The sequence below is a fragment of the Beta vulgaris genome, chromosome 1 (assembly GCF_026745355.1).
Source record: "Beta vulgaris subsp. vulgaris cultivar EL10 chromosome 1, EL10.2, whole genome shotgun sequence".
NCBI lineage: Eukaryota > Viridiplantae > Streptophyta > Magnoliopsida > Caryophyllales > Amaranthaceae > Beta > Beta vulgaris.
This window is the reverse complement of record NC_079202.1, coordinates 6,789,552-6,854,193: the sequence shown is the minus strand read 5'-3', so window position 1 is coordinate 6,854,193 and position 64,642 is coordinate 6,789,552. Positions and strand designations below refer to the sequence as shown.

The 64,642-nt window shown below is 36.2% G+C and overlaps 4 protein-coding genes, 3 long non-coding RNA genes and 1 other non-coding gene across 12 annotated transcripts in view; 4 read left to right on the top strand and 4 right to left on the bottom strand.

Annotated features, from left to right (window-relative positions):
- LOC130592068 (uncharacterized) overlaps positions 1 to 423 on the bottom strand; it is a 3,493-nt gene extending 3,070 nt beyond the window's left edge. The window contains exon 1 of the long non-coding RNA XR_008970228.1: positions 115 to 423. This is a non-coding gene — a long non-coding RNA (uncharacterized LOC130592068). The remainder of the gene's footprint in view (positions 1 to 114) is intronic.
- A 4,070-nt stretch (positions 424 to 4,493) lies between these two features.
- On the top strand, positions 4,494 to 6,969 carry LOC125498636 (uncharacterized). Its single transcript, XR_007275504.2, has 2 exons — positions 4,494 to 5,244; positions 6,799 to 6,969. It is a non-coding gene; the product is annotated as an uncharacterized LOC125498636 (long non-coding RNA).
- Positions 6,970 to 12,938: 5,969 nt separating this feature from the next.
- Positions 12,939 to 22,730, top strand: LOC104905125 (long chain base biosynthesis protein 1). Of its 2 annotated transcripts, none has more exons than XM_048646881.1 (13): positions 12,939 to 13,007; positions 15,214 to 15,322; positions 15,424 to 15,518; positions 16,448 to 16,539; positions 16,795 to 16,888; positions 16,965 to 17,037; positions 17,157 to 17,289; positions 18,338 to 18,512; positions 19,449 to 19,589; positions 19,664 to 19,759; positions 20,850 to 20,991; positions 21,829 to 21,956; positions 22,029 to 22,730. In XM_048646881.1, the coding sequence occupies exons 1-13, from the start codon at positions 12,954 to 12,956 to the stop codon at positions 22,203 to 22,205; spliced, it is 1,509 nt and encodes a 502-aa protein (XP_048502838.1). In that variant the 5' UTR covers positions 12,939 to 12,953; the 3' UTR covers positions 22,206 to 22,730. The 2 variants fall into 2 exon arrangements, with proteins under 2 accessions (XP_048502838.1, XP_010691876.1); XM_010693574.4 differs by lacking the exon at positions 12,939 to 13,007 and adding an exon at positions 14,750 to 15,053.
- A 636-nt stretch (positions 22,731 to 23,366) lies between these two features.
- LOC104905124 (hypothetical protein) lies at positions 23,367 to 42,761 on the bottom strand. 4 transcript variants are annotated; one of them, XR_007275507.2, is made up of 7 exons: positions 42,277 to 42,751; positions 41,808 to 41,856; positions 41,641 to 41,692; positions 41,173 to 41,342; positions 40,382 to 40,495; positions 26,199 to 26,313; positions 23,546 to 23,761 (listed from the first exon to the last, which is right to left on the bottom strand). XR_007275507.2 is itself a non-coding variant. In XM_010693573.4 (6 exons), exons 1-6 carry the CDS (start codon positions 42,624 to 42,626, stop codon positions 23,594 to 23,596), a joined length of 903 nt encoding a protein of 300 aa, XP_010691875.2. In that variant the 5' UTR covers positions 42,627 to 42,741; the 3' UTR covers positions 23,367 to 23,593. The 4 variants fall into 4 exon arrangements, 3 of the variants coding, with proteins under 3 accessions (XP_010691875.2, XP_048502849.1, XP_048502846.1); XM_010693573.4 differs by lacking the exon at positions 26,199 to 26,313 and having other exon boundaries at positions 23,367 to 23,761; positions 42,277 to 42,741; XM_048646892.2 differs by lacking the exons at positions 23,546 to 23,761; positions 26,199 to 26,313 and adding an exon at positions 26,325 to 26,774 and having other exon boundaries at positions 42,277 to 42,750.
- On the bottom strand, positions 42,742 to 42,815 carry TRNAV-AAC (transfer RNA valine (anticodon AAC)). Its single transcript has one exon. It is a non-coding gene; the product is annotated as a tRNA-Val (tRNA).
- Positions 42,816 to 48,099: 5,284 nt separating this feature from the next.
- On the top strand, positions 48,100 to 48,792 carry LOC125494347 (uncharacterized). Its single transcript, XM_048637913.2, has one exon. It carries the CDS (start codon positions 48,100 to 48,102, stop codon positions 48,790 to 48,792), a length of 693 nt encoding a protein of 230 aa, XP_048493870.2.
- A 7,074-nt stretch (positions 48,793 to 55,866) lies between these two features.
- LOC104905123 (chaperone protein dnaJ 11, chloroplastic) lies at positions 55,867 to 56,866 on the bottom strand. Its single transcript, XM_010693572.4, has one exon. The coding sequence runs from the start codon at positions 56,737 to 56,739 to the stop codon at positions 56,185 to 56,187; it is 555 nt and encodes a 184-aa protein (XP_010691874.2). The 5' UTR covers positions 56,740 to 56,866; the 3' UTR covers positions 55,867 to 56,184.
- A 2,380-nt stretch (positions 56,867 to 59,246) lies between these two features.
- LOC109136234 (uncharacterized) lies at positions 59,247 to 62,926 on the top strand. The gene is made up of 2 exons (XR_002041121.2): positions 59,247 to 62,125; positions 62,709 to 62,926. It is a non-coding gene; the product is annotated as an uncharacterized LOC109136234 (long non-coding RNA).
- The last annotated feature ends 1,716 nt before the right edge of the window (positions 62,927 to 64,642 follow it).

Genomic DNA, 64,642 nt, shown 5'->3' with positions numbered 1-64,642 from the left:
AATGAAATATTTTCATTTCCATTATTACAAAAAAATAGAGCTGCTGCTAATACACATAATAGAGGACAAATTCAAGTAGGAAAGTCTGGAATATAGCTTGAATTATTCACTTACAATGGTTTACAGATTCATGAGCTTCTTCTACCTTCTAACTTCAAGTTTCTCTCTCTTAGAGCTTTCCACAAACACTTGGTGTGCCTATCAAAACCCACTTTAGATACAAAAAATTATGAATTGCACATAGAACACAATGAAATTATATTAGAAATTTTCATTCACAGGCTGAAAAATCTATTAAATGTTCACAAGCATTCCAAAACAACATATGCATTCGTCAATAATCTGCACCCTAATCTCATTTCCAAAAACTAGAATTTTCAGAAAATTAAAATCGCAATCCCTAATTAGAGAACAAAATAATAAAAAGAAAACTCAAATCAAATGCTAAAAATCGACATAAAGAACCCTAGAAGTCTAATGCTAAACCACAATTCAATAACTTGGAATGTGGAAAAGACTATACTCAATCAAATGGAAATACAGAATGACAAATACCAAAAACCCACACAAACTTACCGATTTCGCTGAAAGTTCAAAGAGGTGCGAGGTCGAACAGTCGCTCTCTTCGTCTTCCTATCCTTCTCTCATATACATCTGTTTGCTATTTTGTGAGAAAAAGCCAAAATTCATCTCTTTCTAATTTATGAAGCTTGCCTAGTAGTTTTTTTTGTTAGCAGCACCGTAGACTGGGTTTGAAATTTCAGAAAAAGATAGAGAGGGAAATATAAAACATTGAACGCATACTTCAAATTTCTAAAAAAAAAACGATTAGTTTAGTTGTTGCAACAATTAACTTACCTATTGCAACGGCTAGGGCCACCCGTTGCAATAGCTACCCTCTTAGTGGTGGAAGTTCTATTTCCGTTGCATTAGGCCCTTACTATTGCAACGGTAATGAAAATTTCGTTGCATTAGCTTTTTTAAGTTGTTGCATTTGATCAAAAATGTAGTAGTGTGTACAAGGTATGCTTGAGGACATTCAGCTAATATTAAAGATTTAAGGCCATTAATTGAACCTTGCATATTTCTTATCCCATCATAACCTAGGCCCTGAACTTGAGAGAAAGTTAACGAATACTCCATAAGTAAAGACTCAATAACCACATTAAGAGTCAAAGTAGTAGTAACAGGAACATACACAACACCAAGGAAACATTCACACACTTTCCCTCTTTTACCAACATATCTCAAACAAAGAGCCATTTGTTCCTTATCAAATACATCGACAGACTCATCAGCAAGAATGAAAAAAAAAAACGCCATTAAGTTCTTCAAGTACTGCTTTAGTGGTCTCTTTTGCACAAGCTTTGATTATATCTTTTTGAACAATTGGAGAAGTGAGTTGACAATTACCATAGGCCATTTGAAAACAACTTTAGAATATTCAACATCATATTGTGAAAGAAGAGTTAATACTGCAATAAAATTACCCCTATTCAATGAACTTTCTTTTTCATCATGACCACAAAAGGCAAGCCTTGTAGTAAAATCCATATGATGGTTTCAATAGAAACCTTTAAGGGCTTTCGATAGTTAGTCATGGATTCTTTTGTTTGTTTTGATAAATTGATGGTAATTCTATTCTTCTGATTTTTGAAAAATTTCATCCCAAATATAGCATTTTTGTGAGCACTCACATGTTTACCTTCATGACCTCTAATAATATCTAATCTATTCCAAGATTTGATACCATAACCAACCAAAGCATCACCTCCCAACATATGATCATCCTCCTTGAATAAATAATAGATGAAACAAAAAGCGGACATCTTTCTCAACACTGTACTCAAGCCAAGTTTTACATGTATTAAACCACTCAATATTAAATCGATGCTTTTTTTAGCCATAAGCATTTGAGGGAAGAAAATTTTTTTAGGTTGACAAGGCCCTCTTTCTTATGAAAATCAGTAATCCTTCTCCTTGTTCCCAAATCTTGTGGAAGATTGGCTATATCAAATTCACTTAATCTTTCACCATAAATCCGAGGATGAGATTGTCCATCTTGATTTTGAGGGGAATCGTGTGAAAGAGCATAATGTTGCTCACTTGCGTGGTGGGGAGGATTTTGTTCATTGGCTTGAGTTGGTGGAGAATTTTGTTCATTGGATTGAAAAAGGGAAGGATTTTGTTCATTGGATTGAGAAGGGGGAGAATTTTGTATAGAAGGAGGATTTAGAGTAGGTATTGGCGTTGTTTTAGTAAAAGAACTTAGGATATTCGATTGCATTTTCTTTCTTTCCATTATGAAATTTAAATTATAATTTTTTGAATTAATACAACAATTCAATTTATCAAGCATATCAATCAAATTCACTTAATCTATTCAAATTTAATCTCATATCAATCATTATGCATGAATACCAAATAATTTCCCATTACAGGGAAATCCTATCCATCTCCAACTAATTCCACCACCACATAAAACACATAAAACCAAAGGCTCATCGATGGCCTCTTCGAGAACCTTGCATGATAGGTCTAATTCTAAAAAGCCTAAAATAAGGGTTTTAATGCACAACTTGAATACAATCAATCAAACATTCAAAGCTAATCCAATGATCATATTTATGATTCACCAATTAGCCACTATAACAAACTATATTAAATATAAAAACAATAAATTAAAGCAAAATTGTAAGCCGTACTCAATTAAATTGTAGCATTGCAATAATAAATCAATCAGCAAAAAAATTCATTTGCAGCAAAATTCAACAATAGAACTTGCAGCAAAATTCAAACACCAAATTACCGTGCGAGTGGATTTTGTAGGCCACGCCAAACACCGCACCAAATTGAGCGAGCAGTGAGGCGAGCACTGAGCAGACGACTATATGAGCATTAAGCACCGAGCAGGTGATCACTGATGAGTTTTAAAATATGTACTACGAGTGCACGATGTCTGTTTAACAAATACGGGTCGATCCACAAGGAGATGAGTTCTATAGATTTGTGCTCAATTATTTAACTACTTAAAGAGAGGAATTTGATTGAATAATTAATAACTAAACTAGAATAACTAGGATAATTAGAGCATTTTGTTAATTCTACGGTCGAGTCTTAATAACTCTTAGATCAACATATGCTAGTACGCTCGCTCAACATAATCAGACCTACCTATTGTAATAAGCATCTAATGAGAATGATCTTTCGATTCTAACTCCTATTAGCTAAACTTAACACATGATATTGCACAATTACATGAATTAAACAAGCATATCAAATCAATAGGAAAATAATCTAATTCAATCCAAATATCGAAGAACTTTAAACCACAATCAAATAGGTATAAACATGGCTTCCCTCACTAATCCCTAGAAAAGACTACTCACTCATGATAATAATAAACTCAATAAACATAATACAAGTAGAAGAATTCATCAAATATAACAAAAAGTAAAGAGGAATACCGAATGATTGATGAACAATGAAAACGAACGAACGATCTTTATAATCTTCAAAGCAAAGAGTTATGGCCAAAGTAAAAATAGAAAACTAAGTGTTTAAACCTAAAAACACCGAATAATAGATGCCCTAATAAAAAATACAAAAAACCTAATTATAGTCTTTACAAATCCGGCTAAAAAAGCAAAAATTAATGTTTTAGAAAAACCACCCGGTCGACCGGGCCAAACCTCTCGATCGGCCGACGATGTTCTCAAACTACGACAAAGGGAGAAATTTCGCCCGATCGGGTGTGTAAGCAGTTTTGGCTATTTTCTCGCCCGGTTGGCCGGGCGAACAAGTCTCAGTGCCTGCTGTCTTTCGTGGCTCACCTAATGGGGCCAAACCGCCCGGTTAACCGAACGAGAATAATTTCTAGCTCTTTTCCTCTCAATCTTGTCCGAATAACTTGTGCAATCTCTCAGATCTTCTCTAGGCCTTATGTGATTATTAAACTCCCATTTTGCAACTTAAATAAAGGCTCTAAACGCATAGTCTGCACAAAAACATCTAACACTCGAAAACAAGTCCAAACATGTCAAACCACACAAAAATCAAGCTCAAAAGAGCTCAAATCGATCGACTATCAAAGCTAAGGGAATTGGAGTAATAATCTATATATAATAGGCACATCAAGCACCAAGAACGGAGGTAGGCGTGACTTGTGAGGCTTTCGTTGGTTGCTGCATCGTTAGTTGCAGGCGGCAACCAAGGAGGAAGAAGTTAGAGGATGAGAGAAGAAGAAGATTCAAGATCGAAGTGTAGGGAAGGAAAGCTCTGTAATATCCTAAAAACTTAAGCAGGTTTAATGAATTAATTAGTTATAATAATCACTAATTTGACTAAGAGTTAAAATTTTCTTTCTATTATGATAAACATAAATTACTAGACTTTGTAAAAAGTGGTAATTCTATTCTTTTTTTAACAAGAAAATATTAGACTTATAATTAACTATCACCAAGTTAGGTGGTTGAAAGTTGAAACAATGACTATTTTCTGATTTCATAAATTAAAAGAAAAATAAAAGTATTATAAAACTGAGAAAGTTGACTGTTTTCTTCCTCCTTCTTCATTCCTTCATTTTCATGGCAAACACATGGCACACATGCCTTCACTCTCTTCTTCTTCTTCTTCAGTCAGAATCTGTCACCAATCCCTCACCATTGCTTCTTCAAGTTAACAAATTCAGATTATTTACTTCACCATCTCCCTCCCAACCACTGATTTTAGGCTCCCAACCTCCCTTATAAATTGCCATGGAGATTCAATACCAAGAATACACCACCAACAACCTTCATCCTCTCTTCTCTCACTAACCAGAAATTCCTGTCAACAAATTACCGAAAATTGAAATTGTAACTAAAAGAAAAACCCCAAATTTTTACTCTCTCTCTCTCCTCTGTTTCGGTCCCCCCGCCCACGGAACACTCCCGTCGGCCACCTCAGGCGACGCCGGACCTGCGCTGCACCCCGTCGCACCTTCCCCTGGCCTCGCCGTCACTTGCCGGCCATCCGTCGCACCGGCACGCCTTCGCTCTATCTCCTCTTCGCTCTCTCTCACTCCTCTTCTTTTTCGCGCGACACTGCTGCACGCGCAGCACCACCGACGACCCGCGCGCGCCGAACCACCGGAAGCCAACGCCGGATACGGACGCAGCTGCTCGGAGTCGCCGCCGTTATCCGTTCGCCGGAGCTCTGCTCCGCTCCCCTGTTGTGCGGTTCATCCCTGCTCAATGAGCAGAGGTATGATACTCTTACGTTTATCTTTGTTTTTCTTATAAGCCCCAAGCCCAATTGAACCTAATGATGTATTAATTAGTGCTGGGCCTAAAAATCTGATTTAAGTACATTAAACTATTTTGTTTTGTCACTACCACTTATTGGGCTAATGGTAGATTTTCATAATGTTGAATTAAACCAATATAGACTAACTGAAACTAATTTAGTGTCCGATTAGATCATGATAGATTAGTATATTAATTAAATATAATTATTGCGCTTAAAACCAAATTCGCTTAATAAAATCACCCAACTTATTTCCTAAAATCTAGTATTGGGCTATATTTCATGATTACTAAATAAAGTTGAGTCGTTTGAAACTAATTAAAATCCAATAAGCTTGTTATTTATAATATGAGTTTAAGATATTATTATTTCAGTAATACTTAAGTTCACTTATAATAACAATATAGCTTGACTTAATAGTTTTAAGTGATTAAAATAATGTTAATGGCCCTATTATAGCTTAATAATGGACGACTAATTGGTGCTTAACTATGAACTCAAACAATAATATATTTTCGAATGGTTATAGGTTATGAAATATAGCTTTAAGTACGATGTTTAGATAATTCTAAAAGTATAACTAAAGGAGTTATTTCACCTAGTTAGTTGATTAAAGAGTCACCTTAATTAAAAAGTTGTTAACGATTAAGAAATAATGATCCTTAAGGAGACCTTTATGACGTTATAATGAACGCTATGACCTTAATAAGCGCTAACTAATATTTATGCTTAATAGCTAAATAATGAAACATTCTTTAATAAAACTATTCTTGAATAGATTAAAGAAGATATAGGATATTACAAGCCTCCCCCGGCTATCATGGTTGGTAAGGAGGAATTCAGGTAACGTCTACTGCTAACACCCACAATCCTTTTCGAATGATGTTTTATGGTATTTCGCACTACGTTGTTGATATATGGATTGTGGGATATGAAAGGTTTTATGAATATGATGATTTTTTTCGATGAAATGAAATGACTTCGATGTTTATAAAAATATGAGTATAATGACACTATGATTTTAATGATGTTTCATGATTTTGATTACAATGATGTAATGTACTTATGATATGTAATAAGAGACGAAACATGATAAAGTACAGTGAAATATGGTTCTTGGCAGTATGATACGGGCACCGCAAGTGTCACTTATGTTGTGACCGCCTGACTGTATTATGATACGGGCACCGCAAGTGTCACCTATGTTGTGACCCCCTGACTGTTTAAATGATACGGGCACCGCAAGTGTCACCTATGATGTGACCGCCTGACTGTTATGTAATGGGAGACGTCCCCTATGTTATGATGTACTAGCCAAGTTACCGAAGTAAAAGACATATGATGATGAACATGATAAAGAAGATAATGTAACATGATATGATATGTTTGTGAAATGTTTTACTTATTCTCTCCTCCCTGCTGTTTATAAATAAAATGATGTGAAATGAATTTACGTTGTTAGAGTAGTATGTTACTGAGCCTCGGCTCATGACGTTTTGTTTTATGTTTTAGGTATGGGAGAACAGTGTGGATCACTATTATACTGCGTTATGGAGATTATGTATGATTATACGAGGTTTTAGGATATTTTGTATAATGGATAAACAAGTATTTATTTTACAATGAGTAATTGTATAGTGAATTTGTAATTTTAGGCTATTATTTTATTTGTGTGCCATAACCCACATGATTAAGTTATGCTTCCGCTGACGATTAAGGTCGTGTAAATTTGTCGGGGCGTTACAAGCTCGGTATACCAATATCTAGAAAAAAAATTTAAAAAAATTCTAGGGTCATGGTGGGTCACGTGACCCACCATGACTAAGGGTAAATCCTCCCATGGGTGAAATATTGGTTTTCCTAACCTAAGAATAATTATTTCCACCCGTTTATTACCCTCATCAATCCATTGATAGCATATCACATTACCTTCTTAAACTCACACTTGTGACTGTTTTCTTTCCGATCCGTTGTGGAATCAAACACATATAATATATTAGAAAGGTATAAATTATTTATTATCATTTTCCCATTCTATTTGATCATATTTCATTTCTAACTCATAAACTAAACATCCACTTAACCTTATGGTATTGTAAAGTCACTAAAATTAAATATACATGAGATTTGATCCCAAATTTTAGATATCGCCAGTAAAATATTTACCGAACCAAGCTAAATCTCATCCACATAAATATTTTCATGTTTTCTTCGTGTAAAACTAGCTTGCCCATACGTTTTGAGTTCACCTGCCTTCATAACCTCTATGTGATCATGACATAGCATTCGACTATGAAATTGCACATACGTTTTGAGTTCACCTGCCTCTTGATGACCTCTGATCATGACATAGCATTCGACTATGAGATGATAACCATTTTTCTTCTGAATTTAAAGGACCGAACATTGTGTCCTATTCATATTCTCATGATGATGCCTTAAGCTTCTTTTTGTTTAGAAGAATTAACAAGTGGCTTTGTTGGAGATTTATAAGTATATTTCTTAGCTCCTTGTTCTCCTTAAATGACCCCTCATATTAGCATGAACCAACAACCACTTAGTTAAATATTTGTAAGGCAATAGTAGTAAAGAATGAATATAGGGGTACGTTGTGATTAGGACATACGACCAATGATATTTTTAAAATCCATCACAGTATACCACAACATCACAATTCACAATATTTAATGTTGCTATGAATCTTTCTATTTGGAGAATTTGGAAATAAGTATTGACCCATGATCTCAAACGTACCTGCAAATACAAAGAACTATGTTGTAGTCTTGTAGACAAAGCTAACTGTTTTTTTTTTTTATAATTTAGTTCATTTCATTAAAACTTAAAATAGAGTTAAAGGCATAAAATGAAGTGTCAATATTACAACATCTTGAAAGACAAATACATGAAAATGGCAACCAAAACGCTCCAAACACAACAAAAAATCCCACAACAATATCACCACTACAACAAACAAGAAACAACACCCCAACCACATTGAAGAACCGAGAAACACACAAGTGTACTGACTGAAAAACAACAAACTAAGACAACATCAAAGAACTCATGAACTCCATAAAACGATTTTGAATCAACGACACCAAATTAACCATTGGGATAACTCGCACTACACCGCCTCTTTGATACTTGAATCTCATTTTTTTTCTCCATGCTACGATTGAAACCAAGATGATTAAGCAATGGACATTGATTTTTCTTTGCTAGCCTCCGAAGAGAAGACTTCGGCACAACGTTGCTCATAATTGAATTCGGTGATAAAATTGAAACATCACTGATAACCCCAATTGAATCTAATATTGTGCCATTTTCTTTATCACAAGAAGAACCCTCATCTCCGTCAACACAAAATGAACTTCCTCCATTGATGCGCATCTCATTTGCAAATGAAAGAGCACTAGCAATGCCACTCAAACCAACACTTTCCTGCAACCTCTCCGGATTTGCCAACATCTTTTCCCTTATAACATCAACATTCTCAAAAGGGACACAGTTCAATATATTAGGTTCCTTAACATGATGAATCTCACTTTCTAAATTAGGATGACTTGAACTAATCTGCATATTTTCTAAGATGAGCATAGCATCCACTTCTAATTTAAGCTCACTATCATGAGAAGGAGGGCAAATATCATGCTGAAAAATAGAAAAGAAATCCAAACAGGCATTATGACAGTCACCATCAAAACCAACAACCTTCAATTCTTCTTGAGCAACATGTAAAAAGGCATGAACAAAAATTTTCCAAGGATTATCACTACCTAAAGCAGGGACAAAAACTGAATACCATAAACCTTTAATCTTCACACTTAACTTCAAAAACCACCCCCATCGATTACAACCAGATTGAATTTTCCACCAAAGACAACCAAATCGTCTATAATGCTCAAATTCAATCAACTTTGAACAATCTTGAAGGGTACCAGAAACCCAATCAATTAATTTAATTGGAAAATTAATCTACCTTTTCCGATTGTTGTATAACTCACGATTTTTTAAGAAACCATTACTCAACTCTAAATGAAAAGTTTTACCTTTGATTTGAATTTCCACATTCGAGCTTCGATCGAGCACCTCCCTTGACTCCTGTGCAGATTTGCAACAGCAAAACAAAAACACTCTGAAATATGGTAGAAACAGGGACAGAAGAAATTGGAGAAATTTGATTGAGAGAGGGTTTTAGAAATTAAAGCAAAGAGAAAACTAGGGAAGAGGGGGAAGAAGGTGAAGGGGCATTGATTAACAGTGAAAGGAGGATGAACGGGGGGATGACCCTGTGACGACGCACGCCGGAAAGGAGCAGCGCGGACGGCGCCACCGCAGGGAAAGCAAGGGTTTTAAGGGAGGTTGAGGGAAGGTGAACGGTCAAGAGAGAGAATGGGATTTTGTTATATAACCTCATATAGGCTTTATTATCATTGTTTATCTCTTTCCTATAAATCCTATCCATCCTCATATATTATGAAATTGCAAAATTAAATGTCTTCAAATCTTGGTGTTACTCCATGTAAAACATAAAATTAAAAAAAAATAAAAAATTTCATTGTATGAGATTTAATCCCACGACTTCAATTTTATATTTTTAAATTTTCACCACTAAACCAAGTGATTCTCCATGTTATTATCTTAAAGTAAAATATTAATAAATGAAAATTTTAATTACTCGGACATTCCCTGAGTATAAAAACTAGTTTTCCTCATAACTTGGGTATTACACATGTTATGAACCCAATTGAATTGGAAAACGATATATACAGCCTTAAGGATTGCATATGAGAAAATAAAAGTGAAAAAATAAAGCAATATGAAGCATTAATGACACTGATTGACTTGTGATTATGTCATAAATTTTAAAATAATACTATTTTAGGAAATGAATTGGATGTTTATATGCCATTCTAAAGCCCACATATATCAAGATCGAAAAAGATAAAATAAAATAAAAAAAAAGGTAATCACTTGAAAGAAAAAAAATATTTGCTATTTTACAACAAATATAAACAAGATGTTATTGACTAAAAATTGAATTTGATATTCAATGACCAATTATTTTAACCCAATTGAACTTCAATTTGATATAAGTTCCTCGTTTTTATCCTGAAATTATTACTTCCTTCGTTTCTTTTTAGATGTTACACTTTTCAAATCACGGACTCCTATGTAATTTTTGGAGAGGAGAGAGATATAGAGAATGAAAAACAAAAGGGTCCCATGTGAATATGTGATAGGAGAGAGATAGAGAGAAGTTATTACCCAAAATAAAAGTGTAACATCTTATTTAAAACTTCCTAAAATAGAAAGTGTAACATCTAAAAAAAACGGAGAAAGTATGTTAATTCGTGTAAGCCTAATGAAATCTTTAACACTATTTCGTGCAATACATAAGAAACATATTAAACTGTTTCGCGTAAATTGAACGAAATAGATTAAATTGTTTTGTGTAATTTGCACAAGATAAATTAATTTATTTCTTGTGGATTGCACGAAATAGTTTACCTGATTTTGTGCATTTCTTAATATACGACAAAGAACCCTAATTTCATGTTTCATCTAGATGGTATGAGACGCTAAAAAACCATTATTTTCTTTTTTATGCGACATCTTTTTTTGTCTAACTCATCAGTAGTCAAATTAAATTATGTTCAGGGTTTTAAAGATTTTTTTTGTAAAGCTATTGATGAGCGCATGTTTTGTGCATCTCGCCTTCATCAACACTAGCTTTCCGCACAGATATTTAGATAGTGATGACATTGATGTCATGCTGAAGATGGATTCAGTGACTCTAGATGAAGCTATGAAGATTTCCTATCAAGTTGTTTTATTGGCTATTAGTGTTGTTTCTGTTCTTGTATCTGTAAGTAGATTTCGGATCTCATGATTCAGTTAAATTTTCTTTAATTCATCTTAGGCTCCGTTTGGTAGGGCGTAAAACGTTTTTCCGGAAAACTGTTTTCCTCTATTTTCAGTTTTACATTGTTTGGTTGGCAAAAAAGTGTAAAACCATTTTCCCTTGGGGTAAAATTACTCTCTCAAGGATGGAAAACCATTTTCCTTTCAAAATGAAGGGAAAACTATTTTCCTTCTCTCTCTTGTACACTCCTCTCACTACCTCCTTACTTTCCCTTTCATTTTCCTTTCATTTCATCATTTTTTTTACATCGAACCAAACAACGGAAAACTAATTTTGGAATTGTGTTTTCCATTGTAAATTGTTTTCCATGAAAATCATTTTACACTGAAAATATTTTACGCCCTACCAAACGGAGCCTTAATAACTGTCTGACGTACGTCGTACGGCACTGAACATTAAACAAGTTGGACTGATAATTTATTCAAGAGATCCTTGCACGACCCAGTTTCAAAACCACAAAGCCAGGGCTTCAATTTTTTCGTTACTTTCATTCTAGTACAGTGTGAGTGTGTGACAAAATTGTTCAGACATTGGCATATATGGAGTAAAGACATGGTTTAGGAATTCAAGATATGGTTGCAGGGGCGGGGCAAACATAACGGGGGCCCTATACGCTCTCTTAAAATTGGGCCCTTCATATTTGGTTCATAAAAGATATTAGATTCTCAATTAAAAAAAAAATACTTTTATATTGAAAATAATATATAATTACATCATATTAAAATAATCTAAACACATCTATTGGAAAATCGCAAAAATATAGGAATATGAGTAGAAATTAATGAGAGAGAGTTAAGAGGAGAGAGAAGAGAGTAGCCATTAATGGGGAATTGGGGATTCGAAGCAACCAAAGAAAAAACCACGCGTGATGGTTGTTATTAATGTGAATAGGTGATGAGTCGGCCGTCATAATTAAAACAGCTTAAAACAGCAAAAAAGGTAAAAAAGGTAAAAAAAGGTAATAAAAAAAAATCTACTCCTAACTAGAATCGAACCCGCACCCCTTTACTCCATCCCTTACCACTTTACCACTGATCCAAATGCTTTCTTTTTGTTTTTCTTTCAAATATTTAATACATATAATATATTTCGGGGCCCCTCTATTTTTGGGGCCCTATTCCATCGCCTATACTGTATGGGCCAAGAACCGCCCCTGTATGGTTGTATCACATGAAAATGGAGAATGGAGGAAGAGGGAGCAATAAGGAGGGAGCAAATAATCTTAATCTCCCATTTATGGTCATATATCAAGAAATTGGGCAAAATTATAGGATAAAATTGAACTTCAATGTTGGATGAGAAAGGAAGAGGAAGAGGGAGAGGGAGAAAGGACAGAGGAATAATAAAGGGGGAAAGGAGTTATGAGAAAGAGGGGTATTTTTTAAAATTTAAAGGGTTATGTTTGGTAAAGGAGTTAAGCATAAAAGAGGGTACTAAACTTTGTCAAAAATTACAGTTTACTCATTTAAGTTGTAAATCTTGTAGTTTATTCACTTAAAGTACACCATTTTAACGTGACCCACTAACTTTCTCTTATTTAATTAATATAATAAAATTGACACAAGAATCTAGGAGAAGTAATGAAGGAGCGGTATTTTTGGCGCCCAAAGTACTTCTAATTGGTTGTACTATACAAAACAAAGGAAGACCAATTCAACACTTATTATATCCTCTGCAAGTGGAATAAGAGCTTCTTCCTCAAAGCTTTCATTTATTTCTCTTTATTTAGTTGAAGATAAAAATGGCATGGGAAAGCTCAACAAGCAGGAAAATTCCAATCTTTCTCCTTCCCAAGGTATATTTTTGACTACTTTTATGCACTCCTTAGATTCCTTTCTTTTTTCGGAAAGTGTTGTTGTTAAGTGAGGTTTGTTTTGTTGTTCTTATTTGTATGATATCATCAAAATGATGAGTAGGCAACTTTTTTTGTCTGATTATGTTTGAAACATGTGAGTATTGTGTAATTGTACTTCAATATTTGGTATTTATGTGAGTAGAATATCATTTGAAACGGTTAGGGATTAGGGTTTTAAAAATTTTAATTATGCTAATTTCTTTATTTTCTCCATTAAAATAAGCCTTAATTAATTTAAACCTTGTTTAAATGGAATGAAGGATTTGCCAAAGTAAGATTTTTTAAACCATTTGATTTCTTTAATTGTGCATAAGACTGACTACCCTAGATGCTGCACACCCCCTGGGGCGTGAGTAAAACATCATGTGCTTCCACATATTCTCAAAGCTGAATTGGGAAGCTAAGATGAAAGTGGAGCTGACCTACAAGAAATGGAGAATTTGGTGTAGGTTGAGGCAGCTTTGCTTTGGACAACCTTACTTTGGAACTGATTATTGATTTTAAGGTTTGGGCCCTCAATGATATAATTTACAACAATGGAGTGAATCACATGGCTTGGCTCTCCAAACTCCAAAAACATGATTGTGTATTTCGATTGCTTCCCCTGACTCTTCAAGGAGGACTGATGTGTTGTAGGTTGTGTATGTGGGAGGTTATGGGTAGGCAAATGTAGTTTTTTGGGTTGGTAGCTGCCTATTGTTAAGCTTTCTATGACTTGTATTAGGATGGTTGTCGTAGCCATATGTAGAAGTTGAATGTGACATAAGTTAGGTTTTTAGTTTTGACATTTGTCACTGCTATGACATCCTTGTTTTGATTGTACGAAGTTAGCTCTACTTGGTTGGTTGATGGTGTTACATGATGAACCAACTCTATTGATGTAAATTGATGATCAAATTAATGAAAATGACTGATTTTGGTACACATATTTTCATTTAGTTCATGCAATCTGTTTGCTCTTTTATTATTGCAGAACTTGCACTTAATCCATGTGTTGATTGTGCACCATGGTGGAAAATGGACATCTGACTGTGGCATGGTGTGCAATGGAGGGCATGTTAGTGTGTTTGAGGACATACCTAATTGTGTCATTATGTATTACTTGAAAGACTTGATTAGCAGCTCAGGTTATAAGAACATAATGAAACTTCATTACTTAGACCCTTGTAAGGACTTCAACATTGGTATTAGTTTTCTTAGTTATGATAAAAATTCATTTGACCCATTCCTATTATTACTTATGACCTATAAAGTGATCCATATCTACATTGTCCATGACTATGAGGTAGAAGACCTCATTTATGTAGGCAACCAGACTCAAGTTCATGTTGACCTCAATAGCCAAACTTAGTCCTTTATTTGACCTACTGACTTCATTTACACTTTGTTGACTCGCATTTTGACTCATGCACATCTTGCTCATGCTACACCCGTGTGCACCTCCTACTAATTGTATTTTCTATAGACAACTTACATAGATTTGAAATAATGCATAATTAAGATTATTAAATACGAGATGACCATATTTATAATAATGGCTAACCCAATTTTTTTCCAGATGTTCTATTTATATACTTAAATTTTTATTTTATTTAATAAATAAATAAAGCATATCAATTTTGACCAAAAAGATTCATGTCTTAACTCTTATCCCCCAAAAGAAAAAAAAAAGATTCATATTTTGAATATTCAATCAACTTTGAAAATTTTGACAAGTCCGATTTCATATTATTGGCTTCACTTTCCCTTCACAACCTGGAAATTACCCCCTATTCCCGTATCACCAACGCCGAACTTCGGTGTTCCATCTTCATCTGTTTAATTATCCCATTCATTCATTCATTCCAATTTCCAGCTTTCCATCTAAATAATTCACAAATTATCAAACATAATTTTGAATTTTCATCGTCAAATTACTTTGACGAACAAATAAGACGATTAAACCTTTTCGACGAGATCGGAAACTTGGATCTTCCAAATTTTAAGGTTTTCATACTATTAATTTTAATATATGATTGAAAACTTAGATCTTCTACATATTTTATGAAATTCGCACTCGAATGCATTTTTTTTTAGCATAATTCTGGATTACGAAAAAGCGAATTATCTTTTTATGATCGTGAACTGGTGAAATGTTTATTTTCAGGAGATGGAAGTAGCAATCACAAGTATGCTGCAAACTTCAGTGGATTGGGTTACAAAGGTTTTTGAAGCTCCTTTTGCTAGAGCTGTTGTTTTTGGAGTGCAAATTGGAGGTACTGTAATCTCTTTATATCAATTTTTGTTATTAGGTTTTGATACATTGTTAGTTTTTGTGGCAAATTTTTGATTTTTATTTGTTATGGTTTGATTGAAGGTCATCTGTTTGTTGAAGTTCTTCTGTTTGTTGTCATCCTGTATTTGCTCTCTCAGAAAAGTTATGCTCCTCCGAAGAGACCTTTGACGAAGAAGGTAGGTCGAATTGCGCGTTGTTTTCTAAATCTTATTGCACATGGAAAGGAAATGTTCGGTAATAGTATATGTATATGGTTATGTTTTCTATGTTGTTCAATATTGTATGAGATTGAAAGTTCATCTTTGGATGGCAAGTGCTATACGATTAACACTATTATGCGTTTTTGTGAAAAATAAGCTGGTCTTTATGATGATTAATGATCGTCTAGATTCTATGTGCTACGGACTGCGTGAATGTTGTGCTACTTGATCATGGTTTACTTCTCCTCACGAAACAACTCATGAAATCCATGAGTCGTGGTTACTATACTTGTTGACTATATTAGTTTAACTGTTTCAATTGTATGGATCATCTTACTCTATATGAGTTTATAGGCATTAGACTTATGACTTCAGCCTAGATAGTATGTCATACCTACCGTATTGTCAAAGATATGCACAAATTGTTTAATCTAGGGCTTAGGATTTTCCTTACTTCAAAGGGCTATGAGTTTTCTTGATTCTGCACTGGGTTTAGTTGCTTTATGACTGTAAAATTTAGAAAATTTGAAATGTCATCTTGTAGTAAGCACTTTGGTAAAGTAGAGTTCTTTCTCCCATTTTAAAAGCTCACTTCCTATTCTATAAGATTGATTGCTGGTGTTGCAAGATATGATAATGGTTGTTTTACTATGTGTACAAAAAAGTGTGCCTTACGTGTTAAAGCCCAAGGAATTAGAGGTCAAATGCTTTATTGGGCTTGGCGAAGATGTTCATTGGGGTATTCAAAATGTCATACCAAATCATGCCTAAGCTTTTTGGCCCCCCTATCGCCTCAATGCTTGAGATTTTCTAAACACTGGTGCTACTCTCAAGGTTTTTTTCACTAGCTAAATATGCTGAGCATGGTGCTATTGAATGTCTCAACATTCTTATAAAATTCGCAGGAAATAGATGAACTGTGTGATGAATGGACTCCTGAACCCCTAATTCCAGCTATTACCGAAGAAATGCAGCACGAACCTCCAAAACTGGAGAGGTAAAACTGATTACTCTTTCAAGTTTTGGTGCTGTAACAAAAGTTTTCTTGTCCTGCTGACATGTGAATGATGTCTATTACGTGTTAATTTTCAAACTTTAAAGATGGTGTAATAGGCATGATTGTGTACCATTCAGATAATCATAGATATTGGTGCTCTATAAAAGTTCCTTTTCCATTCCTTATGATTATTTATCTTTCTTATACATACACAGTCGATTTGAGTTCAATTGATAATGGAATATTTTGATGCAGTGCTGCTGGCCCACATACAATAATCAATGGCAAGGAAGTTGTGAATTTTGCATCAGCTAATTATCTGGGATTGATTGGACATAAAAAATTACTTGTGAGAAGATATTATGTGTGTTCCTCCTGGTTTACTTGCATGCTGTATTAGCCAATCTGACATGCTTTGATTACAGGACTCTTGTACGTCCGCATTAGAGAAATATGGTGTTGGTTCTTGTGGTCCTCGTGGTTTCTATGGAACTATTGGTGAGAGTTGGCTATTGCTCATGGTTGGATTAACTCGCATTAAGGACTTAATTAGGGGCTCAGTAAACTTGTCTCAGGACTCTTTGTATCTTACTTTTTCATTCTCTGTTATTTTGTAGATGTGCACCTGGACTGTGAGTCGAGAATTGCAAAGTTTTTGGGAACTCCAGATTCAATACTTTACTCGTATGGACTTTCAACCATGTTTAGCACAATTCCAGCTTTTTGTAAAAAGGGCGATATTGTTGTTGTGTAAGATCTCTGACCTTCTTACTCTAGAATGGGTACCTCTAATATTATATAGCAATAGCACTACTTTAGAATTATGTATGGCAGAGGCCTGTTGTCCTCTAATATTACTTGCCGGTGAAGCATCCCTGTTTAGAGTTTGATAATAATTTACCCTTATTAGATAAGTAAATAATAGCTATGACCATGCTTCAACACAATTAAGTCTACTTCTACCACTTTGTTCCTTTTCCTTTAATCAAGTAAAAATGAATAACACCAAGAAAAGCCAAAGGTCATCGAAAAGTACAAAAGGTATCAAAAGTAAGCATAAGTTGTCTTTCTGTTGCTAATTTGCACCTTTTTTTCAAGATTGTAAATGACAAAATCACCTGTTGAAAAGGCTGTATATGACAAATTTTCCATTATACTTCTCTCAGTGAAAACTATAAAATGTTGACATCTTGAAGGTATCCCCAATTTCTCCTCTTCCTGCTTGTCAATGGGCTTAGATGGATCAAAGCATTCAAGAGATAGCAAGAATGCTAAGTCCAACATTGAATAATTCTAATTAATTTTTTTTACATAATTACATGTTTTTGATACACTTTCTTGCCTTTTCTAGTTCACCGTATTTCTTTTGTATGTTTGCCAATGCACAACTTTGAACATTAATAATATCTCTAATTATGTATAAGTATAAATTGTGAAATTCGATACTTTGAAAATATATATTGAAACTAATCTAACAAGATCCCATGACTATACTTCTATTTGCGTATGACTAATACAAGATTGTTGAAGTGGAATATGTTAAAAATGTCAAAAGTCAAATTGGTAGAACTAGACCAAAACGAAGGAAATATTAGTTAAAAGATATGGTCAAAGTGGGTTTGTGAAATATGGTCCAAGATTTAAAGTGTTGCAATTAGAGAAAGGAGGAATTATATGCCAGTGGTTACATAAATATTCAAAATTATGCATTTGTCTTTGTATTATGAGGAACTAAGGTGTGTTCTCTTCTATAGATGGGACTTCCTATTGTAATTCTATCTGTTGGGTGCTTTTCCAGGGACGAAGGTGTTCATTGGGGTATTCAAAATGGACTTTATTTGTCTAGGAGCAAAATTGTGTATTTCAAGCATAACGATATGGAATCGTTAAAAAGCACTTTGGAAAAGATAACTATTGAAAACAAACGACCTAAGCAAATTCGGCGTTACATAGTTATCGAAGGAGTTTATCAGGTATGCGGTGATAATTGTAAATCCCAAAGCCACTACCAATTTAATTTTCTTGTCCCTCTTTAGTCTTTAGGAGGCTTTAATAGTTTGGTAATCTCATATGAATTACTCATGCTGAGACTTTCAGCTATAGGCTGTTGGCAATTGTATATATGGATTTGCTTGCTGATTAGTAAGGCTTGTTATGGGCCCTTGTGCCTGCAGAACCATATGAAGAACCTTTTCTTCTTTTCTGGAGTATTATCATTCTCTCTCCTATATTTCCCCTTACTGCGATAATTTATCACGCGACATCTGCTTTCTGAACTTTCCTTTCCTGTCAGCTACATCTATATACTAGTTACTTTGTCATATTAACGCATAGCATGTATAAAACTCTTGACATCAGTGTGGATGCTGGAGTATCATCTTGTCGACTTACAGAGCTTGGTGTGTATCCTTGTTAGGCACTTTTAATAGTCTGACATCTGAGGAGAGTCTAAGTAGCACTGGTTGTTTCCTGTTTTCTTTAGTTTCTTATAGCTAGCTTCTCTGGAATTCAGTAGATTGTAGCGTCCTGGCTAGTATAAATTTGGTCGCAACTCATATATCAGAAAGTTTGGTTCCTTAGGATGGTAGAACCAAAAGGCTGAAAGATGGGGCATGGGGGAATAGATTTTTGGTTCAGTCACTTTTAACAGATCCAGGTTTTGGAGGCTTTTTTGTTGCAAACAAACCATCAGCTACATGATATCCCTTTTGATTATAGTTTGTTTTACGTATGTAAAATAAGAACAGAACACACAGCATAGAGAGCTTAACTTGTTCTTTAACTTATAGAGGACAATTACAAATAAGTGGACAAGTAGGATGCTGATGTTATGTTTTACTGTGATATGTACTCTTTTTGCTCGTCCACTGTTTTCAAGTAATATGTTTTCGGTGCTTTCTTGCTTGCAGAATTCTGGTCAAATTGCTCCACTAGATGAGATTATTAAACTGAAGGAAAAATACCGGTTCCGCCTTTTGATGGACGAGAGCAACTCATTTGGTGTGCTAGGTTGTTCTGGAAGAGGTCTCACGGAATACTGTGGAGTTCCTGTATGTGCTTTTAAAGTGAGGTTTTCATTATTTCGTCTAACTACTCTTAATACCAATGATGACTTGATTTGCAGGTTGAGAAGATCGATATTATAACAGCTGCAATGGGTCATGCATTAGCTGCAGAAGGAGGATTCTGTACTGGAAATGCAAGAGTCATTGACCACCAGGTATGAGAGCTCCATTAGAAGTTTTAGATGAGATATGTTTGTATCCTGCAGCTGTGTTCAGTTGCATCATGATGTCTGGTGTGCTTGTTGTGATAAAATTGCTTGACAGCAAGAATTTCGGCCACTTCAAATTTTCTTGCTAGAGTATTGAAATCTAATCTGTAAATAAGATAGTGTACCAACCATGCTCAATGTTTTATGAGATGCAAAGTTACGAAAGACTTAGTACAGGGTAAATCACATAGATATGTGAGTCTAGAATAAACTCAACAAGAGAATAAGGAATATAGTACAGTTTTGGGAACAATCTGAATTTGAATATTTTGAGTTCTTGATTTATTGTTTTGAGAATACAGTTATTTAAGACTACTAATAATAAGGGAAATAGAGGAAAACATAGAGTAAAGTACAGTTTAGGAACAATCTGAATTTGAATATTGTGAGTTCTTGATTTATTGTTTTGAGAACACAGTAATTCATGACTACTAATGATAAGGGAAATAGGAAGACAAAATTAGGTAGCTATTCTAAAGAAATTACTCAAATTTTAAACTCCCTGTTACGAGTTATTCTGCACACACAAGTCTTGATAGCCCTGTATTACAGCTGTCTAGCAGGAAATATGCATCCATGGGTGCCATGGTATGAAATTTCCACATTGATCTGGGAAGGCATTCAAATTCAAAATCCCATAAGTGAGTCATTACATATCATATGTAAGCTAGTGAGTAGTCATAGGAAAGCTCATGAAGTCTTCTTTCGCCTCCTACGTGAATCAGGCACGAAGACAAATGAATGAAAAGTTGTAGCCTAAAACAGAGATTGGTCAGAACTGAAAATCTGGAAGTTGTGCCAAATCAATAAATCAAGCTATTGAAGTTAGTATAACGAGTTGATGACTCTTAATTGGAAATTCAGTGGATATTTGACCAAATGATGTAGGCCCAAAGGCTAATTGATTGTGTATCAGATACTGATGTCTTAAAGTTGCGACATTATCTTAGATTATTCTTATGCTGATGAAGTTATCTCTATTTCCTTAATGTCTCTGTTACTGAAAGCATTTTCTTGTAATTGATGTTCCTTGCAGCGGTTAAGTAGCTCTGGTTATGTCTTTTCTGCTTCTTTGCCTCCATACCTAGCTTGTGCGGCAATCTCTGCTATTGGTGTTCTTGAAGAAAATCCTAATCTGGTTAAGAAGCTGAAGGAGAATGTAGCACAATTATGGGCTGGTATGTTTCTTTACTGCTGCAGTCATGTGCATTGGGTTAGAGCTCTGCTCTTGCCACCACAACACTAGGTCTTGTGGACACATTTTCAGATATAACTTTCTATTCTGTCCACCATGATATAGTTTAGGAATCAGGAATTATAAGTGGACTTAATGTGTTGAATCATAATACAGGTTGATCTTTTTTGTGGTTGCATACTATATTAATATGCCATAATCCTGTAGAAGAGCTGACAATCTTCTCGCCTTCTTGGTATCTGCCGGTTATTTCCCTGCTGCCATGTACTCTCGTTTGATACTTGATAGCACCAAGTCTCCCTATATTTGTATTTTGTTATATGTTGAGCAGCCGTACAAGTTATCTGAAATCAAATAGAAGTTCATAATCATGCCAAGTAGAAAAGTCTATTAAAAACATTTAAGATTTTGATTAGATTTAGACTTGATTTTTGGACCATCGTCAGGTTTGGAAGTTGAACATGTCTATCTTGATTAGTGCCCAAACAAGGCAATAACTTTAGTTATACATAAAGGCTCAAATTAGTTAGCGTTAGGAACAGGTACATGTAGACCTTCCTAGAACCTGCCAGGAAGAAAAAATTAATTGGCTACTCTTATTACTTATACAGTGTTTTCCAGTATATAAAGTGGCCCTAAATTGCTATCAAGTACTGAAAGTTTTTATCTAGAACATTAATCTGACTATCATCAATGTCTTATTATTATTTATTGCACTTGTTCACTTAATTTAATTAACACTGTTGAACCTTGTGCTAAGCATCATAAGCTGCTCAGTTGTGCACTTATGCTGATTTATTTGTCAACTTATGAAATGTAGGTTTGTCAGATCTGGAAGGATTTGAAATTACGAGCAATCCTCATTCTCCCATAGTTTTCTTGAAATTAGTAAATTCCATGGGCTCTTCAAAGAATGAAATGCGATTGCTTGAAGACATTGTTTACCAGGTACCGAGTTTTTGGTTCATATGCATTTAAATTTTGGATCTATAATATTTGAGCTAATTGTATAATTTACAGCTTTTGGAGGAGCATAACGTCTTCGTCGTGGGGTCCAAGCGATCGACGCTTGATAAATGTCCTGTACCTCTTGGAATAAGATTGTTCGTATCTGCTGGGCATTCTGAATCTGATGTGAAGAAAGTTTGTCAGTCATTGAAAATTGTTGCGTCATCAGTGCTAAAGAGCCACAGCTGAAAACTTGGCGTCCGAAAATGATTTGGATTTGATGACTGCTTGTAAAATCATATAGCAAAGCCAGCAATGAGAGACTGAGATAAGCCGTAAGCGGCTGACTTATACGAAACTCTATTTTCGAGACTCGTGGAAGTGTCTGGGCTCCAATGCAATACCTTTTGAGGTTACTGAAGGAGATGTACGTACTTGCATTTTAACAAGATGTACCCCAGAAGTGAAGCGGAGTGAAGGTTAATTTCTAATTTGGTAAGTGAAGGTTAATTTCTAATTTTTGGAAGTTTTGGAGGTATTGCATTTTGTAAATCGGAAATGTTGTGCTATAGCACCTCTCATTTGAAGGAAGTTGTTTTGTGTACAATGTTCTGGCCCTTCATCTAGTCTTTACTCTTTAGTCTCTTGAACCAAGAGAAGTCCATATGTAATAATCGTAAGCGTGCAAATTCCATCTTACTTAGTCTTCTAGTTTTAGATCAAGTATTTATTTTAATTTTAGAAGTTATGTGGTTTAATCCATAATTCTTTTCAGCTAGTGTGAATTTTTTCGTTTGCGTCTTCCATGGTGGCTTATTGTTGTTGTTGATCTTTTGATATAATATTTTATTTATATAGCAAGACATCTCGCTTTTATCCTTCGGTAACACACTCAGAAAATCGTTCCTTTTTTTGTTGGAAACAATAACATCTGCGGAAAACAGATTCATAGAGCACCATACTATCATCTATTTTGGGTCAGAAAAGGCTAAGGGTGAATTTATCCCTCAAATTCAACTCCCTACTTTTGGGTCAGAAAATGTTATCTGCCTTGGTACCAAATCTCATGTAACACTATAATACTTCCTCCGTTCCGTTTTAAATGAAACGTTTGCTTATTCACGCAACCCAACGCGCTTCTTTAGTCATTAATATCTATAGTTGTGTACGCGTAAAAAATATAAAAAAGTTATAATTTGATAGTATGCATCGAGACGAATCTAACAAGATCCCACTTGACTATGTTTTTCTTTATATAATAGCGATAAATTGGAGTCAAAATTGATCAATGAATAGTGTCATTTCATCCAATGTTTCATTTAAAACAGAACGGAGGAAGTACAATAATTTATGACAAGTCAGGGTTTAGAAAACATAACCCTTGACCCATTGTTTTAAAAGTAACTCATCTAACTCAAAAAGTAATCCATTTAACTTCCAAAGTAACCTTTTGGAAGAAAAAGTGAGGTTGTGTTACGATGACTTAATTGTAATGTTTTACACAAAACTTACTTTCTACCTCCGTGCCTAAGGACTAAGGCAACTGGAGAATTTGTTGTCTTTAGAGACCAAAACTAACACACTTAATCGAATCTAAAAGAATAATAAACTAATTATGTTACAAAGTCTAAACTATTCTATACAAGTTCACTTTGCGCACTTAAATGGCGTTTTGCCAGCGAACAAAGAAAGCGATTAAGCGACTTCTTAGCAGCCATCAATTTGGCATTTTTATTCGCATCTTCTTCAATGCTATTCTTGCGATCTTGCAGACTGTGCACTTTCCGGACAAGTTGCCGCAACTCCTGCATATATTATTGTGATGCAACATCCGTATAAGAAAGAGAGTAACAGAACATTGCTGTAAATTCTAGAATAGTTGAAAACAAGAAGAACGATGAAACTGTCATAATAACTTTCCATTTAATGAGGCAAATTCAGCTATACAGCATCACCTTTAGGACATACCAATATACCATTGACAATAAATAGTTCAGACAGGAGAAAGCCAATATTACTAAGGAATTTTAGTCAAATATAATCCTCCAAGGTATCCTATGTAACTCTCCAACACTCCTCAGCAACCTTCAAAGAATCTGTTACGTGGCCATACATTTCACCTCCTAATTTTAACAAAGCATATATGTGCCAAGTGCAGCCTTTAAAGTAAAACACCCTGAGAGAGTGTAAAAACTACAAAACACGAGACGATCTCCAACAAAACATGGTGCCACTATTGAGACTAAGTCAGATGATTGTCTGAGACATATAGTGACTAAGTCAGATGATTGTCTGAGACATATAGGGACTCTCCCGGAGAGATGAGCCACACATGCATCTTAACAAAGATAAGAAAGTATTGCATTCTTCATTCTTGGTAAGTAAAGCCAACATGTCGATAACATCATTTGCAATCCACTGACTCCTATATCAGAGACTGTATTTCTATGGAATTCAAATGACCTTTAGATGGATTACAAAAAGAAAAAGAAAAAGAAAATATAATACTTCATCTGCTTATCTAGTTAGATTTTTTTTTAAATGCTGGGATTATACTGATTCTGTTTCTCTTTTAGTTGTAGTGAAGTAGGTTGTTGCACACGTTAACAATTTGTTTGGTATTTTTTTTTTTTTTAGTAAAGGAAAGAAAGAGAAAGGAAGGGAAGATGTAGTTTATTGCTTTTCAAACAACACTTTATTCAATAATTCAACCTTTTTGTTCCATTTGTTCTTTCCTTTTTTTCTATTTTTTTTTTCTTTTTGATTTGTTGTTGTTGAACTTCTTCTCTTTATTTTCAAACATGAAGTAACAAGTCAATCATACACTCATCATGATCATTGTTACATGGAACGCAGATTGTTTCGGAACATGATACGGAAACGGGAACGCGGAACACAACCTCTGAAGTAAACTAGATGAACTCCCAGACCACATACCACATACCACGTACCACATTCCACGTTCCTGGCATCAATGATCATGATCTAACTCCAAGTAGCACATATCACAACATACATAACTATCAAGACAACCCAATCACTCAACTAATGCTCCCCCAAGCTAGGCTTTTGAGACAAGGATCAGATAAGGCTCAGGGGTTTGTAATGAAGGTTAGTAATTAAAACAGTCAGAAAGGCTTCAGTGAAGCTAAAGATGGAATAATGTAATCAATTACAACTTTAGAGCTAGAAATTATGAAAAGAACACCTCAATAATGTCAACATGTTGTGATGAACTGACCTAAGGTAGAGGGGCGACATGGGTAATGCATTATTAGTTTGTTATTAGTAGTAAATAAAAAGTGAGTAAGGGATGAAATGCTATAAATAGAGTAGGGAGAATGAAAGGGTAGAGAAAAATATTGTTAGGGGTTAGTTTGTTCTTGGAGAGAAAAAAGCCTCTCAAAAGCTTGTTATTAACTTTGTTTCAGTGCCAAATTCCATATGATCAATCAAAGATTAGTTTTCCTCCTTAATCTTCTTCTTTGATTTGTTTTAAGAGATTACACATGTATGCACATCAAATTTTCAAAGAGCACAAGATCAATGTCATAATCAAGGAACTAATCACGCAATAAAGACAGATGAAAGATAGGCATTCGTGGATCAAAAAATCTCACAGTCTAACCAACTAGCTCCACAATCAATGCAATTGCCACAAGTATCATGTAATCAAGAGTCATGGAAAATTGAAAATCAACTCAAGACTAACAAATAATCATGCCAACTATCATAGATTAAGAGTCAAGAAAGTCATTCAAAAAAGATAAAAAATGGGGCACATGGAAATAATCATGTACTCCCTCCGTTTCCTAAAAATCTTCCCTCTTTCCGTTTAAGTGCGTTTCCAAAAGATTTTCCCTCTTTTACTTTATTCCTTATTTGGAATTCTTTTTTCCCTTTATACCCTCTCATGTCCCTATCATATGGTCCACCATTACATTATTAATTCAATTTTATTCCCTTTCTCTCTCATACTCTAACCTTTTTTATTTGTTTATTTATCTTAACCCCTTTTTCTCTCCTACTTTACCCACCCCACACCCCCACACAAATGAATCCTCCTTGGTAAGTGTATGAACAGTAAAAAGGAAGATCTTTAGGAAACGGAGGGAGTAACCCATAATTCTCATGTCAAACTCGTATTTTTGGTGTTTTTTGTTTTATGTTTTTTTTTTTAAGAAACCAATTATATTACACTAACTATACTAGAAAGCAGTAAATAGAGAGGGATATACTTACAGAATCTTTCCCCTCTTTCCCCCAAGCTGGACTAGGCAATGACCTCGTTGCAGCAAGAGGGAAAGACAAGACTCACTCGTCATCGTCAGACGCATCTGTAGTAAAACCTCCATCGCTAGCACGTGTAACACCAAAATCAATGTGGATAGTAGTACCAACCCCAGACTGGGGAACACCATTATGGTCAGTGGGGTCAGAGGTCAGAGGTACATGTGGTGTGTACCATAAAGGATGGGTGACATCATGGGCAACAAACCCTTAGTAAAAGTAATCATGGTAAATAGAGTACATAGCATAGCACATGTCAAATTCCACGATGGTCAACCATGTATCCAATGAGATCATACGGGTGTGGATGGTAGCTTGATATGTTGTCCCTCCTCAAGGCAGTTAAGGACCGCCATAGGATCCATGGGTGTCGAGGCAGATGAGCCTTTCCTAACAGGCTGCATGTGGTAGCCAGTAGGTCTGCAGAGGTCGACGAGCAATGGGCTCTTGACCATGCATAGGAAGAAGGTACCACGAGTCTAAGCACGGTCACGGAGAAGGATATACTCTTTCTTAGCAATGAACCACCTGAATTTGTTTGTAGATTTGGTAGTTATTCATTTAGCACTGGTCATGTAATCAATGCAAACCTGAGTCGGACAGCTACGACATTGCTTATATCAGAAAGATACCCACAATGAACAACAATTACAGTAATGAGGCCACCTAAAATAATAGGTTGCCCCCTAACGTTACCATCATCAAATAGTATAGTTAAAGAAGTGGCATTCAGCTTAGTTGAGACACAAAGAGATAGAGGAGGCACAAAAGAATAATCAAACTGAGGAAACAAATAACAGCCCATCAGAAAAAAAAAAAATTCTCTTGTTTTTGACAGGAGTGGGGCTCACCACGCCTGAAAAGAGTAAATCCCAAAAGTCACCGTAAGTAACGAAGGCTAGAAAAGTGAAGATGGTTAATAGTCATATATTCAGTATTACACTACTCATCTCCTGTCAATGTCTTTCACAAGGGGGGTAATGTGGACATAGGGAAGGGGGGATGATAATCTGTAATAGGTAGGGCAAATACAGCAATATGTTGGTCTAATGTAAGCTTTCGATCCTCGCCTATAAGGCGGAATAAGATAACTTGATTTTTGTTCCCTACTTCCAATGAACTTAGATTTTCAAGGATAAAATCCCTATAGGTCCAGAAGAACATACCAAACATTGAACCTAACCCCAATTTTTCAAACAATGTCTTAGTTTCACCATAAATTTCCAAAGCATGTAAACAGTTCGAATCAACAAAGCGGGTGGAGATAATATTTCTATATTTCAGTTTTTGAAATCGTTGTTTTTGCGCTAGAGTTTTGGAAATTACCTGTGGGAAGTTCGGATCCGACGAAATTTGATTGCTTGCTTCCCCGTTTGCTCGCCTTATGCCGCAGCTCAGCACTATGTGGTGGGTGAAGGTTAGACGCCCAGCGATTTCGCCAGATTGATCAGGCGAACTTGCCTTAGCTTTTTTCTGAATTTTTTTCCCCCTTCTGAAATTAATTGTTTGTCGGGTCGGGCGAACCTGCCGAGTTAACCGGGTGAAATGTACTTAAGACATATTTTCTCACTTCGTCCAAAACTGCTTAAGCACCCTGTCCGGCAAACTCACCTGGTAGGGCGAATCCACGACTATATTTCAGCTCTTTAACACTCATTGCAAGAGAGGCAAAATGCGGGAAACTTTGAAAGTAGTAGGCCACTAGAAACCACTCTGAAGAACTCTATAAGTTGTGGCATGTGAACCAAGATGCCCACTACAATGCATACTATGACAATATTGTAGGACCCCAACTATCTCCCAATCGGCAACACATCTTCTAAATAAGCCATTTGAGCACTTCTTGTATAGAAGTGGGTCTTCCCAAATAATAGTGCTTAGCATCATGATAACACTTTTTGCGTTACCGGTAAGTCAGGAGGATGAGAACCAGCAACACAATAGTTAGCAAAATCTGCATACCATGGGGATAGAGTAGACACAACAAAGAGATGATCATCAGGAAAAGAATCATCTATGGGGCTATCGACGCTTGACTCAAATCTCAATCTGGAGAGATGATCTGTAACTACATTCACAACACCCTTCTTGTCGAAGATCTCGAAATCAAACTCTTGTAATAATAGTATCCATCTAATAAGTCATGGCTTTTGGCTTCCTTCTTAGCTAATAGATACTTTACTGGAACCTATGAGGTAGGTCCGAAACTTGTCAAGAGCACAGATAATGGCTAATAACTCATTCTCCGTAGTGGCATAATTGACCTAGGCTTCATACAATATCTTGCTGGCATAGTAGATAGCATGGAGTACTTTTTTTTTTTTTTTTGAGGTGAAGATAGCATGGAGTACTTTGTTCTTCCCTTGGCCAAGCACAACAATAACTGCATAATCACTAGCATCACCCATCATCTCGAATGGAAGACTCCAATCTGGAGGTTGTATGATAGGGGGCAATGACCAATGCTTCCTTAATCCTATCAAAAGTCTATACAAGCATCAGTAAAATCAAAAGTGGCATCCTTGAACGACAATTGAGTAAGAGGTTTCGCAATTTTTGAAAAATCTTTTATATATCTGCGATAGAATCCCGCATGACTCAAAAAACTCCTACCTTTCTCCCTTCCAAAATTTCTTCTTAACACTCAATTTTCTCCATCTTCTTCACACAAAAATTCACAAAACCTCCATTTTTTCTTCATCCCACCTCACGTCACTTATTCACAAAAATCCTCATCTTTGCACCATGTCAAGGCCGAATATGAGAAGGCAACATGAAAAGGGGAAGCAAGCAATCAAATTCCATCAGATCCAAACTTTCCACGAGCAAAAACAACGATTCCAAAAACTGAAATATAGAATTATTATTCCCGCCCGCTTTGTTGATTCGAACTGTTTGCATGCTTTGGGAATTTATGTTGAAAACTAAGACATTGTTTGAAAACGAGTTAGGCTCAATGTTTGGCATGTTTTTCTAGACCTATAGGGATCTTACCCTCGAATTTCCAAGTTCACTGGAAGTAGGGAACAAAAATCAAGTTATCCGATTATCCGATTCCGCCTTATGGGTGAGGATCGGGAGCTTACATTAGGCCAACTATATTTGGCCTACTGGTTACAAATGATCATCGCCCCCCCTCCCAGGTTCCACATTACTCCCTTGTGGAAGGCATTCACAGGAGATGAGGAGTGTAATACTCAACATATGACTGCCGACCATCTTCATTTTTCCAGCCTTCGCTACTTACAACAATTTTTTAGATTTACTCTTTTTTGGTGTGCAGAGCCTCAATCTTGTCAAAAACAGGAGATTTTTCTAATGGTCAGTTATTTATTTTCTCAATTTGATAAGGAAAATTTGTCAGAAACCACCTTTTATAATCACTTTTTTGTGAGAAACCACCTTGTAAAAAAAAATTGGTTAATTAGCCACCTTTTTAGTTCTTTTTTTGTTTGAAGCCACCACTTCCCGGAATCCGGTGGTTGACCTAGATTTTCCAGCGTTGACCATCAGATTTTCGCCATTTTTTTCCAGATTTTGGCCATTTCTTCCACTTTCACGCTTTTCCCTTCTTCTGCTAGCATCTTCCTCAGTTGAATTTTTCTTTTAGGATCAATTTAAGATCGCTTTTTTGATTTTAGAATGATCAATTTAGAAATGAAGAGTTTGAACAAGATGATTTGTTATTCCAATGGGGTCCGAGGAAGAGATTGAGATGCTCAAGAGAGAGTAAGAGAGAGATGAAGGATGATAATGGGTTTATGGGGGAAATCGGGGAAAAAAAGGAAGAAAGAAGGGTGTTATGACATCACGTGCCATCTAGGCTGGAAACTGTCAGTCAATGCCATTTTCCGACAATAGGTGGCTTCCAATAAAAAAAGAAATAAAAAGATGGCTAATTAACCAAATTTTTTTAAAAGGTGGTTTCTCACAAAAAAGTAGTTATAAAGGTGGTTTCTGACAAATTTTCCATTTGATAATTTTTGTGTTTACCCTATCTTTTTGTGTCTCAACTCAAGCGCGGACTGCCATTTTTTTTTCCTACACTCTTTGATGATAGTACCGTTAGGAGACACCTTACTGTTTTAGGTGGTCTCATTACTGTTATTGTTGTTAATTATAGATATGTTCCTTATATAAGCAATACCGTAGGTGGTGCGGTTGAAATTTGCATTGATTACTTGACCAATGCTAAATGGACAACTGTCGAATCTGCAAACAAGTTTAGGTGGGTGATTGCTAAGAAAGAGTCTATCGTTCTCCCTGAACCTACTCAGACTCGCAGTCTTACCTCGTTCCTATGCGTGGTCAAGAGCCCATTGCTCGTCGAGCTCTGAGCACCTACAACACGCAGCAAGGAAGCTTCATCCTCCTCTACACTCATGAACCCTATGATGGCCGTCCTTAATCGCCACGAGCAGGAACAACATACCCTTAGAGATGGGACGCCTTGAGCTTGGTCAGACTACCATCCAAACCCATCTGCCCTTATTGGATACACGGTTAACCACCATGGAATTCGACATGTGTTATGCTATTTACCATATTTAACATGATTACTTTCACCAGGGGCTTGTTGCCTATGATGTCACCCATCCTTCATGGTACACACCATAGTGGTGCGCCCCAGTCTGAGATGGTACTAATAGTCACGTTACTTTTGGTGTTAAGTGCTAGTGGTGGAGGTTTTACTACAAATGTGTCTGACGATGATGAGTGAGTCATGTCTTTTGAGTCTTTCCCTCTTTGTTGTAAAGAGCCCATTGTCGAGTCCAACTTAGTGGGGAAGAAATCTGTAAGTACACCGCTCTTTATTTACTGCTTTCTAGTATAGTTAGTGTTGTATATTCCTTTCTTAGGCAAAAAAAAATATAAAACAAAAAACACCAAAGATACGAGTTTGAGTTTGACATGAGAATTATGACTTTCATGATTATTTCCCTCTGCCTCAATTTTTTTTGATGACTTTCTTGACTTTTAATATATGATAGTTGGCATGAGTATTTGTTAGTCTTGAGTTGATTTTCAATCTTTCATGACCCTTGATTGCTGTAGGAGAAAGGAATTTGCTAATTCCAAACTAAAATAAGAAGAGATAGAATTGCCCAGGAAATATAATATGTGTTTTTCTCCACTATATTTTAAATGAGATTACATCTCTATTTATACTTTACATGAAATCAAGATAACCTTACAAAGTTAAAGGTAATCCTATATTTCTTGCGTGAATAAATTACAAGCAAACAATATCATTCCATTAGCTTAGAATAGATTACTGTTTTTTATATAAACTAACTAAAAATAGAATAAGTTTGTTTTTTCACACTCCCCCTCAAACTTAGATACTATTTTCTTTATACTTGTGACTTATAATGCCCATCATAGCTCTGAGCTTCTCAAATATGTCAGCTTCAAAGGCTTGGTCATTATATCAGCAACTTGTTCTTTAGAAGTGCAAAAATCAACTTCAATTTCTCCATCTTTAACAAGCTCCCGAATATAATGAAACCGGATATCAATGTGCTTGCTTCTACCATGAAACACGGGGTTCTTGGCTAAAGCGATTGCTGACTTATTGTCATAATATATTGTTGTTGGAGTATCTTGAACAAAATTTAGTTTCTCCAACATTCTTCCAAGCCATACTGCATGACATGCTCCACTTGTTAATGCAATGTACTCAACTTCAGCTGTTGATAAAGCAACTACTTGTTGCTTTTTGGAAGACCAGAAAATGATATTTCCTCCTAGATAAAAAACATATCGAGAAGTACTTTTTCGAGTGTCAATATCACCTGCCAGTCACTATCTGTGTAACGAACCAATTTTGATGTATTTGCATTGGTGTACAAAATTCCATGATATCTTGTGCCATTAATATATCGAAGAATCCTCTTTGCTTCCTGCATATGTGATTGGCGAGGTTTCTCCATATATCTGCTAATAAACCCTACTCCATAGACAATATCGGGTCTTGTGGAAGTCAAGTATCGTAGACTACCCACAATACTCTTAAAATAAGTTGGATTCACCAACTCACCGCTCCCTTCTTTCGTCATCTCTACTCTAGAAGTAGCTGCCTCCATTTTGAATTTCTTCAAAATATCCGTTGCATATTTTTGTTGCGACATAAATATGCCATCATCAGTTTGTTGTACCTCAATACCAAGAAAATATGACATCAATCCTAAGTCTGTCATTTAAAAATGATCCAACATAGCCTTCTTGAAATCTTCGAACATCTTTTGATTATTTCCAGTGAAGATCAAATCATCAACATATAGACATAAGATTAATATATCACCATCATCTTTGTTCTTCACATATAACGTGTGCTCATGTGGACATTTTTCAAAACCATCTTGAAGCAAATATGAATCAATACGAGAATACCATGCTCGTGGTGCTTTCTTCAAGCCATATAAAGCTTTCTTTAGACGATAGACCTTGTTCTTTTCACGTTTCTTTATGAAACCAGGGGGTTGCTCTACATATACTTCTTCTTGAAGTATACCATTTAGAAATGCGGTTTTAACATCCATCTGATAAACTTTCCATTTACTTTGAGCGGCAAGCGATAAAATCATACGAACAGTATCCATTCTAGATACTGGAGCAAATACTTCAAAGTAGTCAATTCCAGGCTTTTGCTTGTAGCCTTTGACTACCAATCTCGCTTTATAGCGTTCAACTTCACCGGTAGGTCTGTATTTTGTCTTATATACCCACTTCACTCCTATGGGCTTCTTCCCAACTGGTAAATTTGTGAGCTCCCATGTATCATTCTTTTCAATAGAATGAATTTCCTCTTTCATGGCTTGAACCCACTTCTCAGCTGCAACTTCTTCAAATAAGACTGGATCACAATCGGCAAACAAACGGAAATTCACCAACGATTCATCAGTGATATCTTCATCTGTATCAGCATCATCTCTCGATACTACATAATCTTTAAATTTGGAAGGCATAACACGTTTTCTAGGACCTAGTTTATTCGGAGAGGAAGGATTTGAAGATGTTGTTTTCACAATAGGACTATCTTTTGACGTTGACCTCGAAGCTGTGGAATCAATGGTCTTACTAGCATCATCAAGAGATTTCTCTTCAGTAACAACCTCATTTGATTTGCTGATTATAACATCTCCGTTTACAGGATCATATAATTTATAACCCTTAGTTGACTTACTATAGCCAATAAAAATCCATTTTCGACTTTTATCATCAAGTTTCTTCCTCTTCTGATCTGGTACGTGCGCATAAGCAACACAACCGAATACTCGCAAATGGGATACATCGGGCTTATCGCCACTCCATGCTTCTGCTGGTGTCATTCAACGAACACTCTTCGTGGGACAAATGTTTAATAGATATGCAGCACAATCTACCGCTTCTGCCCATAATGGCTTTGGCAAAGATTTTGCCTTCAACATACTTCTTGCCATCTCAAATATAGTTCTATTCTTTCTCTCAGCTATTCCATTTTGTTGTGGTGTATAGCTAGTTGTCAATTGTCGATGAATGCCTTCTTTCTTACAATAATCATAAAATTCATCGGATGTAAATTCTCCTCCACGATCGGATCTCAATGTCTTCAAAACAAAACCACTTTGCTTTTCAACAAATGCCTTGAATTCTTTGAACTTTTCAAATGCTTCGGATTTCTTCTTCAGAAAATAAACCCAATTTTTCCTGCTAAAATCATCTACAAAGAGTAAAAAATATCTTTTCTTACCAAGAGACTCCACCTCAACAAGTCCACATATATTTGTATGGACCGATTCCAATGGTTTTGAAGCACACCTTGATTTCCCAATAGGAAAACAGTCTCGGTGATGCTTCCCGAGAATGTAGCCTTCACAAAGGTTGTCAGGTACATCAATTATAGGCAAACCTGACACCATCTCCTCCTGTGCTAATAACTTCAAACCGCGAAAATTTAAATGACCATAACGTAAATGCCATAACCAGTTGTGATCATCCATCATCACCTGAAAACTCATGACATCTTTCGGCCGAAGAAGTAAAGGAAACATTATATTTTTTGTCATTCTCACTTTAGTTATTGTTTTGTTATTTTTTCCTTTAATTTCACAGACACCATGTTCAATGTTGATTTTGTGACCTTTTTCTGTGAGTTGACCCAAACTCAATAAATTCCAAAATATCCCAGGTACATAATATACATCAACAATAGTAACATTAGTACCGTCTTTTGACTGGATATTAATGTTTCCTTTATCTTTGACAAGAACTTTGCTTTTATTTCCAAAGCTGACTTCTCCGTGCACAGATTCATCCAAGAAGGAGAATAACTCCTTTCCAGTCATATGATTGCTGTAACCTGTATCTAGATACCAAACATTGCTAGTCTCAGTATCCGAACCTTCTTTACAAGCCAAAGCTAAGCTTTCCTCGGCTTCAACGACATTAACTCGTTCATTGTGATTTTCTTTCAATTTGGTTCGACATTCAGATGCATAATGTCCGAAGTTTTCACACCAGTGACACTGAATTTTTGATTTATCACGGCGTACAAACGGTGTCTTTTTCGAGTCTCCAGACTCCAGTAGATCTGCTTTCCACATTTTTATCTCTGTTATAAGAAGAGAAATTACTACCTCTTCCTCTACCACGACCTCGTCCACGACCACCATGGTAACCACCACGGTTGCTCACATTTGCTCTAGTTTGCAAAGCTTGTTCTGAATTGGAACTTTTACCTCGTTGTCTCATTCTTTGCTCATGAGATGTCAACGAGCTCAACAACCTTTCAATGGACAAGGTTGACAAATTGTGTGCTTCTTCGATAGCGGAAACGATACCATCAAAATCACTATTTAGAGATCGTATAACCTTTTGTACAACTCTTTCATCTTCAACATTTTCACCGTTAATTCTCATTTGATTGATAATTAATTATACACGGTCAAAATAGGCTGATATTGATTCTGAGTCATCCATGCATAGTGACTCGAATTCCCCTCGTAGGCTCCGTTTGGTAGGGCGTAAAACGTTTTCCCGGAAAACTGTTTTCCTCTATTTTCAATTTTACATTGTTTGGTTGGCAAAAGAGTGTAAAATCATTTTCCCTTGGGGTAAAATTACTCTCCCAATGATGGAAAACCATTTTCCTTTCAAAATGAAGGGAAAACTATTTTCCTTATCTCTCTTGTACACTCTTCTCACTACCTCTTTACTTTCCCTTTCATTTTCCTTTCATTTTATCATTTTTTTTACATCGAACCAAACAACGGAAAACTAATTTTGGAATTGTGTTTTCCATTGTAAATTGTTTTCCATGAAAATCATTTTACACTGAAAATGTTTTACGCCCTACCAAACGGAGCCGTAGTGTTTGCAAACGTATCTGCTTGACACGTTCATCACCTTTGAAAGAACTTCGCAAAATTTTCCATGCTTCATGCGATGTTTTTGCCATAGATATTTTTATAAATACAGGCTCCTCCACTGCCTGAAAAATATGATATAACGCCTTTTGATCTTTTCGGCGTGTTTCCAATAAAGTATTTTTGGCATCCTGACTAAGTGCAGCATATGTCGCTGCCTCGGTAACATCTGTGAAACCATTCTCCACTATACTCCACATGTCTTGAGAACGGAAAAACACCTTTAATTGAATGGACCAATTATCATAGTTTTTCTCGCGAGTTGAACTTGCACTGTGTTATTTGTAGCTGCTGCCATTATTCAAATAACAAACTTGCAAAATATAGAAACTAGTCCTAGCTCTGATACCATATGTAGGAGAAAGGAATTTGCTAATTCCAAACTATAATAAGAAGAGATAGAATTGCCCAGGTAATATAATATATGTGTTTTTCTCCACTATATTTTAAACGAGATTACATCTCTATTTATACTTTACATGAAATCAAGATAACCTTACAAAGTTAAAGGTAATCCTATATTTCTTGCGTGAATAAATTTACAAGCAAACAATATCATTCCATTAGCTTAGAATAGATTACTGTTTTTTATATAAACTAACTAAAAATAGAATAAGTTTTTTTTTTCACAATTGCATGATACTTGTGGCACTTACATTGATTGTAGAGCTAAGTTGGTGAGACTATGAGATTTCTTGAGCGATGGATGCCTATCTTTCATCCAGTCTTCCTCTTTGTTGTGTGATTAGTTCCTCGATTATGGCATTGATCTTGATTTTGATCTTGTACTCTTTGAATATTTGATGTGCATACATATTGACATGATTGAAACGTTCTTTTCATAATTTCTAGCTCCAGAGTTGTAATTGATTACATTATTCCATCTCTAGCCCGCTAAAGCCTTTATGACTGTTTTGATTACCTTCATTACAAGTCCATTAGCCTTATTTGATTCTTGTTCCAAGCCTAGCTTGGGGGAGCCTTAATTGAGTGATTGGGTTGTCTTGATAGTTCTTTATGTTTGTGATGTGTGCTAGTTCGAGTTAGATCATGATGAGTGTATGATCGACTTGTTACTTCATGTTTGAAAAGAAAGAAAAGTTCAACAACAAATCAGAAAAAAAAGGAAAGAATAAATGGAAGAAAAAGAACAAAAAGGTTAAACTATTGAATAAAACGTTGTTTGAAAAGCAAAACAAGTTCAAGGAAAGTGAAAATGGTGTTGAGTTGAGAAAGTGAATGTGATTGATATTTTGTAGAAGTTAGTAGTTGAAGTTATGAAAGTCAGTCTATGCTCCTCCATACTTGGTTTATCCACCACAGTCCCAAATTATTCCATACCCTTAACTTCAGCCCCATTACAACCCTTATAAGTACTCATGGTTTTTATGTGTTAGCATTATCTGATTAAAAGTGAGTAAAAGGATCAAAGGTAAAGAGTAACAGTCATTGTTGAGTCGACTGAACTAGGTTGAGTGTCATTATGTGTTGGGTCTATGGTAGTATATGAAGCTCATGGAGGTGTATGGGTGTGGAGATGAGGTTGCGTAGAAGGAAAACGTCATTTGGGACATAAGGCTAACTTGAATGGACATATCTTTCAATCTATAAATGATTTTGAGGTGATTCAAAGTGGGTGATGCTTGTTCCGAGAGCTTTCCAATGATAGGTCATATGTCCAATTCCGGTGAGAAACGAGAAAGTTATGACGGTTTTACGAAGAACTGACGAAACTGACGAGTTTCATCAGTGTTCTGTCCGCCCGCGGGCTAGGACCCTGCGCCCGCGGGATGTCGAGCTGCGGGTTTTCGATTTTCCGGGTTTTCTTTTGTTTAATGATTAGGTGCCCTAATTATAATTATTAAATTCTTCATCTCTAAACACATATTTGAGAGAGAAAAAATTGTAGAGAGAGTTCTTGAGTGCTTTTGTAATCTTTCTTGAATATTCATCGATTCCTAGTGCAGATTCGTGGTTTTTCTCCCAGTTTTTGGGTTTCCACGTAAAATTTCTGGTGTGTTCTTTCCTGCTTTATTATTTGATATTCTATTATTGTTTGCTATTATTCTTAGATTGATAGTCAATAGAACTTACATTATGTTACCTTCTAAACATAAGAGAGTAGTGAGTTGGGAAGGGACATATGGTGGGAATAGAGAGTGATCGGGTACGTCTTTTTCCTGCCACAAAAATGAGATGGAGTGTCTTCCCTTGTGAGCACCATCTTAGCATTGCATGATATGCATAGTGACCCTGCTTGATTGTCTTTCTCGGTGATTGGTTGTTGGATTGATATGATTGATTGATGATGATACATGCGTTCTTGATTGATTTTGAGTCCACAAATACTTTAGAACTGAATTTTCTAAGGGGTGAAACAATTATATCTTGTAACTCATTTGTGTACTTTTGCTTAGGGACAAGCAAAAAGGTTAGCTTGGGGGATTTTGATGTGTCTATTTTATATAGATCATTTAGCTCAATTCTCTTAGCTATGAGTAAAAGAGCTCGTTTTTTCGTATGATTTGATATGTTTGGACTTGTTTCTATGTGTTAGATGTTTTGTTCAGATTAGGCATCTAGGGCGTTAATTTGAGTTACGGAACAAAAGTCTAGTGGTCACATGTAGCCCATAGAAGATCCAAGAAGTTGTACAAGAGATTTTGACGAAGAATGCATGGAAAAAGCTAAGGAACTGCTCTCGCTCGGTTGACCATAGCTCAACTTTGTGAACTTCCTTTGAGGAATTTGTTCGGTTGTCACTACATCTTTGAGATTGAGCAGAGCACAATGGTCCATAAGACTTCACCCCTTCTCAAACCTAAAGGTAAGGTACATATGAGATCATTGCCTACAGTAGCGAAGGCCCCTAGTGAGGAGGGGTAAAATTTTCTTCCCCATATGCCTAAATCGATAAGTGATCTCCATTATTGCTCACTTCGATCATTGCTTTTCTTAGCTTTTACTCATTTCCTAAATTCAATTTCCCGACCACCAAGGTTTGACGAGCCTATCAATATATAACATTCTTAAGTGAGCATATGGTTGAATTACATGGGGACTTGCATGCAAACGATTCAGTACTAACATAGTATCAGTTCTTGGCTTAGAGCTTCTTGATTTTGATCTGCATTTGGACTAAACTCTTCTTTTGCTTGCAGGGTTCCCTTCCTTCCACAACCATTTCTCACAACTTTGTTTTGCTGTTTTCACTTGATAGTGATTTACGGGTGTACATCACTGACAATTGAAGATCTGTCATGTACTGTACATAAATCACTAGAAAAAGAAATTTATATGTTACTTTTGACCACGTACATTGACCGCTGGTTATTAGAGATTCGTAGCTAGCTACAAAAATACATGTCCAACACAACAAGGTATGGGTTTACAGACCTTCTGCCCCAGATGAATGAAAATAGTGAAAGGGAGATAATTTAAGAAAAATCAACATAATAGTATCATCTATTCATGCGACATCGACCATAAGATGCACCAGTAAGGAAAGTGAAGAGTGAGGATTATAGATATTTTAGAAGTCAAGGGAAGCCAACAAAGACTTGCATTAAGGGAGTTAAACATGATGTGAAAAAGATGGGTTTGCAAGAGCACGTAGAGCTAAATATAAGTGAATGAGGAAGAGAATTTTTGTGGATGAGCGCATGTAGAGCTAAATATAAGTGAATGAGGAAGAGAATTTTTGTGGATGAGCGCAGGTTATAAATTCTATTTATGAAGCTGATCCCATCTTTTAGGATTTGGCATTGTTGTGTATTTCATTTCTATTTAGTCAACAAAAAGTGGAACAAAACCAAGTAAGAAGTGAAGCAGATCTTGATCTCAAAAACAAAAAAAAAAGTTGGCAAATTTCTAAAAATAAAAGCACAAGTACTTCTGACAAGCATCCATCAACATGTAGATAGTTCACTGAAAAGGGAGTCCTAAATTTGCAAACCTGACCAAATCGCAATGGAAGGCGTCAGTTAATCACATCCAAGATTTGAAATGTTAATTCCTGTTTGCTTATAGTGTATATCAAGTACATTTATAATTGTATGTCAATTGTAGTGGAGAAAGGATAAGTGCGTGCAGGAAGGTGAGCAGGTGCCTGACATGGTGGATTCTAATAAAGCAGAAGATAAAAAAAAATTTAAAAAATGAGAGAAAACAGAAGAGACAGAGAGTAAACAGAAAGAGAAGGCGAATATTTATACTGGTGCCCGGTGGCGATTGGCATAGCTCTGTAGCAAGTAATTTACTTAATATTAAGAGTTCAAACAAGTGAAAGCTTTGAAATCCATTAGTTGGAAAATCACAAATGGTCGCCAGCAAAAGTGTTAGTGGGAAAAAATTGGAGCTATAGTGTCAATGAGGAGATGAGAGAGAGTCCTTAGGGACTTGACAGCCAGTTTTGTAAAATATAGCAGGAGCAGAAGTGGAAAAAAGTTTCAACAAGTAGCTGAGATATTATGATGCTAAAGATACTAGTTCATTAAGCTGCCTATTTCAGCTTCCTTGTATTTTCTTAAGCTCCCTTAGATTTTAATAGGCTACCTAATAAACACATTCAAAATTTTGTGTAAGCTGATTGACTTTGGTCAAATGAGCTTTCAGCTAGCTTATTCACCTGGCCAAAAAGCCTCTACATATTGAAAACTGCAATACTTTCTACACATTCAGAGATTATTCTACATACTCAAAACCACAATATTGCAAAGATAATCTTACTTGGCGGTCAAAATCCACAATGTCAATAGAATAGACTTCATTGCTTGTCTGGATATCTTTTTTGATAAAACCGTCAAACCATTTGGTTCCTAGCATGACATGATCACCAGAATCCTGTATAATTACGAGTTAAGCAAGTTATATTTACAGAAACTTAGTAGCTTCAAAGACTCTCAAAGAAGATGTGACACATAAATTTCCTAATTTTGTTATATGTTTGTAGAGGTCTCTAGAGCCTAACATCACTACCATCCTCCATGCTCATAACTGACTCAATCTCTCTCCAAAGTATCTGAGTGGGGTACAAAGATGCAGTTAAAAAATAAAAACATACTAGAAAATTTATCTTCGTGTTCATTACTGCCTATGAGAAGGAAGAGAAGGCAACAAGAGAAAACATTTATGATTTTTGACACCTTTGGTTTTGATGATACCTAAAACCAGATCAGTAGTCTCTTTCACACCAAGGTTAGTTTAGCATCAAACTTCAGAATTGCATGTTACTAGGTATATATCAGAAATCGTACAGAAATGCCAACCTATGGTTGAAAATCTTTGTAATTATCATGATAATCCATTACTCCAATCATATTGATATCTTTGTCAACACAGGCTAACACCAAAGACGTCAGTAAACATGAAAGTGCACAAATGCTTGAAGTCTCATGATAGATTACCCTATCATACAACATATCTATCCTGAGTTCTGACAACAATCACTGAAGAAGTCAAAAAAAATGGGAGCTAAATTTCACTATTGCTTCACACTATCTATTAGACAGAGTCAATACCTCATCTTCCTCCTCAGGTTCAGATTCTAATTCATCAAGCTCTTCTTCAGGGCTTTCATCAACTGATTTCCCGGAACCTGCTATTGCCTGAAGCCTAGATTGATCACCATCTTTGGTTGCTTGAATTAAAGCTCCAAGCAAATCTGGCTCAGCATCCCGAAGCAACTTCCCTGCCAAACAGAGTTCAATTATCATGCATATTCATACAGATTGCAAGCATTTTTAACGTCTACTGCAATACAGTATAAGTGCAAAGTACACCACTCATTCATTTAGTATAAGTGCACTAAACACGAAACTCACAGCAGATCACATGATTGCAAACCCAAAACAATAAAGCTTTTTACCATTGAATCTCTACCTCATATAATGTAAACGCATTCGATACACAAACATCCAACACATCAATATAGACAAACAATTATCAGGCATATACCCATTACACCAAAGAACAATAGTAATAATTACCTATATAGTTAAACTGCCTTCTTTTCCCCTCACGAACATCAGCTCCTAATTTCTGCAGCATAAATGCAAACACTTCAAGCACAATTCGACCCTCGCTTTGATTTTACAACTACTTTTAGCCTGCTATTTAAGTGATACTCAAAACTACATTTCACTATCTCACCCACCTTAACCACCATTAGAGCCTCAAAAACCTCTTCCTCCAATGAAGCCGCCCTGCAAACAAATTTCATTCAACAAAACAAACAAATAAATAAATAATCACCTAAATTAGCACAACACCACTTCATTATGTATACCCCAATCTTCACCAAATTAAAATAAAAAATTAAAAAAGAACAGCATTCCCAAAAAAGCACAAAAATATCAAAACCCACTTCACTCCATAGTGCTCCTTCTCACGCTTTTTTCGCACATTTTAGTGCAACAAATCTTCTAGGAGCACATAGTTCTACGTGCTCCAGATCGCATGTAAGTATGTAACAGTATGCAACTTCACAATCTGCTATAATCTTCACTAAAATGTAAACAAGAAAGAAACCCAGAAAAAACAGTTTTATACCGACTTCAATACTGCCTTAATCTTCACCAAACTCAAAACCCAAAAAAAAAAGGGAAGAAAAAAAAAAACTGAACTTGAGAATACGTTTGATTTGAGAAGTGGAGAAAGAAGCTAGGTCAATTCCCCAACGAACAGCTTCACGAGCTGCACGTTTGGCTTCATTGCGGCTTTTTCTTTGGTTCTTCTTATCATCCTCTGCATTTTTGTCATCTTTTGGTTCTACAACACTGATGTTGTTGTTGTTCCTCTTTTCGAGGTCGATTTCGCGGGGAGGGCGGAGAGCGCGCGGCGAAATGTGGGCGTGGCGGCGGAGTGAGAGGAGAGAGAGACGATGTGCCGTCGTGATTGTTGTTTGAGAAGAGAGAAAATGGAGTATTTGTCGGTGGAATAGCGGCGTTGCTGCAGCTCGTACCACCTGCGCCATGACTTTTGTTTGTCTCTCTAGTCTCTCCTCTTTTTTTTGGTTTTGGCGAAGATGAAGAAGTTGGGACTGAAGATGAGGAAAAAGGGAGAGGAGATGTTTTGTTTAAAAAACAAAATGGCGTCGCCCGGGTTCGAACCGGAGACCTTCAGTGTGTTAGACTGACGTGATAACCAACTACACCACGACACCTTCGTATTATTCTGATCATGTATAATCTCTATATACCTTAGTTTTCAAGGTAAATCAATCATATGACTAGTGTGAGCTTCTTTTCATTGTCTCGAATAGGGGTGATAATGAGACTGGCCGATTCGCGAACACTTTGGAGTCGGCTCAATCAAAGCTCAACTTCGTTGTGGTTTGTCTGGAATTCGGGCTCAGCTTGAGGCTTAAACATGCAAAGTTGAACTAGGCAAAACTTGATTCAAAAAGCTCGTGAATAGCTCAATTATTATTTTATATATCTTTAAAATTATATTAAGTATTACTTTTTTAATATTAACTTATGTAACATTACATTTTACTACATTGGGAAAAAAAACAATAAGTTAATAATACATTGACACAAAAATGATTAATTCTTGATCGACTATATGATGAGACATTAGCTCTAATACACAAAACGGGTTTAGCTACTTTAATTGGATGAGGTATTAGCTCAAATACACAAAACGACTTTAACTACTTTAATTCGATAATATCATTATTAGTTGAAAACATAAGAGAATGTTGAAAATTATGAAAATAAGCAGCGAAACAGGTTTGTTGAGACTTGTTACAACTTTCATGATTATAGTGACCTATCGGTTGACTTGGATAAGGGAATACATTGAAACAAATAATAACAAGTGAATGTTAGATTAAATAATAACATTAATAAAGGTAAGAAGAGAAATAATAATTAATTAATTAATTACTAGAGTTTTAGGAAGTACTTATAATTCAATGTTGGCACAAATTGATGGTATAAAGAATAAAAAGGAAAAGAAAAGGAAAAAGAAAGAAAGATTAATAAAAAAAATAGAAACCAAATGTCTTCTTTCATTTTAGTTCCCCATCTCCATTTTTTCTCTTCACAAAAACTCAAATGAAGTTTTGAATCAAGGCTCAATTTTTATGCACACAAAAACTCAAATCCAATTAAAAACTCCAAACTAAACCATACTCTCCAAAAAAATCAATTTTTCATCAATTCCATCAACACCATTCACAAAAATTAGAACACAACCATGGCTATAAATAGCCATACGTGCAAAAGTCTCTAGGGTTCGTAAGGGTTCTCTAGGGTTTGAGTTGTAAGTTTTGGGTTTCTCCATCAGGAAATCTCGAATTTTCGGGTGGTGCAACCCTTTTTTGGGGTTGATTGTTAGCCCCATGGCTGATGATATAGTGTCGAAGGTATCAAGTTTGCAGATAACTGAAGAAGAAGATACAGCCGTTAATCTTGACAGTGTTGAACATTCCGAAAGTGATCTTGATCTTGAACTGGCGCTAGTAGGCAAAGTTTTAACCATTAGAAACTTTAATTTCGAGGCTCTAAAGAAAACTTTGTACCAAATTTGGGCGACAACCACTGCTGCATTATTTCGGCCTATAGAAAACGGGTTGTTTGTTGTGCAGTTTACGTGCCGTCGCAATAAAGAAAAAGTCTTGCATGGGAGGCCATGGACGTTCGATCAAAATCTTGTGATGCTGCAAGAAATTGATGATTCGATGCAACCGTCGACCATAAAACTCGAACGTTGCCCTTTTTGGACTAGATTATATAATCTACCATTGGGGTGTCGATCGGAGGGCCACATTCGAAGAGTAGGAGGATGTTTGGGTGAGGTAATGGAGGTGGATTCGGATGGGGTGCAGTGGGATACGTCGGCTCGCGTTCGTATTATAATGGATGTCAAGAAACCTCTGAGAAGGGTGCAGCGGGTGTCGATAAAGCAAGGGGTTTCGGCCCTTATTGAAGTTAAGTATGAAAGACTACCTATTTTTTGCAATGGGTGTGGTTTGATCGGCCATATAGAACGGGACTGCCCGGTGCAACAAGTTGAGGATGATAGGGTGGAGAAACAATGGGGAGCTTGGCTTCGAGCATCACCAAGAAAAGGGCGGTTGAGGCTAGAGGAGGAGACGAGGAGTTTTTTGAAGAAGGCTCGTAGCTTGCGGTTTGATGAATCTGCAGTAAGTAAGGAAATAAATGACAAGGTGGGGTGTCATAGTATCACCGAAGTGACGCCACAAAATATTGGGGAGCAGCAGCGAGTGGCTTTAGTCGAGCATGAATCACACATGGAGGAGGACTATGAGAGGATGAATTCCGAAGCCGTGGTCCACGACATGGTTCCATCCCATAATGAATCAGGTGACGCTACTCTTTCTAGCTTTTCTTTTAATGCTTCTAAGGCTAAGGGGATGGGCAAAAGCAAATCTATGAAGGTGAAAGTCCATAAATCGAAAGTGAATCATGTTGATAAGCCGCCTGGTTATAGTAAATTGGGTCATGAGGTAAATAGTGGAGAGAAAAGGAAGTGGCTTGACCCAATGATTGTTAATGAGGGCATTTGTGATTGTTAATGAGGGCATTTGTGATGAGGTGGAAAAGAAGCGTTTTAAGTGTGCAGATGAAGTTGAAGTTGGCAGTGTGTCTCAAACTGTCGAGGCGGAGGTTGGTGAAGACCAACCCCGCCGGGAGTTATGAATATTTTATGTTGGAACTGTCGGGGGATGGGTAACCCCTGGACAGTTCGTCAACTCAGAAGATGGAATTCTTCTGTTACCCCCGACATCCTGTCTGTGTCGGAGACAATGATAAAAAAAAGAGATAGCAGAAAAAGCGAAGGATCGCATTGATTTTTCAAATGCGTTCGGTGTGTCGAGTGTAGGTCGATCTGGAGGCTTGTGTTTTATTTACTGGAAAAATGATACTATAGATTTCACGTTGGTGTCGTTTTCCCAGAATCATATTTGTGGTGATGTGGTTAGTAGAGAAGGAGTGAGGTGGAGGTTTTATGGAATCTTTGGTTGGCTGGAGGAGTCGAATAAGTACCTAACATGGGATCTTATAAGGCGTTTAAGTGCTGCGTTTAAGTGCTGAATGTGATGGTCCAATAGCTTTCGGAGGGGATTTTAATGAGATATTGGCGTATGGAGAGAAAGAAGGTGGGGCTTCGAGAGATCGTAGGGCAATGAGGGGTTTTCGAGAGGTTGTTGATGATTGCGATTTGCATGATTTACGTTATGTTGGTCAATGGTATACATGGGAGAGAGGTGATAGCCCGGAGACGAAGATTAGAGAAAGACTGGATCGTTTTCTTGTTTCTCAAACATGGGTGCAGTTATTCCCGGAGGCTTTCATTGAGCATCTTGTTAGATACAGATCGGATCATGCAGCGATTGTGCTCAAGAGTGAAATGCCTAGTCTCTCTAGGTATCGAGAGAAAAGTTTTAAATTTGAGACACGATGGCTTTTGGAGGAGGGGTGTGAAGATAATATTCGAGAGGCTTGGGAGGGTTCGATCGGCGAGACCATATAGGGTCGGTTGGGGGCTATTGCTCGCAAGTTAGTTGGGTGGAATAAGGAGGGGGCTCGTAGTTTGGCAAAAAGAGTTGAGAAAGTCGAGAGAGAGCTTCATAAGGCTCAAACAGAGGGGATTTCGGAGAGGACCTGCGATAAATGTGGTAAGCTTGAAGGAGAGCTTGATAGTTTGAATGCGAAATTAGAAGCACATTGGTATATGAGATCGAGGGTGGCGAAAATAAAGGATGGGGACCGTAACACAAAATATTTCCATCATAAGGCATCACAGAGGAAGAAACGAAATAGAATTCAGGGCCTTTATGATCCCCACGGTACGTGGCGAGTTGAAGAGGAGGAAATTGAGACTGAGGTTGGGAATTATTTTCAAGACATTTTCACATCGTCTAAGCCATCTAGAGATAATCTGCAAGAAGTTTTGAAGCATGTGAGGTCGTCTGTGACCCAGGAATACAATGACATTTTGCTTCGCCCATACACAAAAGAGGAGACTTATGCTGCATTGAGTGAGATGCACCCTTGTAAGGCTCCTGGGCCTGATGGAATGCATGCTATATTTTATAAGAGGTTCTAGCATATCATTGGTGACGAGGTATTTTCTTATGTTAGCAATATTTTACATAACTTTTCTTGCCCAGGAGATGTCAATTGTACTAATATTGCTCTTATTCCTAAAGTTAGATCTCCTACTGTTGTTTCTGAATTCCAGCCTATCAGTTTATGTAATGTGTTGTACAAAATAGCTTCAAAAGCTCTTGTTTTGAGGCTCAAAAAATTCCTCCCTGCACTTGTAACTGAGAATCAAAGTGCGTTTGTTCCTGGAAAAATGATTTCGGACAACTCTCTCATTGCTCTGGAAATTTTTCATACTATGAAGAAGAGGAATAATAGCAGGAAAGGCTTGATTGCGATGAAACTTGATATGAGTAAAGCCTACGATAGAGTGGAGTGGGGTTTTCTCAGGAAGCTACTGCTGACAATGGGTTTTGATGGAAGATGGGTTAATCTGGTGATGAGTTGTGTATCGACTGTATCGTATTCCTTTATTATTAATGGACGAGTATGTGGTTCTGTGACTCCCACTAGAGGATTGCGCCAGGGGGACCCTTTATCCCCGTTCTTGTTCATTTTGGTTGCTGATGCATTTTCTCAGATGATTCATTTTGGTTGCTGATGCATTGGCTAAGATGGGGAAAAATGTGTAAATCCAAATGTATGGGGGGCATGGGATTTAAGGATCTCGCGGTCTTTGATGATGCTTTGCTGGGTAAACAAGTCTGGCGTTTATTACATTACAATAAATCACTATTAAGTCGGGTAATGAGTGCCAAGTATTATCCTCATGGTGATGTTTGTAAAGCGAGGTTAGGATACTTTACCAGCTATTCGTGGCGAAGTATCTGGGGTGCAAAGAGCTTGGTTTTGGAGGGTTTGATTTGGAGAGTGGGAGATGGCAGGAAAATTGACATATGGAGCGAACCATGGGTGGGGGACGAAGAAGGCAGATTTATCAGAAGTGATCGGGTGGAGGGGCTAGAAGTGGTGGGAGATTTAATAGATGTGGAGAAAAAGGAGTGGAATACGGAACTAATTGACAGACATTTCACTGAGCATGATCAACGTTGTATTATGGCGATTCCTTTAAGTGCTAGAGGTTTAGAAGATGAATTAGTTTGGGCGTACTCAAAGGATGGCACCTATTCGGTGAAAACTGCTTATATGTTGGGGAAAGGTGGGAATCTGGAGGATTTTCATAGAGCGTGGAATATTTAGTGGAGCTTAAATGTGTCGCCTATGGTTCGCCATTTTATGTGGCGCGCCTGCACAAGTTCCCTCTCGGTACGGGATGTGCTTAAGCGACGTCACCTCGTCGAAGATGCTGGTTGCCCCTGCTGTGCCAGAGAGGATGAGACACAATCACATTTATTTTATAACTGCCCGATGTCGCTAAAACTGTGGGAAGTGCTGGATTGTCACATGTTATTACAAGGGGTGGAAGATGAAGGCATGTGTGATACTCTTGTTAGATGGAGTGAGATGGATGCAAAGGTGGTCCAGAAGGGCTGTTATATCCTCTGGAATGTGTGGGGTGAAAGGAACAAGAAAGTTTTTGAGAATACAAGCCATCCTGTCCCTGTTGTGTGCCAGAGAATCATGCGACAAGTTGATGATTTTAATTGCTATGCGGTGAAGATTTATGGAGGATTGCGGTCCATCACCACTCCGAGCCCAGGCCGATGGCATGCTCCCCCTGCTGGTGTTATTAAACTGAATACAGATGCAAGCTTGGCTTATGAAGGTTGGGTGGGGCTGAGTGTGATAGCCCGTGATTTGGAGGGTAAGGTGTGCTTTGCTGCAACTAGATGTGTGCGTGCCTACTGGCCTCCCGAGGTAGCTGAATGTAAGGCCATTTATATGGCAACCAGATTGGCCAAAGCTCATGGGTATGATGACGTGATTTTCGAGTCTGATTCTGTAGTAGCTACCAAAAGATTAACTAAAGCAGCAATTTTCTTCTCAGATTTGGATGCAATACTTGAGACATTCTTTCTATGTGTAATGCATTTTCTTCTGTTTCCTTTTCTCATGTTAGAAGGGATGGGAATTGTGTGGCCCATAACCTTGCTAGAGTAGTGCCATTTGGTGTTGAGCAGTGTTGGGAGCGTCATTGTCCTATTATTGTAACACCTTATGTACTTATGGACACTTTGTCCCTTTGATTAATGCACTTCTCTTTCCCCTCAAAAAAAAAATAGTCATACGTGCCTCTCAAATCACCACCCTATCCTCCACCATCTTCATCACCACCGGGATTCTCCTATCCTCGTCGGAAATCGCCACCCAAAAGTACTCCTTCAAGCTTACCTATTTTCGCAACACACACCACACTTTCTCTCTCCCCTGTTTCGAACCAAACCACCTGCCCACCACCCTTCCCCCCACTACGGCACCGTCGTACTTCTAACACCATACACACCACCCTACGTCGTCGCCCAGACTCGCCGCAAACCAGCCGCGTCTCTCTTTCCTCTCACCCACACTCTCTCTCTCTCCTCCTTGCGCTGACGAGCCATCTCCCAGAACCGCCTGATTTCACGACTTCCGCTGCGACGCCTCGCCACTGCTGCCGGAGCTCCACCACAACGCCAACCTCCCTTTTCTTCCTCCCTTGTTTTTGTGCCTGATAAGTGAGCAGGAGGTGTGTCAAATACCTCTATACTCCTTAATCTTTATATTTTAAGTTGTTAGTTGCGTTGTTAATAATCTAGGCTCAAAGACCCAAGCAATATATAAAACTCTAAATTGGGCTCAAATATGAATTTTCTTATTGTGTACTTAAACCATATTAATTAAATTATTAGCTATTTTTTTAAAAAAAAAAAAGAAACCCAATTAATCAGGTCTTATAATAGTAATTGTCAATTTATTCTTGTAATCTGAAAATCGTAACTGAATATTAGGAATTTTATGATTAGTTGGGCTACAATAACTGAAATTGTTTTATAACTCGTTGAAGATAATTTAGTTATAAAATTGAATAAGGTACCTACCTCTGTATCCGATTCTTCTCCTCAGGATATTCAATCGGCTTATTCTCCGACAATAGATATTCGGAGTCTCCCCTTGTTTGTTGTAGTTGGTTGGGTTTATCAATCTTAGTATAACAAATGATACGTTAAATATAATCCTATTAATCAAAGTAAAGTAGGTAAAGTTAATTATAAAAGCTTAAATAATGAGTATCTGTAATGTCAACACCGATATTCAATAATAAAAATAATCATAACAACTAAAGGTCTAAATGCTAAAATAAAATGAATATTTATATTTTCATTGTCTAATTGCATGCTTAGATTAAAACGAAAGGATATTACAGCTTCCCCGACTTTGAAGATTATTAAGTAGGAATCGAGGTAACATTTATTTCTAACACTCACGATCCCTTTCGAAATATGTTTGTGAAATCATTTTTATATTATAATCATAAGAGTTTGTGTGACGTGATCCTTATTCTGGATTGTGGGACACTTAAATTGTTTATGAATCAGTTTTCCTATAGTGTGAACTTATGAGTTATTGATGCTCAAGTATGATTCATGAAAAATATAAGGTTTATGCCGACGAATGTTAAACAAACGAAACTGATAAATGAAAGTGAAAGAGGCTCTGGCAGTATCATGTTACGCTTATCATCTACTTTATGGTCGTGCACGTACCTTCGCACCCATCGTACACCTGAAAAGAGAGTCGGGCACCTTGAGGGTGTTATGGTACTACTCTATTTTGGTGCGAGCAGTGTATACAATAAGAGAGCTGGGATCCTTGAGGATCATCGCATGGTGGGAGACGTCCTGCATGTCTATACTTGTCAGTTACCAAGCTAAAAGATGAACAGATAATTGGAACTTATGAAGTTTCAAGATGCTACTTAAAATTGTTCACCTTGCTATTATTTCATTACTGATTTCTAATGTGTTCTACAATATTCTCTTCTCCATGTTTGCAAATAAAATAAATTGAAATGAATTTACAGTGTTTGGGTAGTATGTTACTGAGTTTCGACTCACGATGTTGCTTTTGGTTTTAGGTACTGATGAAGGTGACGGGATGGCGTAGAAGTGAGGATGGTCAACTACTTTACATATATGAAAAACTATATTGGTTATGTAATCTAAACTTATGATCACTAGAACATGAACTTAATGATGTTTAGAGGTTGGAGCTTTACAAAAGGGTATCAAAGCCGAAGGTTTCTAAAACCTGAACTAGAACCGTAATGGTTTTACATAAATTAATTTTAATGTAAAAATGGTTTTAGGTGAAATGGCATAATAAATAATAACGACAATAATATTATTAATCATAGGATAGAAATAGTTGGGCTATGTAAGATAATTAAGGAAAAATAAATAAAAATTTAAGTTCTATAAGTTGATGAATAAATAGAAAAACTCGAATAACCATGAGCATGAGCGTTAGGATCGAAAATGGGATAAATTTTCCTTACTTTTTGAATGCACTGTGGCCTAATTTCATCAAAAGTGATATGAATGTAAAATGTTCAGTGTGATAGAAAATGGCAACAAGTGAGAGTGATCACGCTGAAGGAGGAAATGAAAATCACGTGTCCGATGTGTCACTGGAAGAAATGAGGTCAAGGCTCGATGCTTTGCGAAGGGACCAGATTTTCAGAGAAGCCACCGGAGACGTTGCTAACGATAATAGAACGGACTTATTAAGACTTGTAATAATGGAACTCTTGCAAGGAAATCGACAAAAGTCCAAATCAGAGCAAGAAAAATGCTCTAACATGTTTAAGCGATTTTCTGCTCACAAACCACCAACCTATGATGGCAAGACGGATCCTACCGAATTCGAAGAATGGATTAATCGTATGGAGAAACTAATTGACGCCACTCAGTGTGCTGAAAAATGAATGGTGAATTTCGCAGTATTCTATCTGAAAGGGCAAGCAAACCTTTGGTGGAAGATTGCAAAGGGAATCCAAAGCCAACCCGGCTTTGGATGGGAAAATCTGAAGGGAGCAATGAGAAATCGATTTTACCCTCAAATTCTGCAGCTCAAAATGGAATCTGAGTTCATCCATCTCAAGCAAAGGAATATGTCAGTGTTAGAGTATGCTGTGAAATTCAACGAGCTTGCTCGATTTGCTCCTAACTTAGTGTCGACGGGTCGACAAAGGATGAACCGCTTTGAAGAAGACCTTATTCTTGATCTTCAGGAGAAACTTGCAGCACACATGAGTACATCCTTCCAAGAGCTCTACGATAGGACTACCAATGTTGAAAGAAAAAGCAAGCTTCGTAAAGAGATCTTTGAGAACAAAAAAAGAAAAAGAATTTTCAAAACCAACCCAACAATGGGTCATTCAAGAGGCAAGAAACTGGAAATCGAAGTGGAAATTTTGGAAACCAAAATCAAACTCGATGATGCTGTAAGTGTGGGAAGTGGAACCATATTGAGAATGTAACAGCCTGAATTCTTCCGACCAGCTTACAGAGGATTAAGTACATCGAAAGAGATCACTTCAGTCGTGATAACCCAGACTATTACCATCACACTCACCGAACTATATCGGAGAATGTGGAACTCAATTCACAATTCTATTCAATTCAAATTAACTATTACAACAGGACCTTAATTATCAAACTCTGTGCTAATAAATTTTTATAGAAAATCCGGTAGAGTTTCCTTTGAAAATAGGACAACCTTAAAGCGGGAAATAATATAAATCTGTTTACAATTTCAATTTATAAAATACTCCAGACTCAACAACCTTAACGCTTTCGCAGAGTAACAACCAACAGAGAACCAGGTGCACTAGCTAGCGATTCTTAAATACATAATTAGTTATAAATAATCTATTACTAACTATTAATACGTCGAGCGTCTTCACTTCGAAAACAAATACAATACTACACCATCTCGTATCAGTTTCAACTTGCAAAAGATTAACTCACGACTTCAACCTGAAAAATTTAGGATACTGCCACCCACCAAGTACAGGCCACATAAAATGACAAATAACATACACACATCAGCAAAGCTGAGTACTAAACCTGTAATAAGATCAACACATGCTTTGGTGGCTTTTACTTAAAAATGACTCTCAACGATCAACATGGTCAAAACAATCACATGTCATAACAATGTATAACATTTGTCATGTGGGACACATACATGATAATCACATCTGTTATAATAGTGCTTAGTATTAGTCTTATCAGACACATATAGGTAATACCTTTGTTCAAATATTCTTCTAATAATACATCATCTTTCACATAACAACAAACATAGTAAGAGGATTCCTAAACATTCACAACAGTGACATTTCATATCTCATTATTTAATTAACCATTCAACATCACAATTTCTTATAAATGATATGAGTTTACCAACTCTGATATAAACAATATACTTTATCTCCTTTAGTTAATTTCTTAGCGGAAACCCACACTTATGCTTTGATACTCTATCAATCATTTTCTTATACTATTATAAACAAACCCTTTTTAGGCAACAAATAACATAATAACTTTCACTATAACAATTTCTTATCGGGAATCAAATAACAAGATGCGATTCCTTATCGGGAATCCAACATTAGAATAACTTACTGTGATATGCTTCCTTATCAGGAAACCAATATTGACATTCATATTCAAATATTGAATAAACATTCATTACCTACCGATATGATTCCTTATTGGGAATCCAATATCGAAACAACTTACCGTGATACGATTCCTTATCGGGAATCCAATATCGAAAGAAGTTTCATAATTTGAGATTTTAACCTGGGGGAAAGAGAACGCGGCGGAGGAGACAAAGCTTACACTCCGATAGTGGGGTTCGTCACCCAACCGTTCGCTTTACTTTTTGGCCAATAACTCTGACTAGTCCTGAGTACATTTTTCCGCTGATTCAATCAGCCATCCACATGTTTCACATTACCTGATATGTCGCCGCCCGATTATCGCCCCACAAAGCAATGGCAGGTTTCCCTGTGGGGACCCCCCAAGGTTCACAGTCCATAAGGGTACTGTTTATGTCACCTCATCTGTCGACTCAAACGAGGCTACTTTCCCCTTTGGATCACTTCTCATTATCATTCATATTTCAATCAGATGATTCTTGGATCTCATCCAATAGTTTAATAATTCTTAACAGATTTGTATAACAAACTAAACCAGGATACTAACTTAGAGAACTATAATCTCTTAACATAGCATCCTTACAAGTATTCCAGGGCTATTACATATATGCTTTTCGATTCCTATTCCAATCATGAAACTTATAAACCGCAACAACTAATAGATACTCATGTTCACTAAACATCAACAACAATGACAAAAGGTATCTCAGTTAGAATTAACTGACGAGAGTTACTAAAGCAATGCCACACAACACATGCTTTTGCTTATAGATAGTTTATACTCTTTTCCATTTCATAATTAACAATTGAGATTTATTCCATGAATGATAATAACAGTTATCAAGCACCACCAACAACTTCCAATAGGTCTCTCTCTTAGAATTACTAAGGAGAGTTCAATTAAACACCGCATTCCAAAGTTCATTGAGCGAAGAGTGATTATTCAAACCAATTAAATATGGTCCAAGTTACACCAATAGGTGAATTCCAACTCACATAATCATTATAAACCATTATCGAGTTAACTTCCTGATTACATAAGACAAGTCAACCCCATACAATCTTCGATAATTATAAATCTCTTTGTGAACTAATAAACATATTTATACTTTAACCTTCTTACTTATAAACTTCGAAGATTAATAACAAATCACCCTTCTAGGTTGAATCCCATTAGGATTCAATAAACAATAATACTAATTAATAACCATTTTCTCTTAACTTTAAATAACAAGACGAATTGAATTAAATCTTCTTAATATAAACAGCTGAACTTAAGTAGAACAAAATAAGCTTAAGGTATTGGGAACTCATAGGCTTTCACTCTTAAGAGTCTAAAGAAAAGACTCTCGATCACCTGACATATTCCCGTCATATACTTCTTAGGTGCCATCCAATTAGTTTATAACTCAACGTTAAACTTTAGTTACTATTATACTTAGAACATACAAACACTAGTATTAAGTTTAATAACTTGATCAACACTATATTGGAACCATAGAAACATAGCTTACTTTTTATTAACTAATGACACTGAATTCCATATAAAACGAGTTTTTTTAATCAAACTAACTCTTATTATATATTGAACTATAACCACATGTTAACTAATGAAACTCATGGAACTCCATGTACGTATTAGTTAAGAGCGCATCTTTAGTTGACTTTGTTATACTCTTTTACTCTCCATAATCAACCTTCGAATTTATCTTAACAACAAGGACAAGAGTTAATAGCTATTCTTGTTAAGCTTAAGATAAAGAAACTAAACCAACGAATCTTCTTAATACATTTATTTTTTACCAGTCTACTAACTTTCTTACATTATAGATTAATCGAACTATATCTCAAAAACTAAGTCTATGATATTAAAAACAACGATGTCCTCCTTTATAGATATATTCTCATTAATGACATTTCAAAAATCACAAATAAACAAGCAACATTATTTTATAGTTCATACTACACAATTAACCAATTATCATATCTCACCAAATCCCATTTAGATGAATTAAACAAATTACTAGTTCTAATAGAAACTAGTTAATAATGGGTTTGACAATATGTCATTGACAAGATTAACTCAATCCGATATCTAAGCGTTTGTCTCTCGTTTCAAAAGCATATGTTTGAAATTGCGTTCTAGAAAAAAGTAAGTGTCGTTAAAGTTAATGTGAAGCAATAAAAATGAACCAGATATAGGTATATATAGAAATTAAATTCATTTTGTCTAACATGTGCATTATAGGAATAATAATCAAATAGAAATACATTATTGTAATATTAGCAATCTTTTACAAACATTGTACTTACACATACTTCAAAGAAAAAACAAATATTGCAACAAAATACAAAAACTTGTATCAATTCCATAATTTCTTTTTGCACAAGAACCAAGGTAAGGACAAAAGTTGAAAACATAAAGAAAGGAACCCCATTTATAATGTACTCGAAAAGAGATAATATATTGCCAAAATTGAAAATGGTAAAAGTAATAGTGTGTTGTCGAAAGTTAAAAACGATACAAGTAATAAAAAACGGATGAAATATATTATAAGAAATGTCATACGAAACTAATAGCGTAACACTAAATTTCATCCAAATGTACACGATTTTCTTAAAATATAATCTAAAGTGACATATATGTATATATATGTTTTTTTAATGCTAATTAAGGGCAAAGCTCCCAAATATATGTACACATATCTAACAAACTAGTAGTTTTTCTTAAGCTATTTGACTAAATTTTAACGGGGACATTTTCACAATCATGTCAAACCCGTAATTTTTCTATTAGCTAGCTAAAATTCAGCCAAATAGAATCTTTTTCCGCGCAACTCATACTCCTACCAACATTGATCAGTTTCCCAAGTACGGCGAGTATAACCAGAAAAGCCAGAACACGAGGTCGTACCACCACCATATTTAGTGGTCCCACTAGTAGTACAATAAGTAGGAGAATAACTCAAACGACGACCTTGAAGCCACATCATCCGATCATAATCCGCCCGTTTTTTAGGATCCGACAACGTGGCATACGCTTCATGGACCCTAATAAAGTCATCAGCTGACGTGGCATCTTTAGATTTAGCAACAGCACAAGCAACAACATCAGGGTGAAGAACTCTAGCCAATTTTCTATAAGCGGCCTTAATCTCTTTACCCGTCGCACCAGCTTGGATCCCCAAAACCTCGTACAACGACGACGTTTTCACCGAAGATGAAGCTACGCCGACAGAAGTCGTCTCATTCGCGGTGGCGGTGGCGTAGACGGCGGATATTGACGGAGTTGGTCGCCGGAAAGTGACGTAAGACGCCGGAGAATGACGTGGGCGGTTGAAAGTGGTGGAGGAGAGAGAGTTAAATGAGGTAGATGTAAATGTAGTGGTTGCAGAAGCCATTTTTTTTAAAAAAAAAAGAAAGAAAGAGAAGTTTAGATGGATGTTTTTTTAGATGGATGTTGAAGATTATAAGTTGAGACTTAAAAGAGTGGGTTGAATGAAGTTTATTGTTGCTCATGAAATTTTGGAGTTGAGATGTGTTTATATATAGAAATAAGATTAAGAATTAAGATAGTATAGAAGGAAAGGTGGGACCCAGGGATTAGTAAAGTAGAGGTATATAATAAGGGGCTTATCTAGAAACCCATAGGTGAGTGAGTAGGATCCGTGTGCTGCGTCAGAAATGTGTCGGTATCGTTTAGATCTGTGGCTGGTGATGTGGTGCCACTAATTTCTACAGTTGGGAAAAGAAAAATCGGCGTTTTGTTCCAGAACCTCTATTTGATTTTGACAATTAAGTTTTACAAGTCTAACGGTTAAGTCAATTCAATACTCAAGGTGCGAGTAGTCTAACGGTAGGAGTATTGTTATTGTCTATTTGTTCTTAAAATTTTTCTTTATACCCTCCCTAATAGTAACCCAAGGAATTCTTACAGCACCTTCAAGAAAAAAAATTATTAATTTGTTTTATATTTACATGAAACATTTCTATACGTACGCTGAAGGATGTATAACTTTAACGGTTTTCTCATCATATGCTTTTGACAGGTTTCTTTTAATAGAAATTTCATTAATTGAAGGTGAAACGATATCTATAATAGGTAATAAACAAAAACGAGATACAATCAAACAGGATAAATCAAATTCGTTTTGAATAAACTACAATAAACTAGTTTAAGCAATACAGCGCAACCCCTTTACATTTGCTGAATCACGCAGTTATTGTTGAGCAATTCTGTCATTCTGACATAGTTTGGCAAGAGCATTCTTAATCGAGCAATATTGATCGCATATGATATTTCAATACCTTCATGTTGAATCTCGAACTTCAATCAATGAGAGCAATTTCTTACACCTAAACACAAAAAAACCATACTGACAACTCTCATAGGAGAGAAGGATATCTCCACAACAGAGGATAAAAGTCCCATAACAGGGTTCGAAAAATCTCATAAAGAGAGACTAATTTATTCAACAAAATAAGAAAATGAACTCAAAACTGAAAATAAAAGGGGAAAACGAATTTATCATGGATGAAATCATCCACGACAGCTCCTAACTGATGAAGAATGGGTAGAGGAGGCTAGAATTTGAGAGAGAAGAGAGAGAGAGAGAGGGGGGGGGGGGGGGGGAGGGGAGGGGGAGGGGAGGCTAGCCCCTTAACAATGTTTTTGTATCCACCAAATAACAAAATATTTTTCAACATTCACCTTATGCTCCTGAGTTTCTTGAAAAGATATTAGAATGTCCTTAATAACTAACAATGATTAACTCATTTAATTATTAATCCTAATTAACCCTAAAAAAATCCAAAGTAACCCAAGTTAACCCTAATTTTCTATCCATAACCCTAACCACACAACCACCACCCCTCCCCCATCGCACCCCTGCAGCCCTACCTTCCCCCACCCCCACCCCACCCTCGCAACCCCCTCCCCTCCCTCGCAGCCTCGCAACCTCGCAGCCCCCCCCCCCTCACCATTTCTAAACAAGAAGAAGAAAAAGATGTTAAATTAATTCTATAGAAATAAATTCAATTGGAACTACTTATTGATCTGTTCTCATACTAGCTACACCAACAATTATAACCGACTGCTTCGCTTCAAAAATAAATGAAAATCCTAAGAAAAAGGTAAAATAGGGGATAAGGTTAACCCTGGCATAAAGGATGAAAAATTCAGTTATTTCACTAAATACTCCTGACAAAAAAATTTATTCACCAAATACCCCCACTTTTTTCAAAATTCACCAGATACCCATGAGTCATGACCTTTTAAAAAATTCACCAGATACCCCTAACCTTTAAATAAATCACCCAAAAATGCCCTTTTGGCTAACTGACGCCAGTGCTCCGCTAACTAATTAACTAATTAATCCTAAAAACTCTAATTAATCCTAAAAACCTAATTAGTCCTAAAAACTATAATTAACCCTAAAAACCTAAGTAACCCTAACCCAGCCCGCATCCCCCCTCGCATCAGCTAGTCCCTCCCCGTCGAATCCCCCATAACCACATAGCCCCCCCTCCCCCCGAATCCCCCACAACCACAAATCCCCCCATAACTCGAATCCCTCCCCGTCGAATCCCCCACAAATTGTGCCTCCTCCATCGCATCATCTAGTCCTTCGCTTACAAATCAGTCGCTCCCCCTCCCTCTCCCTCAGTCGCTCCCGCGAAATGGCTCGGTTTCTTCGACAATAATGGTGTTGGCGGCTGATTTCAGATCTACTATGTCAGCGAGAGTGAGGGAGGACTTGAATGAGGTCTAACGGGGGAGGGGGGCTGTGTGGGGGTTGTGTGGGGGCTGTCGGGGAGGGATGAGGGGGCCCTGCGTGGCTGCTGCGGGGAGGGGGGTGGGAATGGTGGGGTTGGGGTTGGGTGGTGGGGCTGGTGGGTGTAGGGTTGAGGGCCTGGGGTTGGTTTACGATGAGAGAGTTAAGGTTTACTTAGGGTTTAGTTAGGATCAATTAGGTTTAATTAAATTTAATTCGGGTTTTTAGGGTTTTTAAGGTTAATGACTAACAGAATTAACCGTCGTTAGTCATTAAGGGTATCTGGTGAATTTTATGTAAAGGTCAGAGATATGTGGTGAATTTGAAAATAAATGAGGATATTTGGTGAGTAAATTTTTTTGTCTAAGGTATGGTGAAATAACCAATTAAAAATTCCATTAACAATGTTGTCGACGAAAGATGCATGACGGGAACGATGGTAGCCTATGGTAGCGTGACAAATGGTGGTTAATGAGGGAGGTTAATTGCGATAAGGGACTAAGTAGGGTGATGATTTCTAAAACGAAGGACAATGCCTACTCTGGTAAATTAGCATATATAGTCATGTTAGTGCTATCATCGATGGTGGTTAGGGAGTGTTGAGACTGTGATGGAGGTGAAGTCAAGGAAATTGGATTGTTGTATAGGAATGTCATAAAGAATGTCATGAAATTGGGTGCTGGTTAAGAAAACTAAATAACAATATCATAAGGAATTAATTCAAAATGAAGAAATAAAGTTTTTTTTTTTGTTAAACCCAGACTTTAGAAAGATTATTTTATTTGGAGGAGAGATTGTAATTAGTATAATATATACATAGTAATTTCTAAAGTTCGAAAAGATTTATTTCTTTATTTATAATTGATTCTTTATGATATTGTTATTTAGCTTTCTTATCCAGAACCCCTCAGACGCTTGTTAGCTTTTGCCTATTAATAAATGGCAAAAATTACCAAGCTTATGTTGGATATTTTGAAACTTTTTTTGTCTTTTAAACAACTTTATCTTTTTACTAATTTCCGCATTTTTTTAGAATCTGGAACTATAACAAGTAAAAACAACTTTAAAATATAGATGAAGTATTACGACTCTCTCTTTTTTTGAGATAAAATAATATTTATACTTCCTCCGTCCTAAAATAAATAAATATTTTAGACCGTTTCAAAATAATAAAATACTACTTTATGGGTATTTACTTCACTCTATCTCTTTGCTCATCATATGGATCTCTCTTTTTCTTTCTCTCTACCTCCCTCCTCTCCTAAATTCCGTACCAAGCCCCTATATTTCATTAAAAATGAAACAAAGAAAGTATCATATTTGATTGGTTCATTTGTTGGTTACTCTGGAGAAGTATATCAAAAAAATCAAACAATACAAAACTATTTAAAGAGCTTTATATTTAACTTTTCATTGTTTCGTGTTCTCTATATCAATAAATAAATCTCATTTCAAATTATGATTATTTATGTTCAATAGTTATATAAATAAAATTATTCATGTAAATCAAATATAATTAAAAAAATTATTTCCGATTACATATAATACAGAATACGTAGAGAATGAATATCTCTATTAACAAACCTCCTTTATAGTCTATACCTTTCAAAAGAAAAAAGATCTTCCCCTTAAAAGAAAAAAATTAATTTCTTTCGATGACTAATTTAATACATTTAATGATTAGATCTACTTTTATATTAAAATTAGACCGTTTTTTAAATAATTTTTTGTTTAAAATAAACGATGCTTTCAGTATGCCCAAACAGGGACAGGCAGACAACGTCCCATGTTCATGGTTCATGTAACACATTGACTATTGCATACAGAAAACGGTGATCTAATGAGCTGTCGATATGAAAATATCAAAACCTTAGCAAGTGGAAATTTCTATTGGATAAGGCCAATGCTATGGGGGCCCACTTCACGAGTCGCCGTCAAATGGGCCTAACGTGTCATTTTGAAATCTGCAAATTGCAATGTAATGATGATGGATGACTGGATAAGAGAATTGGGCCTCGGAAAGTTTTGTATTTATTATTGTCAAGAGGGAACAGTTAGTGAAAAAGACATCATCTTGGAGAAGTAGTGAATGCTGATGGATTAGGATTTTAGTGTTATCATCTTTTTTTACATACTACTTCTTGTATGAATCTAACCTTCTAGAGGACTTGAAATTTGGGAGAATGGGAGGGATATAGATTCATCACCAAATCCACGTCACTCATGTGTGTCTAAGGTTATCTTCTCAAGCCTCATCTTTGGTCACTATATAGAAACTCCTTCTCACTCTCCTTCACCTTAAATGAAAGTTCAAAGCTGTGTAATTCAACTTATTTTAATGGTTTTATTTAGTTCGGTTTATTTTTCAATTTCTATAAGAAAAGAAACATTAAATATTTTTCTTTAAGAAAAATCGGATAAGTTTAGATAAGAATTAATCAGTTCGACAAATATAAGATTTGACAGACTCGTAAAATAGAGTCTAATAAGTTCAGGTAAGGTTTAATAAGTACTAATAAGTTGAGATAAACAAAAATAAATTGAAAAAAACGAGTCAATATCAAATATATGTATAACATTATTTAAACGCATATTTTATGTGTGAAATCTTTCAAGAGTGAAGGGTACATTTAGGACCTAAACTATTAGTATTTTCATCGTTCATGACCTGGTACTTTTTTATGCACCGTTTAGGAGCTAATGTCAATTGTCGTTGCCAAATTGTAACTATGGTTAAGTGTGGGGCCCAAATAAATTAATAAATTGTCAAAACCCAAAAAGCAATGATTTGTTGTAATTTTGGAGCAGAGGAAAAACGCAACGTTTGATGACTCTTTGCACTGATATCCATAAACTTGGCGCCACAAAACATGGCCTCCACTCTCTCATCCTTTGTACTCATTAACTCCAACACTCTTCATCTTCCATTCTTGTCAATACAAGCTCTCTGTCAGATTGAAAGAAGGCGGCTTCAGGAGAGATTTTTTCTGCAAAACACATTAAAATCATCAAGGTAATTTTCTTTTTTATCTCATGCACTTAAATCTTCATGTTTAAATAAAGTTATGAATTAGGGTTTTGTTTGAATTTCGAATTTTATAAATCATATATCTATGCGAATTTGATGTTAAGTTGTTTCAATTATGCTTTCCTATGTGTTTGTTAGTTGTTGAATGTTTTGATCATAAAATCTCGCTGAAAAATTTCAACTTTCATGTTTTCATGCCCTTCTAAAAACTATTACAATGTAAGCATTTTCTTTCCCTTAATTACATAACATTACATTTTCATTAGCAAAAAGAAAATTACAAACACTAACACTGCCATAACAATCCTACATTTCATTAGCTTCTTGTTGATATCTTCCACTTCATCTTCTAGTTTCATCTTGCTTCTAATGAAAGCCACCATCTCATCCCTTATTTCAAGAGGATGAGGACTGTCAATCCACTCAAGGAATGGGCAACCCCTTCTTGTTCTATCATTTTCACAAATATAAAACCTCATGAAATGATTTCTCAGAGTTTTAGAAACTCTTTTCTTTGCTACTCTGCCACAATCACAAAGCACTTCATTGAAATACATGTTCTTTGCAGATGGAGTTTTCCTTATTTCCAGTTTATGGGTGATAATGATTGCTGATTGAAGAAGCTGACCAATGGAGTTTTTCTTATTTTCTGTTTTTTGGCTTCTTAATATATTTTGGGACATCAGAAAATTCCCTTGCTTTTTTTGGGTTTGTTTTTATAGCTCATATTGTGGAACTGTACTTCAGGAACTGAAAGCTCCAAAAATTCCAACGGTTACTTCTGAATTTTAATTTCCTTTTTTTTGTGTAGTTAACCTCGGTTGAGTTAACGATGAGTTAACTTGCCGAATTCTTGTCCACAGGTCCTAAAGAGTGCATAAAATAGTTGTAGGTCCTGAATGGTAAAACAACTGATTGTTTGGGTCCTTTTTGTACCCTTAACTCAATCTTTCAAGCCTCAAGTATTGGTTTCTCATACTTAGAAGAAGAGGTGATTTTTTTTCTCCAAACCCCTAATATTGGAATCAATATTTTTTAAAGTAAATATTAAAAATAAATTACACATTGTTAATGTATCGCCGCCATCATCATGCCCTAACGACCCCCTCCAATTACAACACTAGTGGTGTAAATTGGATGGATCGGATTGTACTTTGGCAAATCCAAATCCAGCGAAAGTTTTTTGCACTTGAGAAATCACTAGAGAAAAAAAAAGGAAGGGTTGCGCTGGAAGGGTTGCGTTTTCTTTAAAACGCAACCCTTCTTGTATATGAAGGGCTGCAGTTTTTGGGCTAACCGCAACCCTATTAATTGAGTCCAAATCTGACCTAAACATTTTTGAATGTAACGCAGTCCAGTCCAAAACCTTTTTTGGAGTCCAAATCCACTCCAGTCCAATTCGCAATATACATAATTATGTTTTCCAAATTAGGTTCGTACCATTTTCTCACTAACTAAGATTTGAAAAATCAAAATTATTATTGCAAAATAAAATTTCGAAGGAAATTGGAGTATGGATATATTAAAATAATAACCCGAATCCATTGAGTAACTTCATTTGTTTCAAAGATTCTAAAGTCTTTAATAACTTGCAAATTGCAAAAATAGAAGACCCAACTTTCACAAATAAATAAAAAAATGTTTCTCAGCAATATCCAATATGTAAGCATCCATCTGCAACATACAAGTACAGTAGCAAGATAAGGTTCAAGTGATGAAGATCTTTATCTCAAGTTAGAGTTTTTATGTTGTAGACACATAATCGTGTCTCTCTATTTAAGGATCTAATGATGAAACATACTGCGGTATTAGTCGGCGCGATCCAACGGAAGAGCAATCTAAAGAACTACTCCAAAATTTTATTTCGAAATGATATTCTAAATCTCAATTAATTATTCATGACAATTAATTGTATTTGAGCCAAATTCTTTGAAAAGCTCAATTAATTGATAATTAATTAATTTATTTTAATAAGCAAATATTTTCAAAAGATATTTTTCATAAGTTAAAATCAGATTTTATCCCGTAAAATCAGATATTCGTAATTAAAGGGATAAGAGAAATCTTTTAAACGCAATTTCAAATAAAGCTGGCGAAGGCTCGCCAAGAGTCAGGTTGGTGCACCTAGCGCACCAACCTGCGCTAGCGCACGACTGTGCGTCAGGCGCAGGTCGGTCCACCTGTGCCAGGTGCACTAATCTGCACGTGACACGTGGATTCCTAATTCATTCAGAGTCTTGCGTCAAGTGCAAGTCTTTGCATGAAACACGTAGTTTCTTTCTTATCTTTTTCAAAATACGTGCCACGTGTACGATTTTTACTAGGCATGCCGCGTCATGCGCTTGACACGTCAGTTGCGCTAGGCGTAGTAGGCGCGTGAGGCGCAGTTTCGTTCTGCCTATAAATACTCCTGATTTCTTAAATTACTTTGATTATTATTTTACAAATACAAAAAACACTTACGAATACTTACGAACACAAATTCTCTCAAAATACTCAAAA

Excerpts from the sequence above, each read along its gene's own strand:
- LOC125494347 (XM_048637913.2), top strand. The coding sequence starts at position 48,100 with ATGTCGCTAAAACTGTGGGAAGTGCTGGATTGTCACATGTTATTACAA.
- LOC104905125 (XM_048646881.1), top strand. The coding sequence starts at position 12,954 with ATGGCATGGGAAAGCTCAACAAGCAGGAAAATTCCAATCTTTCTCCTT. Across the intron at positions 13,008-15,213 it reads CAATCTTTCTCCTTCCCAAG|GAGATGGAAGTAGCAATCAC; the intron begins GTATATTTTTGA and ends GTTTATTTTCAG. Across the intron at positions 17,038-17,156 it reads TGGTTTCTATGGAACTATTG|ATGTGCACCTGGACTGTGAG; the intron begins GTGAGAGTTGGC and ends GTTATTTTGTAG.
- LOC104905123 (XM_010693572.4), bottom strand. The coding sequence starts at position 56,739 with ATGGCTTCTGCAACCACTACATTTACATCTACCTCATTTAACTCTCTC.
- LOC104905124 (XM_010693573.4), bottom strand. The coding sequence starts at position 42,626 with ATGGCGCAGGTGGTACGAGCTGCAGCAACGCCGCTATTCCACCGACAA. Across the intron at positions 40,496-41,172 it reads AACCTGAGGAGGAAGATGAG|GATTCTGGTGATCATGTCAT; the intron begins GTATTGACTCTG and ends GTAATTATACAG. Across the intron at positions 23,762-40,381 it reads TTGTGGATTTTGACCGCCAA|GAGTTGCGGCAACTTGTCCG; the intron begins GTAAGATTATCT and ends TAATATATGCAG.